At 58.5% G+C, this 55726-nt stretch overlaps 5 protein-coding genes across 7 annotated transcripts; 3 read left to right on the top strand and 2 right to left on the bottom strand.

Moving 5' to 3' along the window:
• Positions 1-1761: 1761 nt before the first annotated feature.
• On the bottom strand, positions 1762-4641 carry LOC135310469 (B-cell differentiation antigen CD72-like). 2 transcript variants are annotated; one of them, XM_064438080.1, is made up of 5 exons: positions 4417-4641; positions 4223-4315; positions 2977-3291; positions 2699-2847; positions 1762-2041 (listed from the first exon to the last, which is right to left on the bottom strand). In XM_064438080.1, exons 1-5 carry the CDS (start codon positions 4559-4561, stop codon positions 1901-1903), a joined length of 843 nt encoding a protein of 280 aa, XP_064294150.1. In that variant the 5' UTR covers positions 4562-4641; the 3' UTR covers positions 1762-1900. The 2 variants fall into 2 exon arrangements, with proteins under 2 accessions (XP_064294150.1, XP_064294151.1); XM_064438081.1 differs by lacking the exon at positions 2699-2847.
• Positions 4642-6885: 2244 nt separating this feature from the next.
• On the top strand, positions 6886-10183 carry CD72 (CD72 molecule). The gene is made up of 7 exons (XM_064438626.1): positions 6886-6970; positions 7056-7145; positions 7367-7456; positions 7975-8289; positions 8537-8685; positions 9008-9159; positions 10032-10183. Exons 1-7 carry the CDS (start codon positions 6886-6888, stop codon positions 10171-10173), a joined length of 1023 nt encoding a protein of 340 aa, XP_064294696.1. The 3' UTR covers positions 10174-10183.
• Positions 10184-11776: 1593 nt separating this feature from the next.
• On the bottom strand, positions 11777-23898 carry TESK1 (testis associated actin remodelling kinase 1). The gene is made up of 10 exons (XM_064438024.1): positions 23435-23898; positions 16387-16508; positions 16197-16245; positions 15822-15968; positions 15590-15672; positions 15141-15231; positions 14813-14896; positions 14250-14339; positions 13985-14135; positions 11777-13744 (listed from the first exon to the last, which is right to left on the bottom strand). Exons 1-10 carry the CDS (start codon positions 23651-23653, stop codon positions 12702-12704), a joined length of 2079 nt encoding a protein of 692 aa, XP_064294094.1. The 5' UTR covers positions 23654-23898; the 3' UTR covers positions 11777-12701.
• A 12072-nt stretch (positions 23899-35970) lies between these two features.
• LOC104052064 (uncharacterized) lies at positions 35971-45542 on the top strand. Its single transcript, XM_064438744.1, has 9 exons — positions 35971-36082; positions 40559-40801; positions 42309-42599; positions 42860-42957; positions 43219-43411; positions 44123-44147; positions 44529-44575; positions 44986-45045; positions 45400-45542. Exons 1-9 carry the CDS (start codon positions 35971-35973, stop codon positions 45540-45542), a joined length of 1212 nt encoding a protein of 403 aa, XP_064294814.1.
• Positions 45543-47025: 1483 nt separating this feature from the next.
• Positions 47026-55492, top strand: LOC135310517 (uncharacterized). Of its 2 annotated transcripts, XM_064438396.1 has the most exons (11): positions 47027-47443; positions 48944-49186; positions 50597-50887; positions 51195-51292; positions 52649-52841; positions 53063-53174; positions 53313-53559; positions 53832-53871; positions 54154-54259; positions 54332-54378; positions 54921-55492. In XM_064438396.1, the coding sequence occupies exons 1-10, from the start codon at positions 47332-47334 to the stop codon at positions 54372-54374; spliced, it is 1485 nt and encodes a 494-aa protein (XP_064294466.1). In that variant the 5' UTR covers positions 47027-47331; the 3' UTR covers positions 54375-54378; positions 54921-55492. The 2 variants fall into 2 exon arrangements, with proteins under 2 accessions (XP_064294465.1, XP_064294466.1); XM_064438395.1 differs by lacking the exon at positions 53832-53871 and having other exon boundaries at positions 47026-47443.
• Positions 55493-55726: the final 234 nt, after the last annotated feature.

Here is a 55726-nt window from a genome sequence, read left to right as displayed (position 1 = left end):
TGGGAAGGAAGGAGAAACCCCATGCGTCAAGATGGGTAAGCAAGCAGTCATGCTGAACAGGCCTGGGAGACCTAAACTAGAGTCAGCAGTGCCCATGTGGTGGCAGAGCCCAGTGACACTGTGGACTCCAGTGGCTGGAGCTCAGGGCTCCAGGGGCAGGGAGCCTGCTTCCCTGCAGGTACCAGTGAGACCACATCTTGGCTCCCTAGGACAAGCCAGACACAGAAAGTCCTTATTTTGCATCATAGCTAAGATTACAGGGAACCTTCTGCAATCCTGTCCCAGCCTCCCAGCCTGGCCATGCCATGAGCGGGCTCCACTAGCCTCCTTCCACACCTCATCTCGCAGGAGCTGCCCACACCCAGCTTAGCAAAGTGGTCCCCACCTCCACCCCCTTTGTGCAGAAACACTGAGACAGGGAGGGTCAGCGCTGCCCCTGGACTCCCCCCCACCTCAACTGGGTTGGGGACTGGGCTGCCTCATTACCACCCTGGCAGCTCAGGTCCCACCATGGTCTTAGGAATATTTCCCCTGTGGTGGCTGGGGGTCTCCCCTTTCCCCCATGTTCCCAACCTCCCCAGTGCTCCCCTCTCTCTCCCACTGTCTTAAGGCTCCTTGCTGTAACCCCATTTCCTCCCATGGCCTTAGAGCTCCCTTATTCACCCCCCAAGGTGTCAGAGCTCTTCATTGCTAAGCCCTGCATTGCAGCTGGTCGAGGGAGGTGATTGTCCCGCTCTGCTCTGCGCTGGTGCGGCCTCAACTCGAGTGCTGGGTGCAGTTTTGGGCACCACAGTACGTGAAGGATACAAAGCTACTAGAGTGGCCAGAGGAGGGCCATAAAGTTGGAGAAGGATTTAGAGGGGAAACTATATGAAAAGTGGCTAAAGTCACTTGGTTTGTTCAGCCTGGAGAAGAGGAGGCTGAGGGCAGAGCTCATGGTGCTCTGCAGCTTCCTCACAAGGGGAGGAGGAGGGGCAGGTGCTGATCTCTCCTCTCTGGTGACCAATGTCAGGACCCGAGGGAGTGGCAGGAAGATGTGCCAGGGGAGGGTTAGGCTGGATATTAGGAAAAGGTTCTTCACCCAGAGGGTGGTGGAGCACTGGAACAGGCTGCCCTGGGAGGCAGTCACGGCTCCAAGCCTCTTGATATTCAAGAAGCACTTGGACAACACCCTCAGAGACATGGTGTGAATTTGGGGTTGTCCTGTGCAGGGACAGGAGTTGGACTTGATGATCCTTGTGGGTCCCTTCCAACTTGGGACATTCTATGATTCTATGATTGCACCCCTTTCCCCCCCCGCTCTCAGAGTTCCCTCATTCACCCTGTGGTCTCAGGGCTTCCCAGCAGTTTCTCATACTGATGGCACTCCTGCCTGAACCCTCCTCAGGCAAGGCCCAGCCCAAAGCCCTGCGCAGGTGATAGAGGCAGGAGAAAGGGCAAGATGGGAGCTGTCAATGTTGAGGGAAGGGACAGGCAGTAAACCCACAGGAATTCCCGAAGAGGAAAGGCTGGGGACACCAATAGCATCATCATCCCCCAGCTCCAAAAAGAGGCAAATGGCTCGTCCTGCACCAGCGCACCACCAGCAGCCTTTGGGGAGCACAGCAGGCAGGAGCTGGGCTCCACACAGGAATCCAGGTACCTGTGAGCTGTGCTGGCTAGGGCACACAGGGACACGCCGAGAGCCACTGCAAAGAGGTATAAGTGTATGAGTGAGTGTGAGAGAGGGGAGTAAACCTTGCTTATTTTCCATGAGCCTTGCTTTAAAATACAGACACCCATTCCCAGTGCTTTGCAACATAGTTGAAGGAATGTGTGCATAGGGGAGAGGGTCTTGGGTGCACACCCAGCTCCTGTCTTCAAGTCCTGTGACGGAGTGGGGTGGCAGTACAGTCAGGCCTCAGCCAGGAGAGGCAAGAAGGTCTTGAATGCACAGCTCAGCTTCAGGGACTGCTTGCAGATCCACTGGTATTTTCTCCAGCATTTTGAACGCTCTATTTTCATGCTTGCTGATAGCCTGCAGTCTGCAGAATGGTCGTACCTATGAGAAGGGGCATATCTTGGAGGGGCAGTGACAGCATCCTCACTGTGGACACTACTTCTCACAGAACCCAGTGCTGCTGGGATAGCAGGGTGCTTGGCACTGGGATCAGTCTGAGGAAGGGCAATGTTCCCAGCCTCCTGCTCTGCCACGTGGAGAACCAGCAGTGCAGCCAAATGCCAGGGTCTGCCCAGTGCCCCCTCCCTCAGGGTACTGCTCATGGAAGCATCAGCCCCTTTGCCAGGGGGGTCTCACAGGGCTGAAATGGCATGACCCCACATGGCTAAAGGATAGGTACTTGTGTGAAGGACTGCTACATTTATGAGTAGAAATGCTTGCTCTCCTGCCATACAACAATCCTCTTCATGCCAGAAGAAAGCTGTGCTCTGACCCAGTATGAGGCACGATACCCCTGCACAAAATACTGGGGGGAGAGGAGGTGTTGACCACCTGCCCCATGCCCAGCACCCACCTGATGCTCGGGAGCACCGAGGCCAGCTGTGCTCCTCTCCACAGCCCACCAGAATGGGAACTCGCGGCTCACGGTGCCACCCCAGCAACTCTGCAGGTGCCGCTGCCGCTGGACCCACAGGGCTCTGCCCAGCCCCACCATCGCCCCCACCCTCCTGGGGTGCCGCAGCCCCCCCGGCTCTGTACCGGCACGGTCCATGACGGCCAGTTGCCTTGGACCAGCAGCTGAGCAGATTTGCTTCGGCAGTCATCACGGCTCTCGTACCAGCTCTTCTTCTCCACCGAGATGAAGAGGCACTTGCCCCTGTAGAGCACCCAGCCCAAGGGGCAGCAATCTGGGGGCAGGGACACACTCAGGCGCTTGCCCACCTATGGATGCTCGGGGGGACCAGCCTGGCTGTGATCAGCCCCCACATCTCCCCGGCAGTATCACTGCCTGTCCCCCCACACCGCCACGGCCCTACCTGTATTCACGCAGGCGCGCAGGCTGCTCACAGTGCTCTCGCTGCTGTTGAGCTTCCCCTGCACCTCCTGCATCTCCTTCTCTGTCTTCCCCAGGACACCCATGACGCGCCTTAGCTCGGCATCCAGGCTCCCCAGCTCCAGGCGGCTGCTGTTGCCCTCCTGCCACGCTCGCTGCAGCTCCGCTCTGGCCCACGCCAGCTCCAGGCGCATCTGCTCCAGGCTCTGCTCCCGCGCGCTCACCTCCTGCGAGAGGCGGCCCTGCTCGGCCGCATGCTCCTGGGAGGCGTCCCGCAGGCTGCGGGTGACCTGCCAGTCTGGGGACAGGGGGGTGAGCTGGGGCACCGGCATGGGACAGCCCACGCACAGGGACACAGGACTGCCCCTGCTCAGGGCATGGCCCTTGCTAGGGGGAGTGGGACAAGGGTGACAGACCATGGGTAGAGGCAGTCCTGGGGGTGCCAGTGGGGAGGGAAAGGAAGCCCCAATGGTGGCAAGGGGAGGGGAGGAAAGGGGAAGCAGTGGGAGGAAACAGAAAGTTGAAGGGAGGCAATGGGGAAGCAACGGGGAGGCAATGGGAAGGCAGTAGGAAGGCAGTGGGAGGCAGTGGGAAGGCAGTGGGAAGGCATTGGAAGGCAGCAGGAAGGCAATGGGAGGCAACGGGAAGGCATTGGGAGGCAGCAGGAAGGCAGTGGGAGGCAGTGGGAAGGCATTGGGAAGGCAATGGGAAGGCAGTGGGAAGGCAATGGGAGGCAAAGGGAAGGCAGTAGGAAGGCAGTGGGAAGGCAGTGGGAGGCAGTGGAAGGCAGTGGGAAGGCATTGGAAGGCAGCAGGAAGGCAATGGGAGGCAATGGGAAGGCATTGGGAGGCAGCAGGAAGGCAGTGGGAGGCAGTGGGAAGGCAGCGGGAAGGCAGTGGAAGGCAGTGGAAGGCAGTGGGAGGCAGTGGGAAGGCAGCGGGAGGCAATGGGAAGGCATTGGGAGGCAGTGGGAAGGCAGCGGGAAGCAGCAGGAAGGCATTGGGAAGGAATTGGGAGGCAGCGGGAAGGCAATGGGAAGGCAGTGGGAGGCAGTGGGAAGGCAGTGCAGGCAGATGAGGAGCAGCTCAGGGAGGCCACGCAAGAAGCAGCTCTGCCTTTGGGCCACCAGCACCAGCACCCCAGCAGCCCGGCCCTCACCCAGCTCCAAAGCTGCTCCCAGTGCGCCCCTGCCAGCTGCACCCCACCCTGCGGCCCCGGCCCCGACTCACAGCAAGCCCCCAGGGCCACAGCGACCACCAGCAGCAGCAGCAGGCTGGCTGTCAGCAGCCCCACGGGGACACGCCAACGCCGGGGCCAGCGCCCTGTAAGAGAAGAACGCCCACGGGCATCACCCCACTGCCACCACCCAGCGCCCACCCTGTGCCGGGGCATCCCCACGGCGGGGCCATGGCCGGGCTCTCACCTGGGCTGGGCTCTGCAGGCACTGGCCCCAGCGGCAGGTTCTCGTAGGGGCTGTCGTCCTCATCGGGGTCTGCGGGGCAGGCGGCGGCAGACTGTGGAGGGGCCGTGGCAAACTTCAGGTCGGCGTAGACCACGCTCTGGGCCATGTGGGCAGGCGCTGCCCTGGGCAGTGGCAGTCCGGGGAGTGGGTCCTGCCCTGCTGCACCACGATGGGGTGGCAGGCAGTGGCCAAGACTGCGTAGGGTGGAGCCACTTCTTCATGTGCAGAAAAGCAGAAGTACTTGCTCTATTTGCAAAGAGTGGGTTTATTTCTGAGGCCGCTCTTGCTTCGGGGAGTGGGAGGTGACTGAGCCCTACCCCAGGCAGCACATTCTGCATCTGCCTCGCCAGGCTGCGAGGAGCCCTGAGAGCCCTGCCACCTTCCCCATGCCAGCTCCTGCTCGGGAGACTGGATGCAGTGACTGTGTGGGCTCGGTCCTCTGCATGTGGCAGGAGGGACTCCCAGGAATGTCCATGCCAGAGCTGCGTGCTGCTGGCACAACACAGGTGGTCTATATTGAAACCATAACACCCCCCAGGAGGAAATCCCTCCAAGCTGAGACCCACCAGGCCTTGTAGGCTCTCGCACATCGCCCAGCCTCAGAGCAAAGTGAGGATGTTGGCTGTGGCCTCCTCAGACTGGGCAGGCACCAGGAGACGGGCTGCTGCCCAGCCCAAGCCCTGTGTGGGAGGGGGAAGGCATAAGGTCATCTCTCCACTGACTTTGTTCGCCGTGCCTTTCGCTGCCCCGATGGCCCTGACAGCTCCTGCTGTTCTGCCCTTGCCCCCCCTCTCAGGGGGCAAAGATGTGCGGCTGGTTTCTGCAGAAGCAGAAGTTTGCTGTGAAGTGTGGCAGACAGGAGCTGAATGGCACAGCCATGGGCACTGGTGCCCTGCTTTAGCCTTGGGGCCACCATCCTGTCCCATTCCACACCCTGAAACTGCTCAGGTCCCCTGGGACGGTGGTGGGGTGCAGCTTAGGGGTAGGGTGCTGGACAGAGCTTCAGGGTTCATTGTATCAATAATCAATCCAAATCCTTGGGGCAGAGGAGAGTGGTGATGGCTTCCGTATGGGAACAGGTGGCTCTGAGGCTGGTCCCATCCAGGATGGAGGTTGCCCCTCTCTGTTATCTGCTCCAGGGTTTGAGCATTGCTGCTGTGCAGAAATGTTTGCCCTAAGACCTAAAAGGGGTTTCCACATTGCAACATGACCTCTTGCTCTTCTCCCTTTTTTCTGGCCACATATCCCCATTCTGTCAGCAAGGAGACCATGGGAAACCATGTCCCAGACCTCAAAGCGTCACAATAAATGGCCCCCATTGCTCACGCCTTGTCCCCACCCCAGTGCTCCCACATCAGCAGGCAGGCAGGTTGGGCAGGTGCCACTTGCCCTTAGTAAATGCTGCCTGGCTCCCCCCCAGCCACCACCATGTCCTCCCTGGGCCTGGACCACTGTGTGCCTGGGAGGACGTGCTCCACCTTCTTCCTGGGGATGGCGTGGAAGCTGCTCAGCCTTTACCTTTCTAACCTCCTTCCTGTCCCCTTTGAAGTTGGGTGCGATTTTTGCCTTTCTCCAGTGATGAAGGACTTCCCCTGCTCTTGCAGAGATGATGGAGAGTGGCCTTGCAGGACCAGCACCCCTACACACCTCCAGTCCTGTCCCCAGGAAACGGCTGTGTCCAGAGATATGTGCAACTGGTCCCCAGCTCAGCACCCTTTCTGAAAGCTGCCTTTCAACAGCGACCTCTGAGATTCTTTGTGGCTGGAGGTTGGGACTGAGGAGATGTTGCGAGCGCTGGGGTTGTGGTCTGGGGAGGGGAAGGCAAAGCAGGTGTCATTGCTGTATGCAACTCTCTGGGGGGGTGGGGGCTGGAGCGATGCTGAAGCTGGGGTCTTCTAGGAGGGAACCAGGGAGAGGATGAGAGGCAGTGGTACAAGGTACATCATAGGGAAGTTCCCATTCCCAGAGGCTGGGATGGGAAATCTGCAGCCGTGAAGACACCCTGCCTCCACAGTGCTGTCCCCAGGGCAATGTGCTCCTGTGCCCAGGCTGACCCTGCTCTCCCCCAGTTCCCCCAGCTGGCCCAGAAATTGGGGTCCATTCTTGCTCTGCCACTGCCCTGACCTCAGGCCTTGCTGCCCTAGCCCTACCACATGGCCGGGGGGGACCATGAACACTACCAGGGTGTGGGAGGGGAGAAGATGGTGGTGCTGGGACCAATGAGAGGATGCTGGTCCCCACAGCCATGCCTCGCTGCTCTCATCTGCTGTAGCTCAGTGCAGACTTCTGCTTCTGTAGAAGCTGGCCACACTTCTCCTTTGCACCCCCTGAGAGACAGCACAATCACCGGGGAGCAGGATCATCCCAGAAAGGTGTTCCAAGGGCAGGTGGGAGCCAGCAGAGCTCAGGGCTTGCCCAGCGCTTGCCCACATGGCCCAGAGCGTGGTTTATGCTGACCTGAGGTTTGCCAAGGTGATGGGGGGCCGGAGCACGGCCAGCCAGGCGCTGGAGGCAGGTGAGAACCTGTGGGACCCCCCATGCTGCCCCTACCATGCCCAGTCCTCTGGACTCAGCCGCTCTCACCTGCCTTCCTCTGACAGCCCTTGGAATGGATGAGGCAGAGAGCCCCTACGAGAACATGCAGTCGGCGCCTGCCGGGCAAGATGGGGATGGGTCCCAGCCCAGCCCAGGTGAGTGCCTGGCTGGAGCCCAGGGGACCCGGGGAGGTCCTGGCGTGGGCAGTGGTTGGTGTTTTGGGGTGCTTCCACTCTCATCCTTGATGAGAGGAAGTGCCCACACTGTGCCATCTGTGCCATCATGCTACTACTCTGCTGTGTAGGTGGGAGGTCCGGGGGCTGCCTGGGGTTTCCTGGCTCACCAGGTGATGCCTGTGGTCGGTTGTGCCTTGCAGGGTGCTGGTCCCGGTGGTGGTGCATCCTTGTGGGGCTGCTGGCAACCTGCCTGCTGCTGCTGGTGGCCACCGTGGCCCTGGGGGTTTGCTGTGAGTCAGGGGTTGGCACTTCTGGGTCTGGGGGTGGCTGGTCAGCAGTGGAAGAGGGAGGCAGCTAGGCAGATGTGGGTGACCAGGGGGGTCAATAGAGGCCTGCCCACGCACACAGGTCATAGCTGGGTCCCTCTGCCCTGTCTGCCACAAGCTGCCCTGCATACCTCACATATCATGGGTGCCTCCCTTGCCTCCTTCCCCACCTAATTCTCAGTTTCTGCTCCTTTCCCTTCCCTTCCCTTCCAGGCATTGCCCAGCCTTGTATTGCTGCACCCTCCCTGCCACTGCCTTGCTCTGTCTGCTCCTGCACCCTGTCCTGCCTTGCTTTGCTCTCCCCTGCTAGGTCCTGCCCAGCTGCTGACCGTACACTTTTGCTGTCGTGTGTTTCCCATCCTTTCTCATCCAGCATGGATACCTTCCCGCCTTGTCCTGTCCATCCCACCCACCGAGCAGTCCTGTGTCCCTGTGCGTGGGCTGTCCCATGCCGGTGCCCCAGCTCACCCCCCTGTCCCCAGACTGGCAGGTCACCCGCAGCCTGCGGGACGCCTCCCAGGAGCATGCGGCCGAGCAGGGCCGCCTCTCACAGGAGGTGAGCGCGCGGGAGCGGAGCCTGGAACAGACGCGGCTGGAGCTGGCGTGGGCCAGAGCGGAGCTGCAGCGAGCGTGGCAGGAGGGCAACAGCAGCCGCCTGGAGCTGGGGAGCCTGGATGCCGAGCTAAGGCGCGTCATGGGTGTCCTGGGGAAGACAGAGAAGGAGATGCAGGAGGTGCAGGGGAAGCTCAACAACAGCGAGAGCACTGTGGCCATCCTGCGCTCCTGCACGGCTATAGGTAGGGTGATGGTGGAGTAGGGATGGGGTGCCCCAGGGCACTGGCACTCCTCAGTGGGTGCAGTCCCAAGGCACAAACACTGGCTGTTTTGTTGACATGGTGGGGACAGGCTGGTCCAAAGGCTGAAGCTATGCCTAGAGCAGAGTAGAGCCTGTGATGTCTGCTGGGAAGATGTGGGGTTGTTCCCAGTCCTCCCCTCAGGGCATCTGTGGCTGAGCAAGCACCTGAGATATGCCCCTGCCCCCAGATTGCTGCCCTTCAGGCTGGCTGCTGTACAGGGGCAAGTGCCTCTTCATCTCGTCTGAGAAGAAAACATGGGAAGACAGCAGAGAGGAATGTGAGAAGAAATATTCTCAGCTCTTGATCACCAAATCCTGGAGTCGCTGGACTGTGCCGGTAGGGTGCTGGCCAGAGCTGGGTATCCAGCCCTGGGCTTCCCAGGTGGGCCAGCAGCTTTGGGGCCCCTGGCCTGCTGAAACATTGGAGGGTGCAAGGCTGATCTCTAGAGCACATGGCTGGTGGTGGACATGGGGCAGAGAGGTTCTGGCACCCCTGGATGCTGCCCAAGCTGGAGCAGGGCACCAGGACTGCTCAGCTGTCCTGCCCCAAGGAGCTTCAGCCCCAAGGGCTCCTTGGGCAGATGACCACCCCCTGCAAACACCACAGCACATAGGTACCATGAAAAATCTACTAGAAGGCCCCTTTTCTCCTTCCCCAGGCCTTCCTGAAAAATGCGGACATCCCATACTGGATCGGGCTGCAGAAGGGCAGCTTCCCCTGGTATGACTATGGCTGGCTGGAGGAAGAGGGCCCAGATGGTGAGGTGATCTCGGACGCCTGGTTCTGGGTAGATGGCTCCCTTTATGAAAGGTACCTGGCAGCAGAGCCTCTTGCTGAAACCCCTTCTCCTTCAGCATGGCTTTAGGAAGTGTTTTAAATCCCACTGGTACCCAGTCCCAGGCACAAACACTGGGCAACAAAGAGCAGCAAAGCAGCTGAGGCTGAGGGGAGGTAGGTGCAGAGGTGTGATGAGATGCTTAGAGGCTGTGCAAATGGAAAGCTAAGACTCACAGTGGGAGGACACATACAGGGCATGCACAAGTAGGAGGCAGTGAGAGGAGACAAAGAAACCGCAAGTTTTATTTGGGGTCTAGACAAAGTGTTCGAGCATCACCTCTATCACCCACGTGCCTCCCTGGTCCCTCCTCGAGGGGCAATCAAGCCTTCCCGCCTGCAGAAGGTGCTGGGCTCCTCCCTGCCACGTGCACCCCCTCCTCAGCTCACCACCGTTTCCTCTTGTGGTGTCTGAGAGCAGTGGGGAGGAACAGACCCATCTGTCCAGGTGCTGGGTACCCAGCCCCTGCCCACAGCCCACCTCCCCATCCTCAGCCCCATCATGAAAGTTCACCCCACCGCAGCCCAGGGCAGCTCCTCCGGCCATCCACATGTTCTTGGAGAGGGCTGGGCTCTCCCCACTGCCGGCTGTTGCAGGGAGGCTGAGATTCAAGCAGGGGGGAGGCTAAGGGGAGTGATGAGCAATGCAAACCTTTTGCAGAGGGGTTTCTCAGCCTGCCCGAGGAAGGGCAAGGATATGTCAGCTGAGGCTTCAGCCTGTGAAATCAACCCGCTTTGACTGCAGCACTCTACCTCTGCCATGTCAGCATGCAAAAAGCCACGCTGAGTAGGCAGGTGGTAGCATATAGAGTGGTGGCAGCCCCCTGATATGTCATTTCCCCATCCAGGCCATGGCAGTCAAAGTCAAATGGGTCCTGTGCCATAATAAGCCGTGGGAACATCAAACCTGCGCAGTGCTCCAGTCCTGATGACCTGCAGCTCTGGATCTGCGAGAAGGCAGCAGGGCCGAGCTCCCCTTTTTTGGCATGATGGCCGCTGACCCCAGCACTGTTGCGGTGAGTGTGCTGATGCCAGGATCTGCCAAACCCTGGGGTGCATGGAGCCCATGGGCTGTGTGAGGAGGAAGGCAGGGAGCCTGGGCATCTGCATAGGGCATGCTGACTCCCTCCTTTGGAAAGGGAGAGGGAGGCAGGCACCTTCCTGTGCTGGATGGAGCCTGCCTCCATCCCTTTGCTGCCTGGTCTGCAGTAGCTCTGCACCCCTGCCCTCCCTCCAAGTTGTGGTGCAGCAAAGGGGCAAGGTGGGGGAAACCCCTTTGCAAGCTGCCTTCCTAGCCCTGCTGCATGTGGTGGAGGCAGGGCAGCACCTCACCCTCACCCTCTGCCTTCCTTTGCAGCACCTGCACCTCGCACCACCTCTGCTTCAGCCTTGCTGTACCCCTGCCCGGGATGTCCCACCCATGCAAGCAACTCCCCTCCCTCTCACAGACCCCTGCCCAAGGGCTGCCCAGGTCCTTCCCAGCGATGCCCACTGATGCTCCAACATCACACAGGCTGGGAGAGGTGGCAGCAGTGGCCATCTTCTGCTGGCCGATGTGACTCAGCAGAGTGGTACAGGCCCCACAGCTCAGCACCACACCTGCATGCTGTATGCTAGCTCTTCCTGAGCACAGAGGCTGGGAGCCTGGACCCAGCCACAGTGTGGTGCAGGCCCTGACGCTCAGCGCTGCAGCCATGCAACATCCCCAGCACAGTGCTGGCATACAAGGACACGGGAGTGGGGAAAGCACTGCCCCACACCCGGCCAGGTCCCCTCCCCACAGCAGGGACTTTCTGCCTGGCCCCATCCCAGGAGCAGCTTGGACACAGCTTTCAGACAACCCAGCAAGGAACAGCCTTGGAAAAGCCTTGGGGCCCAAAGAGGGACATTGCATCTGAATTGGCCAATGCCTGTGCTGGTGTTAGGGGTTTTTTGGCTAATTAGGAAGTAGAGCAATAATGTGACAGTGACTTTCAAAAGCAAAAGCAATATGGCACTTGCAGCAGACTGATGCTTTGTGAGACAAGTCATCAGGGCTTTAAATAGTTACTGCACACGTGCACACATGAAGATTAAGCAAAATAGCCCTGATGTAACAATGCAGTCAGGCAAGAGCAGAGGAAGTTGTGTTCAACCAGGCGAAGATGCTCTCAGTTTATTATGGGGTCGTGTGTGCCATATATAGTTGATTAATTGCTATATGAATTAGCTTGCTTAAAGAGCAAAAGGGTATTAAATGCAGGCTTTTTGGAGGTGCCACGTGTCACTCCTCTGTCTCGTCCACTGGCTGAACCCACTTTGTAGCAATAAAGAGACACAGCTTGTCTGCTTTTTGCTTTCTTGTGTACCACCACAGACACAGACTCAAGGGCAGGAACCCAACGAACCAAAATAATAAATGGGAATTTGACCTAAGCCATTTCAGCTGAGGTGGCCACTTTGGGGGCATTGAGAACTTGGGCTATGCCAGGCTGGCGTGTAGTCACTGAAGGACTCCCTAGAAGCCCCAGGCAAGCAGGCAAGCCTGTGCAACCTTCTGGGGCTGGGTTCCTCTGCATGTCTGACATTCAAGAGACAGAAATGGCAGCCTGAGTTGCTGGGACATTCAGTTTTTATTGAACACTTTAAATAAGCTGGGTATATATTACTAGCAATTATTATTATTAATAATAAAAAACACAAGAGTTCTGCATTCACCAGTGCATTGTGAGGGAGAGAGGAAAGCCGGCTCCCATCCTTGCCAGGGGCTGGGCAGCCTGGCTGTGCTGCTCACTGGCCCCTTCCTCCCAGTGCCAGGATGGCACCCCACTTCTGACCCCATGTGCCAGGGGGACACGGGGCACTGTGCTGGCTTAGCACCCAGCCCTCGGCATTGGGTGGGTGGGGGCAACGCCAGCACTGGCAATCCTGCCTGTGCACTGCCCCATGGGCATCGCCCCTCTCATGGACCCCTGCATGCCTCCCTCCATGTCAGAGACTGGTTGTGCTCCCCATGCTTATAGGGAAGCGTGGGGACACACACCAGCCTCATAAGATCCCCAAAAAAAACACATATACACACACACTGACCCCTTTGTCCTCAGCCCAGCCCAGCTCACCCCCTGGACTGGGGTGGCTGCAGGGGGCTCCCAGTTCTCCTGAGAGCCCACAATGGGGTGAGCCCTTGGGGAAGGGGGGGTCCCACATCCAGGGTATGAGCCCTGGGGGCCCCATGGGGGACCAGCCCTGCTGCCCAGGGCAGTGCTGTAGTGTGCCCAGGGCAGGGGTGTTATTGCACTTCAGTCCCCGGCAGGGACCCAGCCCACACCCAGGGCTCCCCACAGACCACTGAGGCTGATCCCAGTGAGACAGGTGCCCAAGCGCCTGGGCAGCACCATGGTGGCCACAGCACAGGGCACCATGGTGAGCGAGGATGGACCATGGAGATGTGCCGGGTCCCCACACCTGCTCGGCGCTGTGGTGGCGGAGAGGTCCGAGGGGCGGCTGGACACAGCCCCGCTCCCCTGGGGTCCCCAGCACTAGGACTGTGCCTCTGGCAGCTTCAGGCTGGGCTCTGCCAGCACCGGCCCCGGGGCTTTCTGGTGGCGGCCCCGGTCATGGCAGAGGAGGCTTTTGGCCTCACAGTTGAGGTTCTGGTAGCGAGGCGGGCTGGGTGCTGGCTGGTGGCAGACAGAGGCAAAACTGAAACTGAAGGGACCCAGGCAGCAGCCGGGGCAGGCCAGCACCTCATCCTGCTCCAGCACGGCACTGGAGCCATGCCCAGGCAGCATGGCTGCGCGCTCTGTGCGCTCCAGGGCCGCCGCGCAGGGGATGCTGAGCTCGGAAAAGCCGTGCTCCAGCCCACTGCCCCAAGCCAGGGGTTTGCTGACCACCACATGGTTGTTGTTGAAGAGGAGCCCGTTGGGGGCTCGTGGCTCTGGCTGCCAGGGTTGGGCACCCGAGGATGCTGTGCGGATGAAATTGCTGTTGGGGGGCAGGAGTGGGGGCTGCAGTGGCTCAGGGCTGTCTGGGCCGCAGTCCATCCACTCCTCCACCCTGGAGCTGGAGGGGGAGGCTCGTCCCCAAACTGGAGGAGGAAGGAGGGCGGGGGGCTGGGGGTCATCAGTGGGATGGGGGGACCCCACGCCCAGCGCCAGGTCCCCCCGGCGGGGCAGCTCTGGGGAGGCAGGCAGTGAGTGGCACTTTCGGGGGGTGGCGGCGGGAGCCGAGAAGTCACACTGCACCTCCATGGCAGGCTCCGGCGTCACAGGGGTGCTGAGCTGGAGTGGGGCAGGGGGTGGCAGGTCGAAGGTGAGTGAGATGACCGACTTGCTCGGCGTGTCGAAGAGCTTGATCTTCCCCCCCTTCAGGTCCTCACGCTGGGAGAAGGGGTTTACGCGGGCGGGTGTCTCCTTGGTCCTGGCCCCGCTGCAAGGCTCTGGCGGCCACAGCAGGGCAGGTGATTTGAGGGGCAACATGTCGGACTGGCTGCGGGACAGGCGCTGGTCCAGCTGCAGGTGCTGTGTCCCCAACTCATGTAGGGGCGACTGCTCAGCGTGGCTGGCCACCCTCCCGGCTACCCCTGGTCACGGGCACAGGACTTGGTCACCAGCTGCCAGCAGCTGCTGGTGGTGGGGTGCCACAGGGTGTTGGGCACCAACAACCCAGGGGCACACCCCAAGGGGGGAACAGTGACTGCTCCATCCTGCAGACCTCATGCAACCCCCGTCCCCTTCCCTTACAGCTGCTGAGGTAGGATGGGACACCCCACATCCCCCCTCCTTGCACACCCCTATGGCCTCTCCCTGGGACACCCAAGTACCGTTGAGCGTGGCTGCTGTCCCAGGTGCAGGCAGGCTCTCCCCACCGCTGAAGAAGGTGGCCCCGGCACCCTCAGAACCCGGCTGGTGCTGCAGGACACCCTCCAGGCACTGCGTGATTTCCAGGAATGAGGGGCGGGAGGTGGGCTCCATCTGCAGGTAGGAGGGGTTCCCTGTCAGGTCTACAGCCCCCCAAGCACCCCAGGCAAGGCTGCCTGCCCTGCCCAGCTGCCCTGCAGGGAAGAGCAGAGGAGATGGGAGGCTCACACTGCAGCAGTGGAAAGCGAGCTGGAGGAAGGCCGCTGGGCAGTCGATTCCCACCATGGTGCGGAAAGTGGTGATATCCAGACCAAAATCCTGTGCCAGGTAAAGGAGGAAGAGTGAGGTTGGGTTTCCTGGGGCACCACATGGCCTGGGGGACCTGGGATGGTCAGGTCCCCCTTCCCCACACTGACTGAGTGCAACCCAGGGCTGTGGGCAGCACCCTGGCTGGGGCACAGCAAGAGGGCACTCTGGGGTCACCCCAAGTCGGGCCAAGGTTGGTGGATGCTGGGACACAGATCCCTCCTGCTCTATGCCTGAATCCAGCTGTCCCCTTCTCCCACCCAGGCTGACTACGGCCTCCGAGGACAGGTTATCAGCAGAGAGCACCCGTCCCCAGGCACCATTTGTGACACAGAACCCCTGCCCTGAGATGTGATGTGGGGGAGCTCCTGCACATGGGACTCTACCCAGCACAGGAGGATGGTCCCCCTTATTTCGTGAAGGGCTCCCAGCCCCAGTGCTGCTGCCCGCCACCCTCCCTCCCTGCCTCCATCCCAGGGAGTCACCTCGGTGCGGGGCAGGTAGTCAGGGTCAGCAGGGACGCGAGCAATGGTCTCGCACAGGATGATGCCGTACGCGAACACATCAGCCTGCAGAGAGCAGGGAGTCACGTGGGGTTCTTGCAGCCCTGAAGTATGTGCCCACCATTCCGTGAACCCACAGCCCGCCCTCCTCCTTGCGAAGCCACAATGGGGATCCCGCCACCTTGCCGCCCAAGGGATGCCCACTTCCTTCCCTCTGTGTGCCCGAATGCCCCCAGGACTGCAAATCCTGCAAACTGCTGGCAGTGCAAGCCTGGATAAAGCCCCATACACAGCAGCCACGGAGCCTCACCTTCTCGTTGTAGATCTCCCCTCGCAGCACCTCGGGCGCCATCCAGTATGGGGAGCCCACCACGGCCAGCGGCTCCTTCTCGCTGCCCTCGCTGGGGTACATGTTGGGACATCAGGGGCTGCCCACAGTCCCCTGTCCCCGTCCGGCCTCCCATCCTCCCGCTGGGGCAGCCCAAATCACCACCCCCATCTCCCTTCCTGCGCTAAACCTCCTCCATGCACCCTACACACTCACCTTTCCCCACCCACACCATTCCCTTCTTCACCCACTCCTAGCCAGCCCCAAACACATCCCATGAGTCCCCACTGCCAGCGACCATCCCTGCTGCCCCCATCCCTGCCCTTCTAGCTGCACCCCAAATGTCCATCCCTCCCCAGCTCCTGCTCCAAGTGGGCTGGAAAATCCCCACTGCAAGGATGGGGATGGATGGGTGAATGCTGCCCATGCACCTGTAGGTGGGGATCTTCTCTGCCAAGCCGAAATCACCCACTACAGCCGTGTAGCCATTGGCCTCGCAGCGCACCAGGCAGTTCTGGGGGCAAAGGAGGACTGCCGTCACACTGACAGCTCCCAGGATGGCCCGGGGCAGCGCAGTCTTTTGCTCCCCAGCTGGCCATGCCTGGGGAAGTAGTGTAGGTATGGGACAATGAGGGCAATGGGATGCTTTGGAGCATCCCGTACCTTGGAGGTGAGGTCACGGTGGAAGATGCCCTTGGAGTGCAGGTAGCGCAGGCCACGGGCGATGTCGAGGGCCAGCTTGACACGCATGGACCAGGAGAGGGGCACAGGGCTGTCCAGCAGCTGCTCCAGGTTCCCACCATTGATGTACTGATGGGAAGAGCCAAACCATCCCACCACTGCACCCCCCTCCCTCCCATAATGCTGGATGCCCATCTCTCATTCCAACGAATCCCCCAACCACCCCATGGTACAGCTCCCTGCTAGATCTCACCCTGCACGTGTGCCACAGGCTAAGAAAGTGTTCCCATAGCCATCACTGCACCCTCCCCAGCCCTGCAGGAACCCCAAGACTCACGGCTGTTGCCCCGCTCTCACCTCCGTCAGCGCGTGCAGCTGTCCCTCATGTACACACACACCCATGAACCTACGAGACAGAGGGGATCTGAGGGTGGCCACGGTGGAGGCCAGCCCCAGGAGCTCACCCAGTGCCAACTGTAGCTCCAAATCCCACCCCAGGCTAGGGAAAAGGGGAGCAATGGGGATGGCAGCAGGGGACAGGTCCTACCTGAGGATGTTGGGGTGTGAGAGGCGGTTCATCAGCTGCACCTCCCGCAGCATGTTGCCCCGGTTGCTGGTCAGCTTGTTCATCTTCAGCACCATGATCTGCCCTGACTGGCGGTGCCGCACCTGGACAGGGGTGCAGAGAAGGCTGAGCCCCATGTGCCTCCACAGCCTCCCCGGACACCAGCCTGCACCTGGTACCTATCCCAGCCCAAGAGGAGGGGCTCAGCACTCCACGCACCTGAGGCATAGGGCACCCCAGGGACTGCTAGGGCTTGGGGGGGCTCTCCTGGCACAGCAGCACCCCAGGGACCCCCAGTGTTGATGATGCACATCCCCATCCTCCCCATGGCATGCCACTTGTTGCACCGTCCCGCCCCCCATGCTACACTGCCCAGCCCTTCTGGAGACACAACAGCAGCTCCTGCAAGCTGTGACCCGAGCCCTGCTGGAAGACAGGCAGGTGCAGGACTGGGGGGCACCTGGGATAGCTTTTTCAAGTCTGTACCAGCCAGCCAGACCCCACCAGCACGGGATGGAGGATAGAGGGGGCACATTGCCCCCCAAACCAGTCCTGGGGGTGGCTAACGCTGCCCCAGTGCATGACCCCATCCTGGCGGGGCAAGGCACTCGGACGAAGCTGTATATTTAGCTGTCCCCAGCCTAATGCTGTCATGCGAGCTGGGGGCCTGGCCCCCTGCCAGGAACAGCAGCTGGGAGTGTGCCCAAACACAGACACCCTCATCCTTCTGTGGTCCCCCAGCACGTGCAGTGTGAGGGACGAGCAGGGGATCCCCTGACCCAGCACTGTGCTGGGGGAAGCTGAACCGGTGCTGAGGGTCCCCTCCTGAGTGGGTGCTGGGGCTAGGATGGGACACCCCCTGAGGGCAACAGCCGGTGGGGCAGACAAGCTGGTGGATCCCAGCTGCCCCCCATCACACACCGAACTGTGCACGGAGGCGCAGACATTCCTTGGCGCTGCTGTCAGCTCCCCGCTCTTCTCCTTTTTAGTCGATGCTGGTTGAGGCTGCTGTGCCGGTGCCAGCCCCTGGCCCGCCCCACACCCCCTCGCCTCAGGGACTGCCTTCCTGGGCAAAAACACAGGGGGGCTGGCTGGAGATAGGGTCCCCAGTGTCCCCCATACTGCTCATAGCCTGACTCCTGTCCCTATCACAACAGGGGGAGGCTGGTGTGCTGGGCACTCCGGGGCTCTCTTCCCACCCCATGGCTGGCATTGCTTCGGGGAGCATTTGTCCTGGGGTGTATGCTGAGATGGAGACATACCCAGCACCCAGTAAACAGGGTATGGGCAGCAGCTGGCTGCCACCAAAGGGCCTGGGGAGAAATTAATGCTTTATAAAGATCCCTCTACGTGTCTGTGTGCACCAAGGCCAAACCAGCCCTAGGCAGAGTGGAACCGAGAGGCAATACTCTGGCTGGATGCTGCTGTGCCACTAGCAGCTCACTGAGTTCTTGGAGAGGCTTTGAATAATTCAGCAGCCACCTGCCCATAGGCACCCTGCTCCGGTTACACCTGCGTCACCTCCAGCCGGCCAGCTGGGATCCCTGGCCTGTGGGCAGGGGCCATGTGGCAGCAGAGATCAGGATGGACTCTGGATGAGTGAGGAGGGGACACCCCAGACACCTGCCACTGTGGGTCTCCATCCTGGCCCCCCACCATGCTGTGGGGAGAAGGGAGGATGGGTTCCCCCATGCCTCCTCCTCGCTGAGCACCAGACAAAATGCCTAGGCTCAGGGAGAGCCCATCCCAGGGTGACAGCTGTGGGATGTGGTCTCTGCTGTGGGGAGCACAGCTGCTCCAGTCCTGTGCACACCCTGAGCTCCCCATCTAATGGCAACCCAGGTCCTCCCTGCTCACCCCACCGCCTTATCTGCAGTGCCTGGCACTGCTGCCAGTCCCATCCTGGTGCCCAGGGTCTCCCTGCCTGTACCTGCACCAGCAGGCAGGGCAAAGTGCACCCCCACCCCAACCCCACCATTGCTGCCTTCCCTCCATCCCACCCCCATGCGTGGGGCAGCTGGAGGCAGCACCAGACACGGAAATGGGGCTCCCAGTCTGGCTTTGGTGGCTGTGCAGGCTTTAAGGAGGGGACTTGCCTGGCCAAAGCAGGGTGGGCAGGGTCTCCCTTTGCCCCTCCAACTCCTTGAGAGCCAGTAGCCAAGGGAGCCAGAGCCTGGATGAGGCCAGTGGGACACCCCAGGCCTGCCAAGTTCCCAGCACCGGGTGCTGCCCAGCAAAGCCCAGCACTCCCGACCCAGCTTGCCCAGCAGCAGCGCTGCCTTCCCTTCCCACGCTGTGTGGGGCTGGCAGGACTGGCTTGGTCGGTTTGGCTGGCACCGGCAGCTGCCAAGCACCAGGACCCAGCGTGACGGCACAGGCAGGCTCGGCCCCGCCAGGATGGCTGTGGGTTGCAAAGCTCTGGCGCCACATGCCCACGACAGGAATGCCAGGCAGCACTCGCAGTGCTGGCACTTGGTGGCCATGCACCATGGGGTTGGCTGGGTCCCTGTCAGCAGCCAGTGTCCCTGCCTCACGGAGCAGCCCCCTGGCAGGTTCTGGCTTAACCCTACATAGCTGGGATGTGCTCATGGCTTAATCGCTCGTTAATAAGCCTCCTGCCATTGCAATAGGCTGGGTCAGGTCTCAATGCAGCCACACAGCACCTAATGCCTCAATCCTGGAGGAGGGGCAGCCTCGGAGAGGGAAGGTCCGGTGAAAGCCCCTTCACTGGGATTTCTCCCTGGGGCCCCAGGAGCCCCGGCCAGCACATCCCTGCCCTGGTGCTTTGCTCCCAGACTCTGTTCCCAGGGCAGGGAGGGCCCCAGCAGCTCCCAGGACAGTCCCAGCCCCACGCACACAGACACAACCTCCTCAAGGACATCCAGCACCCTGACTTTGCTTGTAAGGTCCTGTCCTACTGTCTTGCCTGCATGTTCTGGGCTGGCAGGGAAAGGGTTATGCTCCCTTGGGCTTTCCACGGCCTCCCACAGGTTTTGGCCATTTTACCCAGTCCAGCCAGGTGCTAGCCGCCCTCTGGCAGCAGGCACAGCAGAGAAGGGAGCAAGCCACGACCCCAGGTAGGATGCAGCCCCTTGCTAAGGAGGTTTCCTTCCCTGCCGCCATCTGGGGAAGGCAGCGGGCAGCAGAGGCTCCCAGGGCAGGACAGCATCCCCCCTCGCCTCTCCATGCTCTGGCATGGTGCCCAGGAATCCCAGTGCATTCCCCAGAGCTGAGCTAAGCCGGGCAGCCATGCTGGGGTGTGGGGGGAGGACAAGCTGCCGGCCCCCACCCAGGAACCAGGCAAGTCCTCACCTCTCACCAATGCCCCCCAGCACTCCACAAGGCCCCTCTGCTTGAGTGCTTCATGGGGGCACCACGGCTGAGCCGGGGTGCCGTGGTGTGTCAGTCCCCATCCCATCTGTTGCCAGTGCGCGGGGCTGGGGGATGGGATGGGGCTGGCTGCGGCCCCAGCCTGGGCACAAGGGATCTGAGCTCTTTTAACAGCGGAAATTAGAGTCTTATTTAAAGAGCATGCTAATCACAGCGAGCAGACGGCCTGCTCCCTCCCTGCAGCCGGTGCTCCCGTCTAGACATGGGATGAAGCCCCTGCCTTGGTACCCCCACCCGGGGGTCTCAGCAGCCAGCCCGCCTGCACTCCATGCCAGGGTCAGGCTTGTACATCACCCCGCTCAGCGCACGTCCCCTTGCACTGGCCTGGCGCAGGCAAGGCACAGTCACACAGGGACATCATCCTGCACCCCTTGCCCTGGGAAGCCCAGTGGGGGAAAGATGGGAGGGCAGGTAAGGGAGCTAGCAATGCCGCCGGTAATACCATAGCCGTCTGTGACAGCTGCATCTGAGCTCGTGGGAATCCCAGTAGCACAACAGGTATTTTACTGGGTAGGACTGGAATACCTGTTTATCACATGGAAAAGGCAGAATCAGTCAAGAGAGACTTCCTCCAGGGAAGCAAAAGGAGCAGAGCACGCAGTATCCACCCCTGATGAATGCTTAAGCATCAGCAGCCCTCACCTCCCGCGCTCCCAAGTGCAGCACCCCAGGCACACCAAGAGCCGGGGCCTCGCCAGCCCTCACCAGCAACCCCAGAGCACACTCTGTGACAGTGTAGGCGAGGTGCTGGCAGGTCCTGGGCTAGTCAGCACAACGTGTTTCCAGTGCCCGGGGCTCCCGAGTGTCAACAGCCATGCGAGGGCTGCTCCCGGCCTTGCGCGACTGGCTGACCTTGGCAAATTCACTTCCTCCCCGCCTGCCTTAGTTTCCCGATCTGTGTCATGCCACTCCACCCTCCTTTGTAAAACAAGGCAAGGTCCACTGATGAAGGGCAGCAGATAAGAGAGAGGGAGTTGTGTCATTAGTTGCACTGGGAAATTGGGAGTAAATACAAAATCTCAAAGGTTGGCGGGGAAGTGAGCAGAGATGGGCAGACGGCAGCAGTGCCAAAGCTTCTGTATGCACTGGAAGCCACTAATCCCCGCCCCAGGCACTATGGAAATGGGGTGCTGGGCTGAGCACACGGAAGAGCTGTGCCCTGGGAAGCAGTGTCTCCAAAAGGATGTGCAACAGCGGGGCATAAGGTGCAGAGTGGGATGAGTGAAGATGTCCGGATACAGCTCCCAGGAGAGCGAAGCCAGGATGCTGCCGGCAGCCTTCACATCTGCTGCAGACCGTACACAGGAAAGTAAGAGAGGGATTTGGGGAAGAGATGCAACAGTGGTTCAAGGGCTGGAGAAAATGTCTGGCACAAACACAGCTGGCTCAATCTGCTGTCTATTGGAGATGGAGAGGCAGCTCACTCCAATGTCCATGTACCCAAGAAAATAAGTGGGCCTGGTGCCTCTGAAGTCACATAGGGAAAGGGAATGGGAACCAGCTGCTCCAGAGGGAAACAGCCCAGCTCTGCAGCACAGCAGGGGATCAGATGGGAACAATCCCCAGAGAAAAGGCAGCTTTTCATTACTGGTGTCTCCTGTCTGCTCTGCACAGCCTTTCTGAGAGAAGTGCTTGGCTGGAGCGGGATAATGCTCAACCCAGGGGCAAGCCTGGGACAGCAGCTGAGTCCTTTGGCTTTAATGCTGGGAACACAGTCAGATGCGTGTGCTGGTACCCCAGCACCCCGCCTGGCCCTGGCTCAGCTGCGCACCAGGGCTCAGCTACCTGCGTAGGGACAGAGATGTCCGGGTCACCTCTTCGTTCCCCACACCCACCAAGGCTGGAATGAGGCAGGACCCAGCAGCCACATGGAGGAGGGAGCTGCGAGCCACGGCCACAGAAAGCAACAGCAGGAACAAGGGATGTGGGAGGAAAACAGGTCCTGTGCTGCCCTGCCAAGCTCCATCCTCCTCACAAGCTCAGGCAGCCAAACCCCAGCTCAGATCCCAGGCCTGCCCCACCATCCTGCTGAGCTCTTGGACTCAACCCACCACACAAGCACAAAGCCCCATCTGGCCCCCTCCTGCCCCTGCCTCCTCTCCAGCATGCACACACCTCAGCTCCTGCCGCCTGATCCCAGTCCCACCCCCCTAACCTCTGTCGGCCCCACAAATCCTACATCCAAGTGGCCCCACAAGAACATGAACAATGAGCGAGAGAAGGAGCATTTTGTGGCTCTCATAGGGCCTGGGAAAACAGAAACAGTGAGGCAAGGAGAGACCGTGGCCTGGCTGAGACACGGAAGCATCCATTATTAAAGAGCTGTATCCATGCCTGACATTATTAAATGCCTCCCTCTGCTCTGAGGTGTTGCCGCGCACTCCAAGCCAGAGATCAATAGCAGGAACCCAGCCAGTGGAAAGGCCACGGCTCCACAGGGGCAGGAGGGAGCACAGAGGAGAGGGACCCCACCGCACACCTGCTGTGGCCCCTTGCAGGACGCCTCTTTTGTGGCTGCAGAGGAGCTGGGTCTTGTGGTCTACCTGCTGAGTGGGGAACAGCGGCAGGGCTGGAGAGGGACCCCAGGGTCCTGCTGGGTCACGGCCACCCAGGTGTGCTGCACGTGGCAGTGTGGTCCCACGCAGGGGACGCAGCACAGCACTGCCTGGGACCTCAGTGACTGTGCTGGGAGGGGGTGGGGGTCCTGCCCAGTCCAAAGCTGCTCTTAATGGACAGTCCTTGCCTTAAGTGACGCCCAGGATGAAAACAAGTACACACACCTCCCCCCTGAAGAAGAGGTGGCCGTGGCAGCAGGGCAGGGCACAGCCCCTCAGCCTTGGCAGACCTGCATGGGCCGGCAAGGTACCATCACCACGAACCTCTGCCACGCTGCTGGGACCTTGAGCACCCCACCAGCACCCTAAGGAGGATGCAGGCCACATGCGGGTGTCCCCACTCTGTCAGTCCAGAGAGGATGGAGGACAAAGGGAGCTCCAAGGCTCCCAGCCGGGGACCATCTCCTGTGCTGCTGTGCAGCATCACACCCCTCTCCCAAATCCGGTCACCTTTGAGGGCCTCCCGTGGGTCGCTACCTGCCCAGGGCAGGCTGGAGCAGGCCCACCAACGCTGGAAATCACCTCGGACAGGCTGCAAACACTGCCTGCATCCCCTACCAGAGGCACACCCTGGGCCTGTCGGGGTCGGGGCTCCAGGCTTTTGACAGGGGTCCCCGGAGATGGGCTGCCCCGCAACCCACTGGTGCCCCGACCCCCCCCCCCCCACCCCCGCCCCTCGCTGCCCCGATGCAACCCACGCCGCAGCGTTTCGGAGCGCTCAGCCTTCCCGGGCTGTAAACAGAGCCGCCCTTCCCCTCCCCCTGCACAGAGGGATGGAAGAACAACACCCCCGGCGGGGACGGGGGTCCCCGGTACACCCGGTCTCCGCCGCACGCCACCACCCCTACGACCTCGCCCAGCCGCCGAGGATGGGAGGCCAGACCCCCCCGACCCCCCCCCCCCCCCCACCCCCCGCACCCCACGGCGGGCCTGGGCAGGGATGCGTGGGAGCGGCGCTCCCCGGGGGATGCCCAAACCCGCCGGGATGCCTCGGGGACCGCCATCCCCGCTCCCGCCCCGCACACCTTGAAGACCTCGGAGAAGAAGCCGGCCCCGATCTTCTCGCAGTAGAAGTCGTCGATGCGCGCCAGGGTAGAGACAGCGCTGCGCAGCGCCCGGTACGAGGAGGGCCGCAGCCGCCCGCAGCCCGGCCAGGGCCCCGCCGGCTCCCCCTCGCCTTCCCCGGGCCGCCGCGGCAGCTTCTCCCACTCCATGTCGGTCCCGCCGAGAACCCCCAGCGCCATTCACATCCCCCGGCCGGGCAGCCCCGCCGCCTGGGCGCCTGCGTCCCCCCCCCGCCCCACCCCGGTCCCGTCCCGCACCGCCCGGTCCCCGGGGCGATGCTAGCGGCGGCGGCGGCGGCGGCGCGGCGCGGGAGGCGCGGCGGGGCGGACGGTGTTCATGGTCCGGTAAAGGGGGGGGTGCGGCGGAGCCCCGAACCCCGGCGCGGACCCTGCGCTGCGCCTCCGCCGCCCCGAGCGCTGGCACCGGCGGGGCGGAGCCGGGTCGGGAACAGCCCCGTTAACTCTTTGGGACCCACGGCCGCGACCGGACGGAGTCCCCTTGTCCCAACACACCGGTGGGCAGCGGGGGTCCCGCACACCCCGATGTCCGCACGCACCAGCACCGGCCACCGGAGGGTCCCTGGGTGCCGAGCTGACATCTCGGTACGCGCCCGCTTGGGCTGTGGGACTCGAGCTACCGGGGCACAGCTTGGACGGAGCCCGTGGACACGGTGCTCTGATCCTTCCCTACCCTGGGCCCTGCCTGGGCGCTGCTTGTAGTCGTGGGACTCTGCCCCCTGGGTCCCACCTGGTTGCACCTTGTAACCGCGGGACTCTTTACTTGTATCACCCATTCCCTGAGCAGATGGACCAAGGGCATGGGGACCCATGGCATACAAGGATCTTGGGTCCAATTCCCCCAGTACAAGCAGCTGCTGCCAGGATGGGCTATGTTGGTACAGTCTGGGATCTCTCCTCACAGCTGTCACCAGGATGGGTGGGTGCTGTGGATGTGGGACTCTGATTGTCCCCATGCACCCACCCCTGCCTGGACGGTGTCCTGGGGGCTGTGGTGTCTGGAGGAGCAGAGGAGTGTAGCCTCTCAGTGACAGTTTGCCCAGTGCTTCTTGCACCCCTTCATGGTTCTGCCTTTCCTGAGCTCTCCCACTTTTCCCCAGTTTCCTCCTGCTTCCTGCTCCCCCCAGGCCTTTTCCCTGCTCTGCTGCTGATCTGTCCCGTCCTTCCTGCCCAGGGACTCCCTGCAGCTGGATCTGCGCTTGCTCCACCCCTCACATTTTGCTATTGCTCTTCTTGGCATTCATCTGCCTATGCCGGCCCAGCCCTGCCCCAGCTGCCTCCAGGGGCACTGCCACAACACTCCTGTGCTGCTGGCCCACCACAGCTACCCCACAACTGCTTTGCTCCAGCTGTTTCCTATGCGGTATGGCTGGCTCTGCATGCCCTGCACTTCCCTAGCTGCTTTACCTGCTGGGAAAAGCAGCCACATGGAGTGTCTCCTGCTATGGCATTTTTTGGCCAGTGCTGGTCTCCAGGTGCCACCAAACACAATGTAAACACCAGGAGCCATGAGAGCCCTGGGTTTTTTAACTTGTCCCAGAGGGAGAATAACCCTGTGGGCGAGAGCAGGGGACCTGGGCCTTTGACTGCTTTGTAGTGGGAGCAGTCCCCCGCCCACCCACCACCCCCAGAAATGCATGATATTTCTGCTTTTCCAGGACCACAGAAAGGAGTTGGTCTGTGCAGGGCAAGTTTTCTGTGCGTGGGGAGGCAGAGGCTGGGCACAGGGCTCTGCCAGTCCCTACCTAATGGGGTCTGAGCCATCGCTTTCCTCACCAGTACTGCTCCTGTCTGGTGTCTCTGCCTGCCAGGGTGATTGATGGCGTGTGCCGGGGAGGCTGCTGCAGCCCTGGGGAAGCACACTGTGCAACAGGCCACATTCTTGGGCTTCCCGGGCCTCATGTGTCTGTCCTGACGACAACAGCCTGACAGAATGACAGGAGCAGCTTCACGGGCCTCCTGTGGCCCATAGGCATATGTCCTCATTTCAGTATTACTACTATTACTATTTTACTTTACTTTATTTCAATTATTAGATTGTTCAACCCAAGAGTCTTCTTACTTTTACTCTTCTGATCCTCTCCCCCATCTGACCGTGGAGAGGGGAGTGAGCCAGCGGCTGTGTGGTGCTGAGCTGTTCGCTGGGGTTAAACTACAACAGCATGGAGAAGAGAGACCAGCAGCTGCATGTGAGGACAGGAGGTTGCAGTCTCTGCAATTCCACCACCATGGCCAGCTAGAGCTGCTTGGGTGGCAGTGGGTGCCTTTCCTGTCTTCCTGTGCTCACCCCTTGTACCTGAAATCTGAGCACCCTCCTGCACCCACAGCCCAGCGACCATCTCTGCAGTGGTGTAGGGAGCTGCTCAGAGGAACAAAGCCAGCTCAGCTGGGGAAAGAAGGAGAGCGGACGTTGCCTCTCCCTTTCTCCTGAGCGCATGAAGGAACCACTTGAAGGGTCAAGGGACCACAGCAGAGATGGGGAGTCCTGGTAAGGCATCTTGCAGAGAAACGGAGGACCACTGCCTGCTGCTTACAAGTGACTGGGTTTACATCCAATTAAGTTGCAACAGATAAATTAAAGCCCTGGAGACGGCCCTGACTGTGGAAATTGCTGCTGCAGGATTTACATTCCCTTCTCTTATCAGCGCTGGTAACTACTGTATCATTTCCATCATTCTCTATTTCTGTCTGGCACAGCAGTGTTGAGCCAAGACATGGCTAAAGGTCCCCAGTGCCCCAGATCCCTCCCATGGTGCAGGAAGGTACACTCTGGGGATCTGGGTGCAAAGCCAGGCTGGGCTGAGCCTGCAGCAAACCCTGAATCAAGCTCCTTAAGCCCTGGTGAGGAAGAGCAGTAAGGAGGTCTTGCTGGCTGTGCTCTGCTCCTGTGGAGTTGCAAGGGGGAGAGGAGGGGGACTTTGTCCTCTTTGCCCTTCTCTGTCTAGGCTCTGCACGCTACCCCTCTCTCAGGGAGAAGGCTCAGGGATTAACAAACATCTCTCTGCCTGATGGGGATGATGCATCACCCAGGCAGAGCAGGGGCAAGAGACTTCAAACAGCCCAGGGAGGCTGGTGCTGGAGAGGTGCAGGGGCTGGGGCTGTCCTGTAAGGAACAGGGCACACCACGGCTGTGGTGTGGCCAGGCTGCATGCAGGGGAGTGAGGGATACAGGGGTCTTCCATGCAAAAACTCTGGTGCTTCCTGCACTCTCACCTATATTCCACAGCAGCACCTGCGGCACTGGGTCCTTGCAGCACAGCTCTGGTTGGGATCAGCCAATTGCAACCGCCCTCACTGAAGTTTTGCCCTACTCAGGGTCCCGGAACCAGGATTGGAGCAATTCCCTCCTCTGCACCCATGTGCGAGAGCCCATCAATATCTAAGGCTTCTTCTCTGCAAACACTCAGGAAAATCAATGGCTGATGCTGCAGGGAGTCCAGAGATGGCTGCAGGGAGTGAGTGTGTGAAGCTGTGCCAGAGCAGGCACAAGGCTTTGTTGCAGGAGAGTTTTCCAGCCTCGAGGGTCTGTGCAGACCCTGAGCAGGACAAGGAACATTGACTGACTAAAATGACTTCCTCTGGTGCTTTCTCCCAGAATGTGGGTGCAGCCTCTTGGTCCCAGGTGTCCTCTCTCCTCCTGTCCTCTGACAACCTCTGCTCTTCTCCCACATTACAGCACATCACCCAGCAGATCTCCACACCTGCCTGTATCCTGCATGTTCCCTAGTTCCCTGATTAGGAGAGGGCTTGTCCCTGACAAACATCCCCCTCTTCTGCCCCATGGGGAAGAGGAGATGGGGGCACAGCAGCATCTGTTGCAACCTGTGAGGACGCCTGGTCAGTGCAAGGAGCCTAGAGTACATGGGAGAATGTCCCAGCCCCAGTGGTTCATGTGCAGCCTGGTTATGCCCAACAGCATATAGCACAGGTGATGCAGAAGGACTACATTTCCCAGGGCACTGTGTGTTGCTGAGCTCTGCAAGCACAGGGCTGTGCACGCTCCGTACCTAGCACCATGGCTGCAAGCTGCAGCAGCCCACGTCCAGCTGTGAGCAGGGACCGATAAGGTCCCCACTGTGCAGGCACATTGCTGTGCCCCTCTTCCCTCGTCAGCCAACACTCCAGCTGCAAGGCCAATGCAGGGCTGTGTGCAGCAGGGGAGCTGCAAATATTTGTTGTGTCATTAATTTTCTATGAGCAGAGTCAGCACAGCACCTGGCAGCGTTTGCTCACTGCCTTCTGTTATCTCCTGTCAATGCTCCTCACACCTGGGTGATGGTACCATGGCATCTATGGAGGCAGCATCCGCATCCCATCCCTATCTCTTAGAGGTGGGCAGCGATTTCAGCTTCCTGCTCTGCTTCTCCTCAGATAAACCCCGGTGCCCCTGCCAGGATGCACAACAGGGTGGCAGGGGTGCACAGCAGCTAATGCCTGAGCCCAGCTGAGTGCATACCTGCTGTGAATTTGAAAACATTGGTAAAACAAAAAACAACCACCACCTCTGAAAAGGAGGGACAGGCAGCTCTGGCTGTGCCTGCACCACCTGTAACCCATGGTGATGTGACACTCAGCAATGTGAGCACAAGTACATCCTTACTGAGCACTGCAGAGAGCCTTACTTCTCACTAGGAGCTGGTCACCTCATGCCAAACAGGTAGGGGCAATGCTACCACCTCCAGCATCTCCCATCCTGCTCCTGAACCAGTGTGAACAGCTTGTCTCCCAATACCTGCCATGCTCCCACCCTCCAAGGCTGCCCAGCAGTAGCAGGGCTACTCCTTGTCCTCTTGACGTGGGCCTGGGAAATGAGGCTCTCAGCAGCTCAACACTCGTCCCAGGAGGTTGTGTCAGGCTTGCTCCATCTCCTGCCTCTTGCCAGGCTATTAGTAATACTCCCCAGCCACAGCACAGCGTCCCTGAAGTGCTTGTGGTTCTGCCAGATGTAAGCTAGGAGCAGAGACACCAAGAACCTGGCCTGGCTGAAGTGGTGGGCAGAGTGGGACCACATCAGAGCAGGTCCAGGACTGGCCCTGGCTGAGCTGGTGGGAGCAGCACTGTGATCCACAGCACCAGCTGCAGGAGAGCAGGGCAGGGAGCAGGGCTGAAAGTGCTCAATGGGTCTTGGCCTATGGCTTTGGGGAAGAGACTCCACCTGTGGTTCACCGCTGCCCTTTGATCTGCATGACTTGATGTTGCTGCAGGGAGGAATTCAGAAGCAGCACAGCAATGTGGAGGGAAAGGCTGGTATGGGCATGCATAGCTGAGCACTGTGCCTGCCAGAGACCCTACAGAGCAACCCTCATGCACAGTCCATCCCAGAGATCCTACACTGACAAACCAACATCCTCAGTCTTGTCCTGGCTTCCTTACTCATCCCAGAACTGACAAAACAAAAACCTTCTGGAGGAAAGCAATGCAATAGGCTGGAGAACCATTCTTCTGTGAGCTCTCAGCTTCTGTCTGGGAAGGGCGCTTCCTACCCCAGCCACAGCAGCATGGGTGAGAGAGATGCTCCCAGTCCCTTCTGCTCTCCTGCCCCCAAGTAGAGACTGTGGAGCCCTGCTTATTCTCCCAGATGCCCAAGCAAGAGGTAGGTGCTGCAAGGGTCTCCCCACCCTCGAGCCAGCAGTCCCTCAGGCTACACCTCTCTGAGTAACTCCTTGGCCTGAGAATGGTCCTGTAATCGTCCACACCACTCAGTTGGTTCCCTGACACAGTTTTAGCTTGTGCTAAATAGGACAGGTTCAAGGGAGGTCGTGGGCCAGGGCCATTCCCAGGAGGAAACAGACATGGCCACCTCCAGGCAGAGCAGAGAATTGAGCCATGTGCTTGTCCTCCTGTGACTGCTACTTTCCCCTTCGGCTTCCCCTCCCTGTGCAGGGTCACAGAGGAGCAGGGTGATGGTGCTGGGCTCTGGATGTCCATGGGAGCCTTTCACCTGGAGGTCTCCAATGCCACAGCCATGTGTGGACAGTGATGCTCTGTCTAGGTGTTGGAGGGGCTGGAAAGCAGAGCATTGGCTCTCCATGCACCAGGAAGGTTGGGAGCTCCCTGTGACTGGGGACACTTCCCAGCCCTTTCCCTTGCCCCTGAACCCTGTCCAGACCCTGTCCAGGCAAGGCATGATGAGGCAGCACAGGCTGGAGCATGGTCCAGCGTGAGGAGGGAAGGCGGCTGCACTGTGTTTGGCATGGAAGTTGCTGTCGTCCTGCTGTTTGCAGCCAATTCAATCACAGCTCCTTATTGCTTCTCCTGGTTGTTGAAAATCTTACTATGTTTGGTGAGCTCTGTGAGAAGCACTGCTAGCCTTTCTCATCTCCTGCCTTGTCCCATGAGTTAAGGCACCCTGACCTCCAAGGAAGTGCATCAGCATGCTCCACGGGGCCTGGGCCAAAAAACCTTCCCATACCCTGGTGTATGTGGACAGGTCTCGCACAGACAAGATGTGCCAGGGTCTGCCATGAAGACAAGGGCAAGGAAACGAGGTGTGGTGTTGTTCTACGTGGGGACATCTGTACAACACAACAGAGCGAGGGAGCAGGGCTGTCCACACAGAGCATCCTTGTACTCCACAGAGGGTTAAAGATCAGGAAGCAGAGTGGGTCCTACTCAGCTACATGAGTGGCAGACATGTGAGGTTGCTGGTCCCAGGCCAGCAGCAGTAGAAGCAAATGGCGTTTGAGCCAGGGCGAGTGATGGTAGTGCTGCCTTGACCTGGGATTCTTTCGCTACAGTGAAAGGTAGAGCTGAGATGAATGGGGCAGGGCTTTGATCCCGCTGTGTCTGGCATACTGGAGCCCTGTTCCCAGGCAGCACCTGCATACCACCACAACTCATTAATACCTTTGATTACCGTGGCCTAATTTCTGTCCACCTGTGTCATGGGTGGCTGGTCACCCCACCCTGCTGAGCCCTTGTTCTACAGTGATTGCGCCAGCACAGGACAAACTGGTCTCCTGGGGTAATTACAGCCAGGAGAGACCTGGTGCTGCAGGCTGTGGGTGAGCCAAGTGTGTCACTCCCGGTCCAGCACTTGCCATGTAAGTCACACCATGATGCATGGACAGTCCTTTTTTATGGGACTAAGCATCCACCCTTCCTCCTCACTGCCTCTCGCCTGGAAACCTCACTGCCTCCCCAGCCTGCTTGTCTCATGGCTCTGGGCTCCATGGGATTTCTGCTGGACAAGGGGGAGCGGACCAGGCTAAGAGGGGTTCCCCATGGGAGGCTGTCGCCTGAGACAGGACCTTCCCTTTGCCTGCAGGTCAGCTGAGGCACTGCTGCAGGGCTGCTCAGGGTCTTCCCCTTGGCTTGATCCTGGGCAGGAAATGTACATGACTTTATGCACGTATTTATACAACAAAGGGCAGCTGCTCCCTGGGCTCTGGGCACCATGCCATCCCCACCACTCTCACTGATTGATCAGGATGCAGTGCCCTCCTCCCTCCTTCTCTCCACCTGCCCAGCCTTTGTGGGGAACCGAGCCATGCCATGACAAGCCTTGGTTGGAGGCTGAAGGCTTGGGGGAAGCCAGCAGGCTCCTGAGGGGTTCTGCAGGGCCACACACTGAGGAAAGGGGTGAGCAGGGCCCCAGCCCAGACCTTGGCTTTCTGGTGCCCCATGTGTGAGGGAAGCTGCTTTGGAGAGGCACAGCACTGTGCTGATGGCAACTGCACAGACAGGACATGGACAGACATCCTGGGACAGGTCAGGTGGGAGCTCTGCCAGCTCAGGGTCCCCCTGGCAGCAGCGATGCTTCCTCCAAGGCATCACTGGTGCAACACCAGGCATGATGATGGGGCTGTGCATCCCCCAGAAGACCAGCTAACACCACCAGCTGTGCCACCTTCCCTGCTCCACCAGGCCACTGGCTCCAGTTCACTGGGGAAACAGCTATTTGGCTTTTTCTTCCCTATTCATCTGTTTCCTTCCAGGATCAAGATATTTTGGGCACTTCTCTGTTCCTAGCTACCCTGAGTGGCATAAGCGGTTCCTCAGGATTTGCTGTACAGGCTGAGAAGTGAAAGGGGAAATGCCAAGCCCTTTAAGACCTGTGTATGGAACGAGAGACTCATGAGTTCACCAAATACATGCACTCCTTCATCTGCCTATGAAAGAAAGCTGTGATGTGTGGGGCCAACGCATGGGGTTGGGTAGAGCATTTGAACATGAGCAATGTAGAGAGGCTTAAGCAATAGAACATAGTGCAGGGTGAAGGGTTTTTCTAGGAGATAGAGAGCTGCTCCTCTCAGGCAGAGAGAGAGACCACAGGCACAATCTGCCACCCCTACCAGAGGGCAGATGAGGGGATGTGGGAACGGAACACAGAGGCAGAAAGAGCAGGTCAGAAGTAATGGTCTTGGTGCATAAAGTCTGCCCTGAAAGCGGTACCTTCAGGCAGCAGGGTTTGGAGGGAAACTAGTCTGGCTTGAGATGCTGCTTCAAATCTTAACAGCTTACTCCTCCTGGGCTTAGCTGGCTTCCTTGTCCAAGAACCAGGGTGGGATGTGCTGAAGACGGCTCTGGGGATAGGGGCAGGAACAGCTATACCACATGTGGAACTGCTCGGAGGTCAGAGCTGGAAACCCCGTTTCTGAGCACATCTTCCTCAAACCAAAACGCTGCATCCCACACCCCTCTAGCCTTACTCCACCCTGCTCCCAGCTGCAAACTGCTTATGTCCAATTTTGTGTGCTAAAAATATCTTTCTGGACGGTCAGCAAGTGCACAGCCAGATGGGAGAGGGTTGCAGTCTGAGAGAGGAGGGGAGTGGGGGTGTATTCGGGTAGGTGTGGACTGCAGTGCAAGGCCAGACAGGCCTGGGCAGGCTGGGTGGGGGGCTGTGGGCTGGCTGGCATTGCAGATGGACATATGTCAAGGCAGCAGTGCCAGGGCAGAAAGTCTTGCTTGGCTTGGGTCCATGCTTTAGGGTAAGGGGGCACGGCAGGGGGGCATGCACAGATGGACTCAGAAAGGTGGGGAGATGCTCACTGCATAGAGCAGGCAGCAGGTCCTGCTCCCTCCCCTGGAAAGACGTTGCTCTAGCAGTCAGAGCAGAGGGAAAGGAGGGATGGTTATGCAGACCCCAGGGCCTGACACAGCTCTTCCCAGCACCCAGGAGTACTCTCCTGGCACCCCTGCACCCTGCCAGGCTTTCCCCTGACACATCTGCGCTCTCAGCTCACCTGTCCTGCGGGATGCCAGGCCTGGTGGCTCCATAAGTCGCCTCGGGAGCAGAGGTGGCAGCCTTGGGTGACCACTGCCACAAGAGGGAGTGCCTGCCCCGGCTACTGTCACCAACTGTCAAAGATGTCCCAGTGCCGCCCCTCTACCAGGCCAGCACAGCTCCCTCCAGACCACCCAGATGTTTTGCCTGGCCCAAGGCAGACTGTGATAACCCATCATGACCAGGCTGTCATCCTGGAGGGATGCCTCTGCAGCCCAGCAGTATTTGGGCTCCCCTTACCTTCCTTCTGCCCATAGGTCTTGGGTTCTCCCCCCAGCTCTGGGGGACATGTGCTGTAGGGGACCAGGAGATCTGAGTTTTACCATCACCTTGGGGAAAGGGCTAAAGGGTTCCTAAGTTTGGAGTGGTATGGTGCACTGGCCTTTGTCCCCCTGACAGCACCACAAGATCCCTCTGTGGGAGAAGGTTTAGGGCTGGTGGGCTTGGGAAGGTTGCTGGAGGGGTGAGGAAGAACCCACAGTAGGGCTCAGGGCTGGGCTTTAGCTGGGATCTTGTGGGTATTTTCCAGCTGTCCCTGCCAGAAAAGCCTGTAGGCTCTGGCACCTCTGACAGAGGCAGACTCTGTGTCCCGCAGAGGAAGCAGCAGCATGTGGGGAGCCAGAACCCCCCAGATCACAGAGGGTCACGTGCTGGTGCTGCACAGTGAGCAGACCCTTGCCTGGCCATCCTGGGGCTGGATCTGTCTGGGTTACCCTCCCTAGTCCTGACCCACCACTTGTGTGTCAACATCCCAGCCTGGCCTCAGCCCACCCCTATCACCATGGCTGTGTCTGATGATTTATAGGTACCCCCCACCCCAGGCTCCCTCAGGGACAAGTATGGTTGGGGAAGGGACAGGGATAAGCCCCAGATATATTCCTATTATTTGTGAGGTCTGACACAGGAACAGACTTTACTGTAGGGGAACATAGTAGATATGGTCGCAGTGCTTTCCACAAGGCCTGATCCTCAAAAGCCACAGGTACTTCTCCTTTCCTTGTGTTTTTTGTGGGTGGTTTTGAGCCCTCAATGTTCTTCCCTATTAGAAGTAAAACTGACTGTAAATTGCAGGTGGTTTGGCTTTTTGTCTCTTCAGTCCGAAGGTCTGAGCCCTGTTAGTTCATTGGTGATTGAACCGGACCTTCAGGAAACAGCCCATCAATCTTGTTTGCAAAGATAAAATTAACTGCCTTGAGGCCTCAGCCTCATTGAGAGGAAGGCATGTGGCTGTCTGGCTTTATTATGTGCAAAAATGTACATATCCACTGTATGCTACAGCAGGAAATCTGTACTGGAAAGCATCTGAGATGCGTTGAGATGGCTCTGTGAGATGTAGTCCTGCTGCAACAGCTAGAGTGGTGTACATGGAGTATGAGCAGCCCACGTGATATGCTCTTGGAAGCACAGCGAGTGGTCTCATGGAGCTGGAGCTCATCACCACCCATTGATCGTGCCATGCCGAGTTTGGATTAGTGAACTGCTGTGTGATTTAACAGTACCTTGGACACCTTCTCTATTTGAACTTTGCTGTGTGGCTCCCAGTGAAGTAAGGTATCATCAATTGACCTAGCAGCTCTGATACTAGACTGGGTAACAGTTAGGATTATGACTGCGTGTGCTGGCTTTCAGTATTTCTTGAGCATTTTCCTAGTGCATGCTATGCACCAAGACAACAAGTCTCAGAACAGGATACATTCCTAAGGAGGAAGAGGCCAAACACAAATTGCTAAGCCCCAGTGTGCTTCATTTTCTTCACTTGTTTTTGCTTCTTTCATATGGCAAAGAGGCAGTGAGACCATCTGCATCTAACACTGGGGTTTTATGATTACATTAGTCAGTGTGTGCTGACTGTGGCCATTCTCCTGGGTGCTTGTACCTTTGCTGGATGCACAGGGACAAAAAAATCCTGGTTCCCAAAGCCCAGGGAACCACCAAGGAAACAGAGAGGACACGTCCTTGTGCTGCTGCTCCTCTTGCTGCAAGCTTGCTAGAAGACTTTACCCCATTAATCTCACAACAGCTGCATGTGAAACAGCTGGATTGATGTACTGATGTTCCTGAATGGATCTTAGGAGAGACCTAGCTTCCAGAAACCCTTCTGTGGTGCTGCTTTGCTAGGGTAATGCAGATAGATACACCAAGCACTGTCCTGGATGGTGGTTCCTGTGAAAGGATCTGCCATGGAGCTCTGGGCCAACTGGTCCCAGCCAAGTGATAAAAAGCACCCTGGGTAACAGCATCCATTCTCAGAACACTGGACCATAGAGCAATGATGCTCCTCTGTCCAGGGAAACAGAGAGAGAGAGGCCATATAAACCACAGAGTTGAATGAGGAGCTACCCAGTAGAGCTGCAACAGCACAGGGAGCCAGGACTCCTGGAAGCTTGAGGCCAACTAAAGTGTGTGAGCTGGAAAAGGACTCAGAGAAGAGCTTGGTGGTAGTGTCTTCAGGGACAGGATACTGAGGGAGTGTGAGTGAGCCAGCCTCAGGGTTTTGGTCCAAAATGATGAGCACCCAGCAAATTCCCTCCCATACCCAAAGACCCGCTCTGACCTAGCCAAGGACAGGAATAAGTCTTCTCTGTCCAGCTCGATGGAGACTCTCTTACCCCCAATACTGTGTGCACTGTCCATGTAAAGATGCTTCACATCCTAGAAGGCACTGAAGAAGTGGAGCTTAGAGCAGGGTAGCAGGGAAGGTTTAGAGGAGATGGGAAGCAAGCCACATTTGGCTGGTTCAGGAGCTTGTCACATCTGGAAGGTCTGTTGGTGGGGTTCAACAGAAAGATTGTTGCAGCTGGGTCAGTTCGAGGTAATAAGTAGAGAGATTTCAAGGCAAAAGTGATGGATGATGAGAGCACCCTGGGGTGGGCTTGGGCAGGTGAACCAGGAGTGTTTTCCTCAACATCCACCACCGGGTCTGGAGGGAGAAAGGAGTGAAGCAGACGAGAGAAGGTTTTGGAGGTGTTTGTGGGAGCTGGGCTATGGGGGCCCGAGGTAGCCAGCAAAATGTTTGGACTGAGGCACCCAGGAGACCCCACTGAGTGTGGTTCTGCTGCTTGTGGGCAGGTGGGTGAGGAGCAGCCCTGTGGGTGGTGGGATGCTCTTTAAGGAGGAAGCTTTTTGTACCACATGTGATTTCCCTATGTGGCTGTTTCATTTCTGCGTCTGCACCTCTCTGGTGCTGGTTTATACAGATACCTTTCCCAAGTGGCTCAGAATGAGTCCTGCTCAGGGACTTTGCTCCAGCATGGCCCTGCGAGGGCTCACTGTGGCCTTTTTCCTGGTACTTGCCCCTCTCCTGCTTGCATGGGGACAGAAGGAGCCTGGTCCCAAAACCCAGCGGGGAGCCAGAGAAGCAGGTAAGGGCAGGTTGCGCCTATCTCTCTTGCACAAAATGGTTTGCTGCCTCTCTACCTGCATATTGCTACACATCTTTACTTCATTCAGCCCACGGTGGCTGTGTCAGGGAGGGCTGAAGGTGGTGTCTGCATCAGTCCTGAAACACTTGGGCATCTGTGAGATTGTGGTGGGGTGAAGATCTGTTTGGGGATGGAAAGCAGCAAGCTTTGGTGTGCTGGGAAAGCGTCCACAAGTGCAGGAGCTGCAGTGCACTCTGGGGAGTGGGCAGTGTCCCTGGGAGCAGAAGGTGGACAGCTCTTTTTGCATAGTGGACAGACAAAGCCAGGGCAATCAGAGCAGCGGTGGCCTTCTTGCTGCAATACAGGCAGCATCCCTATCACAGGGGGAGGTGGTGGTGATGTTCAGCAAAGACATGGGGAGCTGTGAGATTAACCCCTGTATTAGCTGGGACACCTGCTGTCTCCTGTAGTCCCCACGGTTGGGGGAGCTGTAGTTCGGTGGGATTGTTCTTTAACAGTATTTTTCTGGTCTTTCTCCATGCCAGAAGAGCTAGGGACACTTACTGGGTCCTGCTGGCCTCTTCCTATGGAGAATGTGGGCTTTCCTATGGAGACTGGGTTGCTGTGCCCTGGTGTTGAAGGTACCTGTGGAGGTCCCCATGGGGCACAGCACGAGTGGCTGCTCTTTGCACCAGGGGCTAGGGGGCCTGAGGTTTGAGTCATTCTCTCTGTAGGGAAATGGGAGCAGAAGTGGCTTGCTGAGTCATCAGATGGGTCATGAGTCATGTTACCTATCAGTGGTGGCTGGAGGGATGCTGCCCTTCCAGCAACAGGCAGCCCTCGTCTATTCAGGGCAGGATGAAGCCTCTTCCCCTTGACTCAGCAGCAGCTCCTGACTCTTCCTCCTGTGCCCCACACCCCATCCCTGAGAAGCCCTGTTGATAGTCATGGCTCTCCCCTCCTTGGCCTGAGAAGTCCCTGCTGGAAGAGGCTGTGATGGGCTCGGTAGAGGCATTGACTCTGGGTGGCTGGGGGATATTTCTTGCATCTGTGTCTGCAGAAGAGGTCTGGAGCATGAAACTGAGGTTCTAACCATCATCCTCTACTGTGCCACTGGCATCTGCAGCACCAAAGGAAGCCCTTGGAGTTGGGATTACAGGTAGCCCAGCAGAGCTGCAGGCAGGGGCAGAGCTTGCCTCCATCTGCACCAAGAGGAAAGCCCTCATGCTGTGCCAAGCCAAGCTCCCACAAGGGCTTTTGCTGCAGTCGGTGCTCTTCAAGTGTCATCAAGAAATCATGTTCTTTCTTGTCACTGACTTCATGGGTGCTTTTTTTCACTTTCTCTTTGTGTCTTGTGTCCTTGCTGTTCAGGGATATCCATTAACATCTGAATGACCCACATACATTTTCTAGACCAGACCTAGACAAGAAAGGCTCAAGTAACTTTGTGATGGTGCCTATGGCCCAGTTTTGCTGACCTTCTCCTCCCCATTGAGGTCTGCACAAGACAGCCTCATGCTCCCATTACTCCCCCTTGCTACGTCCCCCCTTGTGCCTTGGCCTTGCCAGCTGTTTGCACCTGGGCTCTTCTTGTTGATTTCTACTCCCTTAGGAGAGTAACCTTGTCACTGTGTCCTCTTGCATTGCAGGTCATTATCATCCTCCTGATTGAGCCAGGCTGTGCTCTTACCGCATCCGCCATCCTCCTTCTGTGTAAGGGTGTTTCTGCCCAGCCTTTATGATTGTAGAGCATCTAGGGGACAGCCAGCCTTCAGGACTTGTTTTCTGACAAGTACCAATAGCAAAAAAAGTTCATCTCCACAGGTGGAAATCTGCTCTTTGAAGTGTAGCTCATTTTGGAGCAGCAGAGGGATTTTCTCCTCACTGGCTGCGGAGGTAGCAGGGACCGGAGGTAGCAGGTAGCACAGACTCTGCTGGGGTGGGAAGGGTTCTGGATGTCACCCTGGGGCAGGGGTGTGAGGGGGTGTGCGCTGCTTCAGGGGGGTTTAATAATGGGACGGGGGGAAGGTGCATGCCAGGGATGCCTAACCTGGCTCAGACTGAGTCAGGGGTTTCAGGTCTGTCAAGGCTGTTGTAGTGAAATGTGTGATCCGACAGTGCTGAGAAGGATCCATCTGTGGGGGAAGAAGTTTCCTATCTGGACAAGACGTGTGGTCTCAAAGGATGGGTGTGGTGGCCACTGTCCTTTGTGGTGGAAGGCCAGGGTGCAGGGATGTGATGATGACATGAAAACCTGCTACCAGATACAGGAAGCGTGGTGATGCCCCTGTTCCAGCGTAAGGGTGCAGCCCCATGAGTGATGGCTGGCTAGAAGTGGGCAGATGCAGAGTTGTGTGTAGCTGAAGAGAGGTGTTTCATCCTAAATTAGGGGAGGCCACCTCCTACCCTGATACCTCCTCATGGACTCAGCTTGCACTGGGTGAGCAAGTCTGGGAGACGCATCTGCCGGGGCAGGACAAGGCAGGCTCATTTGGGGTGAAATGCAGAGAAAAGTCTGGGTGCATGGAGTGGGGTGTGAGCTTGGTGTCCAGTGCTGTGGATGTAGATGTGGAGGTCTGAAAGCAGGCTGTTGGTGCTGTAGCTGCCTCATGGGGAAAAGTCAAGGGTGTGTGCAATGGCAGCAGAGACTCACAGGGGTTGGTGCACTCCCACAGCCCCTGCCTTTGGGGGAGAGGGCACAGGAGAGAGCAGCATCCACTGGGCTGCTGGATCCCTCTGGCTGGGATTCTGCTGCGGCATGTGGGTGGACAGGAGGGCCTGCGGGTAACCCTCCCGCACTGCACCTGAGGCTGCAAGGAGGGTTAAGGCACCAGGGGTCTGGGGCCTCATCCTGGGGCGTGCTCATCTCTGAAGTGAGGGGGACCAGCACTCCTCTGGACGGGGCTCCCTCACCCCTGAGGATGCTGCCAGAGCCCAGTGATCCTCAGGGCTCTCCCTCATGGTCTTTGCACACAGGCAGAGGTAAAGCTCCCTCCAGCTGGGACCCCAAGCTGCAGTTTACCCCGAACCAGAGCAGCTATGCCTTGAACGATTTGGTGCAGCTGAGCTGTGCGGGCGAGGCTGTGCCGTCGGTCCCCCAGGTCAGGTGCATTTCCAGTGGGACCCAGGCCTTGTGGAACGCGACTGCCACCTGCAAGGGTAAACACAGCCCCACTTCACCCTGACCCCGGGGTGCTGAGCTGGCATCAGACCCTCCGTGACATGGTTGTGCTTCAGCCCCACCTGGGTGCCAGGCCAGGAACCGGGGACCTGTGTGCCTTGTCTTTCCCCTCTGTCCCGGCAGTGCCGGGGCACGTTTTGTGTCAGCACCTTGCTGGGGGCAGCTACCAGGAGTCTGTGTTCCTGGGGAGGGGTTCAAAGGCAGGAACCCTTCCTGGCCAGTGTCTCCTGCCTCCACATGGAGACCTGCAGCTGTGAAGCTGGGAGGAGGAGAAATAGTTGGAGGGGTTCACCTTCAGGCCTTAGCACTTTGCACTGCTTTTTTTCCTGTGAAACTTCTCTGGGGCTTGGGTGAGCTCTGGTGGGGAAGGCTGACGTGCTGTCAGGCATGTCACCTGGGCATGAGGCTGAAGAAAATGGGGTCTCAAACACCCCCTGGGTGGTTGGAACCCCAGGGAATTTTGGGAGTCCTGGAGATAAGGATGATGATAAGCCCTGTGCCCTAACCAGTGTCTGGGCACACAGTGTCCCCACACAGGGACTTTTGTGTGTGTGTCAGGGCGAGTGGTCAGAGTCATGGGGAGAGAGCTGTCCCAAGCCTCCCCTTGTCACCTCCCCAAAATACTCCTTACCCAATATTTCCTCTGACAGAAACATGCCAGAGGCCTGTTTGGTGGGACCCAAGACTCCAGATGACACCAGTTCGTGGGAATTACAAAAAGAATGAAGAAGTGACTCTGAGCTGCAACAATGGTTTCCAGCCATCCTTCACCCATTGCAAATGTGCAGGGGGAGCTCAGCCACTGAATTATTCTGGATCTCTAAATAGAGATGTATGGCTGGGGAGAAAAAGCATACATGGTGCCTGGATCTACATTGAGGGGAATATAGTGTGCATCGGTAAGCTGGGTGTCAGGAGGTGCCTTTTGTGGAGCTCTGTGGTCAAATCCTGTCCCATTCATCTGTCTCTGAGCTTTCACCATCACCACTGGGGCCAGGGATGCACTTCTGATGCCTGATAGGGGTCACTCAGATCTCCCTGTTTTTGATACCTGAGACCACTCCCCCACTGAATTCTGGCACATTCTCATCCATCACCTGCCTGGCCTGCCCAGCCCCGGCAAGGAGAGCGCCATCCTAACAAGCCTTGCTGAGAGGTCACATCCTGGCAGATGGATGTGTCAACTTCCCTCTCCCTTCAGGGGCTGTAGGGATTCCTGATACCCCACCACGTACCTCAGCTGAACCTCCTCAACACCTCCCATACTAACTAACACCCACTTCCAATTCTGCCAGAAACCTGCCAAAGGCCCTGGTGGGACTCAAGACTCCGGCTGGCACCAGACCAGGAGAATTACAAGAAGGATGAAGAAGTGATGCTGAGCTGCCCTGAGGGTTTCCAGCCGTCCTTCACCCACATCAAATGTTCGAGCGAAGTCCGTTCCATCAGCTATGGGAAACCTGCATACAGGGAAGTTTGGCATGGAAGGGACAGCAGCGGCAGCTGGATCCGCATTGAGTCCAACGTGAGGTGCATGGGTAAGGGAGGCATCAGAAGCTCTGCTGGCTGCCCCGCTCGGCCCTTCTCGAGCAGGGGAAGGCAGGCTGTGTGTGCACAGGAGGTTTCAGGCTCTCTGCCTGCCTGGGGAGACGGTAGGTGCTGCTGAAGGCATTATGGAGGCAGCCCCTGAGCCCAGTCTGTGCTTGCCCCAGGGCTCCAGGAGAGCCTCTGCAGGGAGGGGACTGGTGCCAGCCTCAGTCCCCGAGGGTCCCAGCAGGGAGGGTCTTTGGGATCAAGGTGAGCGGCAGTGGACAGAGCTGCCCATGTCAGGCCAGGGCGACAAACAGGGCACCTGGGCCAAATGCTGGTCCATCAGTCTCTGTGCAGGCTTTATGCATAGTATAAGCCCCTCTTGGGTGCCCGCTTCTGCCTCCGGTCTTGGGACACCCAGCTCCTTGTGACCTTTCCCAGGAGGCCTTCTTGTTCCCAGCCCCTTGCTGGGGATGTGGTACGGGTCGTCTGCTCTATATGGTGTCCTGGAGCTCCACCCCTCACCCTGCTGTGCCAGGGAAGGGGATCCCCCACTCTATCCCCTGGCATGCCCTGTGGGAACACTGCCTGCACTGCTAACACATTCCCATCTTGTTGGTGCAGAGAAATGCCAGAAGCCCCTGTGGGACCCCAGGTTTATCTTTGACCAAGAACGGGCGTCCTTCAACCCAAATGAAGTGGTAAAGATGAGGTGCCCAGAGGGGCACTGGCCTCCCCCCATGGAGATCAAATGTGTGAAAATGAACCCAAGCGAAGGCTCCATGATTCCTCGCAGTGGCTGGATTGTGAGGAACAGCACAGGCCGCTGGCACCCTGTGGAGGGGAACATGACCTGTGTGGGTAAGTGAGCAAACCAGCCACTCTCCCAGTGCTCTCGGTCGGTTCTCCCCAGGCAAGGAGAGCCGTGCTGCATGTGTCCCACAGCATCAGTGCCCTGTGCTTGGGGTGATCAGGGCATGTTGTGGGCATATGCTGCAGAGAAAACTGCTGCTGATGCACCCCAGGTTTGTGTCTGCGCTGTTGACAGCTGGGGCACCTTGCACAGCACCAAGGGGAACAAGTCCTCACCACTGTCTACAGGGTGCCAGGCAGTGTGCCCAGACCAGCCAGATGGGTCTGCCTGGAGAAGAGCATGATAGCTCAGGAGCAGGAGGGCAGGGCCCTACTCTGGCTGCTGGATTTGTCGGCTAAAGTAATTGCTGATATGAAATGGTCCAGTCACCAGAGGAGTTGCTAGCCCCAGGGTGGCAGCTGCAGAGATGCCACAAGTACTTGCTCTTACCCTTCCACAGTCACTGCAGCACCCAGAGTACCCCTGGGAATGGTCCAGGGACAGCGGAAGGTGCAGTCAGTGCCTGAGTGTAGTATGGGGGAAGGCAGGATGGCCTCATCCACACTGCTGTGGACAAGCTAGTGAGGGAACAGTGGGGATGATGGAGGTTGGCTGCGAAGCCAAGGGAAAGGAGTGACCATCTTGCGATGTTTCCTTCACAGAGGTCCTCCAGGTCCTCCCTGGGACCCTGGAGATTTCCAGCACCACCATCAAACTGAACTGGACGTGCAGGCTCCCTGACACCTGCCAGCACATTTGGTCCAGGTGCCGGCTGGAAGAGCCTTCCTCCCCTCCCTGTGAGGCTGAGGAGGTGAAGGGAGAGGAGATGCTACATGGCCAGGAGGGAACATTCACCTGCCCGCCTCTGCAGCCCTTCACTGTCTACAGTGTCACCATCTCCCTGCCACCCAGCACGATCCTGTACACACGGCTTCTCAGGACAAAGGAAACAGGTATGTTCTACCTGAAATGTGAATGTCCCCTTTGCCTGGCAGTTCAGCCTGAGCATCTGCTCCCTGCAGTGATGGTCTTGGATTTGGAGCTGCTCGGATCCTGTGGGAAAGGGGCTGCGCAGGACCCCAGAGAACTACATGTGCCCTCCTCTCTCTTCCCTTCCTCATGACACCATTGCTGCTGCTTCAATAAGTACAGCCTTTGTGGGGGACAAATCCTCACTGGCCCCACGTGTGACCCCATCCTCCTGTGCTTCCAGTGCCCGACAAACCAGAGAAGCTGTGGCTGGATCCCAGCACGGGTTCCCTCCGGTGGCAGGCGCTGCCCTCCTGCAAAGGGGAGATCATTGGATACCAGGTACCTGGGAACCGTGGGCTCCTCTTTGTCCCCCTCACCTTGCCAGGCGCTTCCCTGCCTGGAGCTCTGTGCGGGCAGCCTGGATGACAGGTGTGAGCCCTCCTTGGCCAGGGCCCACCAGCTCTACACTGCTGGTGTTTCTAGTGGAGTCAGGTGCCCTCCTGTCCACAGCCAGCAGTAGCAGCCCCTCTCTACAGAGCTGCCCAGTGCAGGAGCAGGAAGCTGATGCTGCTCCCTACCAGCTCCCTGTCCTTCCTCTAGCTGAACATCACAGCCAGGAGAGCGCACGATGGCAGCTTCCTTGAATTCAAGCAGGTGTTGGTGAACCAGTCTGTCACTCAGTACACGCCACCTCGTCAGTTGCCTGGAAGCAAATATACAGTCACAGTGCAGGGCCTTACGGTGGCTGGTGCTGGGGCTGCATCACTGCTGGAATTTCAAGCCTATGTCTCAGGTAATGGTTGTTCTGCCCTGGGTGTGGCTGAGGTGGCCTCCCTGGGAGCGAGTGCTGAGCCTGGAACAGCTTCCAGAGCTGTGTGTGCACTCACCCTGTCCCCACCAAGACACATATGGAGCGTGGTCACCCTGAGAGCCTAGCTCAGCAGTGGGGACTGTGGGGCTGGGTGAGTCCTGCTTTGAGGGAGTGCATGGCCTTCCCTATTGTTTCAGCCCCAGTTTATGCATGTGAGAGCAGAGCTGGACCCTCTACTCTTCCACTAAATATAATACCCATCCCTGCATCCAGGTGCATGGGGGCTCAAGGTCAGACAGCACTAGGGCTGGTGAGCCTGGGTCTATGTGTCCTCTTACTGTGAGTAGGCTTCTTGAGGGAGTTTCCCGATCCTCCAATTCTGTATGGGAGATAGGGCAAGTCCCTGTGCTCCATAGCCTCCCTCTGCTCTGCCTTGCCCAGCAGACATGAAGGCAGGGGAAGACTGTGCCTTGCTGCCTGTCCCTGCAGTAGCCAGGACAGCAGAGCCTGGATGCACGTGTCCACACACATGAACACACCCAATGCCAAGGTCGGGGCCATTGTGGTGCATGGTCCAGGCTGTAGCACCCACTCCTGGCTGTGTGTTAGTTGCAGGGCAGCCTCTGGGCTCATGGCCTAGGTCAGCGGTCATGGTGGTGGTTGTGCTGCTGCTGCTGCTCCCCTTGTCTGCAGGGATCCTGTGGTTTGTGCTGTCCAGGTGAGTAGGCAGGAGACTTAAAGTTGCTACTCTGCTTCAGGCCATGCTGTGCTGTGGGATGGCTGCGGATGGAGCAGGGGTTTCCCCCAGCTGATCTCACCCTTCTCCAGGAGCAGAGGATGTAGCTGACTGGTCCTATGATAGCTCCTGGCTGGGGCTCATAAGAATGTTCCTTGGGGTTGGGCAGGGACCGTGTGTGCCGAGACCTCCTCCCTTGTTGCTGTTGCTGCTGCTGAGCTGTTGATGGGCAATGTCTGCCAGCTCATGAGAGGCCCAGAGGGAGGATATGCAGAGCCCTCCAAACCTCTGCCACTGGGTTCAGCAGGGCCTGGGGCCAGGTCAGCCTCTCCCCTGACTCAGAACTGCCCTTTGCCTTCCCAGGAAAAGGAAGGCCTTGCCAAGCAAAGCCGAGGAGGATCATTACACAGGTAGGGTCCCCATCACAGAGATGGCTGTAGGGCTGTGCTGGGAGCTGGGAGGGGAGCAGGTATATTGCAAGAGAACCTGTTGCCATCCTGGGGTGTCAGCACGCAGCCCAGCTGGCTCTGCCTGACCTGCCAGGGCAGTGTGTCCCACACTTGCTCTCCCCAGCTGAAAGGCCTCTGCTGCTGCCTCTTCCAGCAGCCTCCGGCTGGGGAGTCCCTGTGGTGCCAGTGAGGGTTGGGAGCTGCCCTCATGCTTGCCCTGCCCAGGGGAGGCAGCGCCTCTGCCCAGCCCTGCCAGTGTGTCCCAGGGCGCCCTGCAGCCCCTGGTGCTGCTGCCCACCTGGGTCTGCCCTGCTCCTTCACCCGCGGCCCCTGAGGCCCTCAGCCTCTTTCTGTTGTGTCATTCCCCCCAGAGCTCCAGCCCTATGAGAACTTGGATAATTACTGCGTGGTCAAGGAGACTCTTCTGGCAGGTAGGAGATAGAGTGCCCTGCTTGTGTTCCCACACATGGCAGGGAGATGGTGGAGAGTGGCAGTTGTTATGGCGTGAGCTCTGCACGCAGCAGCCTCTGCCCTGGGTGCCCTTGGTTTCCACAGGTAAAGGTGGCCAGGCTGGACAGCTGTTGCCCCAGCCCTTGCCTGTCCTGGAGTCCTTGGAAGACAGTCATAGCAATGAGGGAGAGGAGATGGGGTGGACATCCGAGGCTCAGTGCTGATGGCACTTCCCATAGCACCTTCTCAAGGCTTGATCCTCCACCACTGGAAGCAGGAACTCATTTAGCCTGTGCTGGGTTATTGTTCCCCCTCAAATTTCCTCCCTCTTCAAGCTCCAGCATCCTCTGTTACAGAGCAGGAGCAGCCCAAGGCCTGGGATGACATAGTTCTGCCAGCAAGGACATATTCTAGTAGTCCTCCAGTGATGTGGCAAAGCCATCTCATGCGCATCCTGGTGCCTGCAACTGTCCTCTGAGACCAAAGCAGCTCACTGTCTCCCAACCCCTCTTCCTTACTCTGTATCTCCATACCCATCTAGACCCCAGCCTCTGCCTGAGTTTGGCCCAACCATGCTGCCATCACAGCTCTGCCGCTATGTCCGAACAACGAATAAATTTTTCTGTTTTGCAGGGGCTGCCTGACCTGCAACAGCCCCCACCTTGTCATTGTTCCTCCCTGTTCCGTGTGTGAAAGCCCTGTCCCTATGACTCTTCATGCAGGAGCTTGGACTAGGTTTTTCCAGCCCCTGGCAGCCCTGAGGAAACACACCTGAGAAGCTGTGTGCTCCCAGTACAATGCTTTGGGTTCCAACCTTCTCTCTTCCCCATTCTACAAGAAGCATGGTCTTAACTATGAGCTGGCTGACCATCATCGTGGTACCTGGAACTGGCCCCTGGAATTAAAGCGTCTCCTCATGGGCTGTCATTGGTGTGACCTGCATGCCTGATGGAGCTGTTCTTGATGGGTATTGGGCAGCAAGGGGAAGAGGGAGTTTAAGCCCATGTGGCTGTTGCTGGTTGGAGAGGGGAATATGCAGGGTTGGGATATGGGGAAATGGAGGATTGGTTTGTGCTCCTGGAACCTCCTGGGTTGCCCCACTCCCAACTCTGTACCTCCATATCCAGTCAAAGCCAGGGCTGTTGGCCTTGTGGCTCTGCCTGCTCTGCCTGGACAATCAATAATGGATGTGGTTTGGAAGGTGCTGCCCACTCATTGCCATCATGGGGTCATATTCCCTGTGGGATACTGAGCTAACTGCACCGTGCTGAGGGAGTCCATGAGCAGGGATGCTGTGGCTTGGAGCTGTGCTGGGCAGCTCTGACATGTGTTTGGATGGGGTGTGTTTTGGGAACCAGTGAGTGGTGGTTCCTCCCCCAGCATGTCCTGGGCAGGAGGGTGTCCTGTGCACGTGTTGAGGGCAAAGCTGAGGGACAAGCATGGTCTTTGCTCCTCTGCAGCCCCCGTGTCTGATCACCCAGCCCTCTGGGATCTGAGACATCCCATGTGGGCCCATGGGAGGTTCTGGAGGAATAGAAAAGTAGGGGCTGGTGTGGAGCAAGGGGTATGGTTTAGTAGTTCTGAGGGTTTCCTCAGGCACTCAGCTGGCACTGGAGGGCAGGATGGTCTGCACATTTGGGGACAGAGGAGAGTGTTGCTAAGCTGAGGAGGAGGAGGCAGATGGTGATAGAGGAGCAGGGAAGGATGAGAGAGGGTGTGGGTTGAGTGTGTCTTTCAGAAGGACCAAGGACTATTTCAGGCATTGAGGTACTCCTTGCAGTTCACATCCCCATTCCTATCCTTGCTTCTTGCCAGCTTTTTATGTGCCTTCTCAAAGGTCCTCCATCTCCTGTGATCATTGAGGGGAAGTACAGTGACTCATCACAACTCTAAAACCCATGCAGTGGTGTTGGGAAACACATGGGTATTGCCTCAGAAATAGGAGCAGTGCTTCCTGAATGCACTTTGGTAACTAAGAGGGTTTGGGGGAAAACTCTGGGATCCTGGTGACAGGGGTTCTTCTGCTGAGTACCAGAGCCTGAGTGCACCTGGACAAAAAAGGCAGCAAAAAGCAGCAGCGCTAATACTGATGGCAGGTTCTCTCCCCAAAGAGGAAACCCCCTGTATCTCATGAGATTTCCCCATGAGTCTGTTGTCTGTTGTTTCCTTCCTGTGGTTGCAAGTCTCGTAGTCAGCTACAGGTGCCTGGGCTCAGAGACAGCGAGTGGGGCTGAGATTTCAGTCCTGCTTGGGGACTTCATGGTAGCATGACCCTGCAGTTACTGGCTCCAAGCTTTCTCCTGGTGTTTGTATCTCTGCTGGCAGCACAGGGCCAGGAAGAACCTGATCCCAAGGTCCAAGCAGAGACTTCAGAAACAGGTAAGAAGCAGTTCCTCTTCACCCCTGGAGAGATTTTGCTGCTCTTCCCCATCCAAGTTTGATATGCAACTTTAATGCATGCAGCCCTGGATGGAGCTGGAGCCCAGGTGGACCCCTGAGGGCTGTGTCATCTGGGCTGTCTGCTGTCTCTGGGAGACACCAGGGGGAAAAAGCTATGCTGTGGGTGCACTGGGGGTGCTGTGGGAAGGATGGGATTGAGCTGGATAGTCAGGGATGGGTCATGCCCTTCACAGAGCCAGTTTGCCAGTCGTTCCCTGAAGGCTGCAGGCAAGACTCAAGCATGAATTCATGCATTGTGAATGAGGGGAAGGGTCTTCAGGGAGCAGGGCTACCACTTTCTGTACACATCTTATCTTCAGGTGTGTCTGAGGGACACTGCCTGCTGAGAGCACAGCAAAAAGGTACTTGCTGCCGCTTTGCAAGCTGGATGGGACTGGGCATGGAGAGTGGCTTTGTGCCCGTGCATGGGGTATGTTGTGGCTGTGTGCCTGTGGGACACAGATGCTGACTGCAGTGCTCAGCTAGGCATTTCTTGCCTTCTGTAATCAGGGCGGTTTGAGAGCAAAGCTGACTGTAAGTGGCTTGTTCACCAGCATGTCTGTACTTCTTCATGGCTGCTCAGAAGATGGTCTCAATCTTGTCAGATCCCTTCTCTGACCCTTTGGCAGAAGAAAGTTTGTATTTTAGCACTTTTGAGACCTCTCAGAGCCTCTTGAAGAGGCTGGAACAGGGAATGGCTCCTTCACAGGTGCCAGCATCCCTGCCTGTAGGAATCATTGCCATAAAGCCTCCCCCTGTACGACTGAGAAGAATTCTGGGACAGCCTGTGCCTGCTCAGCCCAGAGGATGGGGAATGTGGTGAGGAGGGGATGTGGAGGAGGGAGCAAGGCTTGTGGCAGGGAAAAGGGGAAGGGGCTGTGGTAAAGCAGGGGACTTGAATGGAGAAGGCATTGCTCATCTCCATGTCCCACTCCACGGTGACACAGAGAAGGAGGAGGCAGATGGAAATAGGAGAGTAGCTGAGGGACTGACTGAGTCAGCACAGGGATCCCAGAAGTGTAACAGGGGCACTTCTGATCCCTGTGGAAGGGGTGAGCTGTGGCAGGAGAGATATACACTCCAGCAGGGCTGGTGGGCCATGACTCAATAAGGTCAGCCTGAGCTGGAGTGGGTGACATGTCTGAAAGGTAGCTGGAAGGGGTCTCCCACTACAGGGGGGACTGGAGAAGCACCCTGCTGTGGGCAATGGAGGAGGGAATAGAGTGACCCTGGAAGGAAGTGGGTGCACGGAGGAAGTTCATGGATGAGTCATCATTCATGCCTGTGGTACACAAGGAGATGCCCCTCCCAGAAAACCACATCCTGGCAGATGGACATGTCACCTTCCCTCCCCCTTCAGGAACTTTCTCTCCCACCACCCACCCCTGCCCCACCTCATCACCTCCAAGACCAAATAACACCCACTTCCAATTCTGCCAGAAACCTGCCAAAGGCCCTGGTGGGACTCAAGACTCCGGCTGGCACCAGACCAGGAGAATTACAAGAAGGATGAAGAAGTGATGCTGAGCTGCCCTGAGGGTTTCCAGCCGTCCTTCACCCACATCAAATGTTCAAGTGAAGTCCATTCCATCAGCTATGGGAAACCCATATACAGGGAAGTTTGGCGTAGAAGGGACAGCAGCGGCAGATGGATCCGCATTCAGTCCGACATGAGGTGCATGGGTAAGGGAGGCATCAGAAGCTCTGCTGGCTGCCCCGCTCGGCCCTTCTCGAGCAGGGGAAGGCAGGCTGTGCGTGCACAGGAGGTTTCAGGCTCTCTGCCTGCCTGGGGAGACGGTAGGTGCTGCTGAAGGCATTATGGAGGCAGCCCCTGAGCCTGCTCTGAGCCCCGCCTGTGGTTCAGCAGTTGGTGGGAGGTCCTTGCTGAAAGTGATAAGGGTCCTCCTGAGGGCTACTGGCTACTGCATGTGCACAAAGAAGAGAAGCATGGGAGAGCTGTGTGTGGTGGAGGCTGTGGTCTGCATGGCATCATGGCTGGGGCAGGGGGATCAGAGGGCTCTGCTGCCTGTGCCTTCTCAGACCGTGCAGCTGTGAGTATCACAGCTTGCTCCCCATAGTCTGGTCCTTTCCAGGCTCTGTGTCATGGTGGGCAAAGGCTTGGCACCATCTTCTCACCACTTGGGGCACTGAGGTCCCCTCCAAGGCAGAACAGGGCAGTAGTGGGCTGGTTTGGGAACCCGGTGAGAGGTCCCTGAAGTTTTGAGAACAAGAGTCCTCTGCTGCTCCTCAGCTCACTGAGTGCCCTGAGACCTGGGCCATGGCCCAGGTGAGGTCTCAGGAGTGGCTCCTTGCAGGCAGCTGTGAGCATGGGTAGGTTGGGAGGTCTGTGGGAGGGAGAGGGGATGGTGCTTCTGTAACCCACCCCCACCCTAGAAACAGTTCCATGCGTGGACCAAGATTTCAGGGTATCCAGTCTGGCCCCCTTGAGTGCTCTGCTGACTTTATGTGACAGGTTCCTAAGGCACGGAATAGCCCTGTCTTCTCAGATGATGCCTCAAGGCACCAGGCTCAAATGCTGGTCCCTCAGTCAGTGTGCAAGCTTTGAGCATAGCACGAGGCCATCGTGGGTGCCCCAGTCCCTTGAGGTCCTGCTCCTCCTGGCCTTTCCTGTGAGGCCTGGGGGAAGCAGCATGGGGCCCTTTTTCTCCTCATCCCCTTCCTGGGGATGTGGTGCAGGAGGGCTACTCCGTGTAGCGTACTAGAGCTCTATCTCTCACTATACTGCCAGGGAAAAGGAACCTTTCTCCTGGGGTCTATGGAGAGCAACAAAGGGTTAGGTCTTTCTAAGAGCTGCATCTGTTGGACTGTAGAGATGCTGGGACCCACGCAGACCTCAGTTTTGACTCGGTGGGGAAAATTGCCTTGAGCAATAGCAGTCCACACAGCCAGCCACATTCATTCCTGTCCAGACTCCTTGTGCTCCCCTACCAGAGACCTGGAGTGACCACTTTCAGCCTCCCGCTTTCCCTGCCTCCCGGCTGGGTGGGGAGCAGGGCTGCCCAACGGCAGCACCCTTGCAAGGCTGGGAGGCCAAGGGAAGGGAGTGACCATCTTGTGATGTTTCCTTCACAGAGGTCCTCCAGGTCCTCCCTGAGACCCTGGAGATTTCCAGCACCACCATCAAACTGAACTGGACGTGCAGGCTCCCTGACACCTGCCAGCGCATGCGGGCCACGTGCCGTCTGGCAGGGCCTTCCTCCCCTCCCTGTGAGGCTGAGGAGGTGAAGGGAGAGGAGATGCTACATGGCCAGGAGGGAACATTCACCTGCCCGCCTCTGCAGCCCTTCACTGTCTACAGTGTCACCATCTCCCTGCCACCCAGCACGGTCCTTTTCACATGGTTGGTCAGGACAAAGGAAACAGGTATGTGCACACGAGTATGGGAGAGAAGGGACAGTCCTGGGCTGTGTCACAGATAGGGAAGGAGGATAAATGTTCCCTTTGCCTGGCAGTTCAGCCTGAGCATCTGCTCCCTGCAGTGATGGTCTTGGATTTGGAGCTGCTCGGATCCTGTGGGAAAGGGGCTGCGCAGGACCCCAGAGAACTGCATGTGCCCTCCTCTCTCTTCCCTTCCTCATGACACCATTGCTGCTGCTGCAATAAGTACAGCCTTTGTGGGGGACAAATCCTCACTGGCCCCACGTGTGACCCCATCCTCCTGTGCTTCCAGTGCCCGACAAACCAGAGAAGCTGTGGCTGGATCCCAGCACGGGTTCCCTCCGGTGGCAGGCGCTGCCCTCCTGCAAAGGGGAGATCATTGGATACCAGGTACCTGGGAACCGTGGGCTCCTCTTTGTCCCCCTCACCTTGCCAGGCGCTTCCCTGCCTGGAGCTCTGTGCGGGCAGCCTGGGGGAGAGCGGAGAAAGGAAAGCGTGATGGCCGGCACTTCCCAGCCACTCCGGGTGAACACCTGGCTGTGATGAGCACGAGCATTTTCTGCCTCACCCTCAACACTCCTCGTGCTGTGGCGCTGCCCAGAGAAGTGGTGGGTGCTCCCTCCCCTCTGGGCTTCCCCGCTTGGTTTGCTGACTGGGGTTTGGCAGACTTTGCAGCTCAGTGTGCAGCACTTGGTGATGTGTCTGCCGGGGTGGCCTCCCACTCTTTCCTGTGCCTCTTGCGTGCTTGTTTCTGGTTCTTGCAACAGGGAAGCCTGTGGTTTGAGGCGTCCTCTGAAAAACCCTTTTCCGGGAGACTTGCTTTGTTCCTTTGCATTTCCCTGGCTAGAAGCACCTCCCTTGTCCGTGGGTTTGGGGCGTTACCCACAGTGCAGGCCTGCTTTCTAGCACTGCGGCAGGGTGAGACCCTTACCAGTGTGCTCTATGCCTTCTTTGTGGACAGGCCTCTCAGTGGGGTGACAGGGCTGCAGACACGCTGGTTCATCATGCCCCTCTTAGCTCTTCCCTGGAGAAACCAGCAAAGAGGGGCCCTGACGGCGTTGCTTGTGGGTCTGCTCCAGCTGGTTCCTGTTCCCACACACCTCTGTTTGTGAAAAGAAGCCGTTTTCTGGTTTTGGTTAGCTCCTTTTTTGCATATTCCCAAGATGTCTTTTCCATGAAGACCCTCACAGCAGTGAGGCCGGCCCAAGATCTCAGGAGAAATTCAGACGATGCGTTGGCAAACGGGGATCCTCCACCTGTATCCCTTGTGGGAACTGTCATCCCCTTTTCATGCAGACAAAGCCTTTGGAGCCCAAGCTAGCACAGGAAGAAAGGGAAGTTCAGGGCTCCTCTTGTGGGGAAAGCCATCACAGTGCCCGCGGTGTTGCAATACCATACCGGTGTCCTGGCCTCGGGCTCATTCCACCTAGAGACACCTCCTCAAAGGAGCGGCCTCCTGCTTGTCCTCCACTCTTCACGGAGGCTTGGCCCTTTGCTCAAGAGGCAGCCGCTGTGACGCGTTCAGTGTTGTCTCCAAACTCCTCCTCTCCTCCCCTCGTCTGCCGTGAGGTCCACGCATGGGGCTGAGGCTCCTGCTGGTGCCTCTCTGGGAGCCTTCCACAACTGGGGCAAGCGCAGGGAAGGGGAGGCTTGCAGGGGTGCTTTGCTCTGCCTCGCTGTGCTGTGGGCAGGTTCCCGGAGGGCAGGTGGCAGCTGCTGCCCTCCAGCTCTGTCTCCTGCCCCCAGCTGAACATCACGACGAGGAGCACACGGGACGGCCGCTTCCTGGAGATGGAGCGGCTGCGGCTGAGCGGCTCCGTCACGGAGCACCCGCTGCCTGAGCACAGCCCCGGCAGCAGCTACGTGGTGACGATGCAGGGACTCACGGCTGCCGGAGCTGGGGCTGCATCGCTGTGGGAGTTTCAGACCAAGAGTTCAGGTAAGGCTTGCTGTGTCCCAGTCCCTCCAGGGTGGCCATGGCCTGGGCCCTGGCTGAGGCAGCTCGCTGTCCCCAGCCCTATGGCCTCTGGCTGGCGTGGAGGAGCCTGGGCACAGAGGAGCTGTGCTCTGCAGCCTGCACTGCCCGGGGCTGCCCCTGCTCCCTCCGTAGCCCCCGCCGTGCTGCCTGCTGAGTCTCATGCTCCGGGCCTTCCCCTCCAGACACCCCACACCCTCTCGACACCAGCTGTCGCAGTGTCCGCGACATCTCCCCATCTCAAGGGACAGCCGTGCTTCCCCTCCGCCCCATTGCCCGACCCTCCCAGGCGGCGAGGTGAGTGCAGCTCCCGGCAGCTCTGCTCTCCGCAGCGCCGAGATGGGTTTCCCCATTGGCAGCGCTTGCCTGCAGCTGCCTCCATCCCTCTCTCCCCATCCCCATCTCCCCCAGCCCTCTCACCACCCTGCCTTGCAGGGAGCACCAGCTCATCGTGGCTGCGACGCACAACGGCACAGCGGTAGAAGGCGCCTGCCTGGGGGATCCGCAGTCCTTCAACGCCAGCCTGCAGCCTGACACCTACACGGCCGCCGTGCTCAACCTCACCGCCCCCACAGACTTTGTGCTGGGTGACGGGACCCATGGGGAGGGTTACCACAATGCTGCCCTCCAGCCGGGCTCCAACTACACGGCCCTTCTCCGCCTCGTCCACCGCTCACAGCAGGTACCCACCGCGGGGGGCTCCATCTCCCCAGGGACGCTGCCAGCTGGGGATGGGCTCCTCGGTGGGGTCTGGGCTGGCTGCTGATGGTGAGCGGCAGTGCTGTACGGGCTCTGCTCCCAGCCCCTGCGCTGAGAGCCCACCTGCCTTGGCAGGACACTGTCCCCGGGCTCCTTGGCCACAGCTGGGGTGTTTGGTGGCCGTGAGGCTTTTTCCCCCAGTATGGGCAGTGGGGCAGGGGCGGCCTGAGCTTTCCCTCCCACCTCTTCCAACAGGCAGAGAAGTTCACCTGTGTGTGCTACAGCTTCTCTCTTGGTAAGTGGTCTCCCTGCTCCATGTGCTCAAGCCTCTCTCCTGCATCTTCCCTTTCCCCAGCCTGGCCACTTACCGTGGAGAGGATCTGGCTGAGCACAGGACCTGGGGGGTCTCATGGGAACAGAGGACTCCTTTCATTTCCCATACATGGGGTGATCCTCCATCCTAGAAGAAACCTTAGCCAAGATACACATCTAGACACTTGCATACAGCTTTTGCCGTTGTTGGAGCATTGCCAGCATGTGGCCCAAGTTGTGGCACCCACTTCTAGCTCTCTGTTAGTTTCAGGGCAGCCTCCGGGCCCATGGCGTGGGACTGTCGTTGGTGTTTTTGTGCTGTTGGTGCTCCTCCTCCTTTCTGCAGGGATCCTGTGGTTCGTGCTTTCCAGGTGGGTAGGTGGGGGACAGGTTCAGCAGGGCCTTGGGCAATGCCAGTCTCTTACTCACCTTTTCCTTTCCAGGAGAAGGAAGTCTTTCCCCAGCAATGCCAAGGAGGTTAATTAAAAAGGTATGAAAATGCAATTTTCTGGACCACCTTTACAGAAAGGGCTGTAGGGCTGGATGGTAGCTGGAAGGAGAGCAGAGATCTCCCACGGGAGTCTGACCCTCAGGAGAAACATCTGCTCATCCTCCTCACTGACATGCTTCCCCATTTGCCCCAGCCCTGCAGTGCTGGGAATGGTCAGGATGGCTCTGCCCACTCAGCCCCACACAGCAGCATAGTGTGGCTCCAGGCAGCAAAGACAGGCATCCCGAAGGTTGGGACATGGCTCAGCCCTCTGAGGGACCTATGGCTGTTTCACCCCCCTCAGGGGAGAGATCTACGGGGAAGGGTCTCAGGAGGGTCAGGCTGAGGGACTGCTGTTCTCACCTGGGCACTGGTGGGCACCTCTGGGGACATGTAGTTGGGGACAGCTGGGACAAAGGGGTTGGGTTGTGGCAGGCACTGTCTCAGACACTCATGTGTACAGGCAGCTGTGCTGGTGTGGGCTCCACACACAGCTGAGGGCATGCAACAGCCTCTGCCCTGGGTGCTGTTGGTCTTCACAGGTAAAGGTGGCCAGGATGGAGATCAGTCACTGCAGCCCCTGCCCAGGATCACAGGAGACATTCAGAGCAGTGAAGGAGTGGAGAAGATGGGGAGGATGACCCCAGCTCAGTGCCGATGGCTGCCAGGCTCCTGGCTGTCCTGTAACTGTGACCAGCCCTGAAGGTCCCATCCAACTCAGGAGAGCAAGAGGAAAACAGGAGGCCAAGAGGGTTGTGAGCTTTTTCTTTCCTCACACCCTTCACCTCCTAGCTTGTGCTTACTGCTGTTTTGAGGCCTTTGAATGTGACTTTCTGTAGTTCCTTTTTTTAGACTTTGATTTTGTTTCTGCTTTTCTGGAAGCAGGAACTGTACACCAGATTTCCCAGTCCCTGACTCACATGGGCTCAGGCTGAGGGACGGTCCATGCTCCCACCATACCCTGGGTTCCCAGCTCCTCTTCCCACTCCATCTGCTGATATTCAGCCAAACCTAGGGCTCTGCTAGAGTTTGGCTTGACTGGGCTGCCTTTGTGGCTCTGCCTGGACAACAAATAAAGGCTTGTGGTTTGGAAGGGGCTGCCTGGCCCACTACAGCTCCTGCCTTGTCCCCTCATTGCCCTTGTGTGTCAGCCTCACCTCTGTACCTGGGAAGATCATGGAACAGATCCTCCTAGAAGCTATGCTAAGGAATATGGAGGACAGGGGGGTGATCCAAGGCAGCCAGCATGGCTTCACCAAGGCCAAGTCCTGCCTGACCAACCTAGTGGCCTTCTATGATGGAGTGACCACATGAGTGGACAAGGGAAGAGCTACAGATGTCATCAGTC

This window comes from Phalacrocorax carbo, chromosome Z, assembly GCF_963921805.1.
Source record: "Phalacrocorax carbo chromosome Z, bPhaCar2.1, whole genome shotgun sequence".
Taxonomy (NCBI): Eukaryota; Metazoa; Chordata; class Aves; order Suliformes; family Phalacrocoracidae; genus Phalacrocorax; species Phalacrocorax carbo.
Note: the sequence above shows the minus strand (reverse complement) of the source record. Positions and strands in the feature narration are given on the sequence as shown.

What these genes read in the sequence shown, in the direction of transcription:
- CD72 (XM_064438626.1), top strand. Translation starts at nt 6,886, where the DNA reads ATGGCCCAGAGCGTGGTTTATGCTGACCTGAGGTTTGCCAAGGTGATG. An exon ending in CGTGGCCCTGGGGGTTTGCT is followed by an intron (nt 7,457 to 7,974) that starts GTGAGTCAGGGG and finishes CCCTGTCCCCAG; the next exon opens with ACTGGCAGGTCACCCGCAGC. An exon ending in GCGCTCCTGCACGGCTATAG is followed by an intron (nt 8,290 to 8,536) that starts GTAGGGTGATGG and finishes CCCTGCCCCCAG; the next exon opens with ATTGCTGCCCTTCAGGCTGG.
- TESK1 (XM_064438024.1), bottom strand. Translation starts at nt 23,653, where the DNA reads ATGGCGCTGGGGGTTCTCGGCGGGACCGACATGGAGTGGGAGAAGCTG. An exon ending in ACCGTGACCTCACCTCCAAG is followed by an intron (nt 15,673 to 15,821) that starts GTACGGGATGCT and finishes CTTTGCCCCCAG; the next exon opens with AACTGCCTGGTGCGCTGCGA. An exon ending in GAGAAGATCCCCACCTACAG is followed by an intron (nt 15,232 to 15,589) that starts GTGCATGGGCAG and finishes CATGTACCCCAG; the next exon opens with CGAGGGCAGCGAGAAGGAGC.
- LOC135310469 (XM_064438080.1), bottom strand. Translation starts at nt 4,561, where the DNA reads ATGGCCCAGAGCGTGGTCTACGCCGACCTGAAGTTTGCCACGGCCCCT. An exon ending in GCGCGCCTGCGTGAATACAG is followed by an intron (nt 2,848 to 2,976) that starts GTAGGGCCGTGG and finishes CCCTGCCCCCAG; the next exon opens with ATTGCTGCCCCTTGGGCTGG. An exon ending in GGCCGTCATGGACCGTGCCG is followed by an intron (nt 2,042 to 2,698) that starts GTACAGAGCCGG and finishes CCCTTCTCATAG; the next exon opens with GTACGACCATTCTGCAGACT.
- LOC135310517 (XM_064438395.1), top strand. Translation starts at nt 47,332, where the DNA reads ATGACCCTGCAGTTACTGGCTCCAAGCTTTCTCCTGGTGTTTGTATCT. An exon ending in GTTTCAGACCAAGAGTTCAG is followed by an intron (nt 52,842 to 53,062) that starts GTAAGGCTTGCT and finishes CTTCCCCTCCAG; the next exon opens with ACACCCCACACCCTCTCGAC. An exon ending in CGACCCTCCCAGGCGGCGAG is followed by an intron (nt 53,175 to 53,312) that starts GTGAGTGCAGCT and finishes CCTGCCTTGCAG; the next exon opens with GGAGCACCAGCTCATCGTGG.
- LOC104052064 (XM_064438744.1), top strand. Translation starts at nt 35,971, where the DNA reads ATGGCCCTGCGAGGGCTCACTGTGGCCTTTTTCCTGGTACTTGCCCCT. An exon ending in GGGAGATCATTGGATACCAG is followed by an intron (nt 42,958 to 43,218) that starts GTACCTGGGAAC and finishes TCCTTCCTCTAG; the next exon opens with CTGAACATCACAGCCAGGAG. An exon ending in CAAGGAGACTCTTCTGGCAG is followed by an intron (nt 45,046 to 45,399) that starts GTAGGAGATAGA and finishes TCCCTCTTCAAG; the next exon opens with CTCCAGCATCCTCTGTTACA.